At 45.3% G+C, this 68,311-nt stretch overlaps 1 protein-coding gene across 2 annotated transcripts; it reads left to right on the top strand.

The window, feature by feature from the left end:
• Window positions 1-11,676: 11,676 nt before the first annotated feature.
• On the top strand, window positions 11,677-61,961 carry GMPS (guanine monophosphate synthase). Of its 2 annotated transcripts, none has more exons than XM_081190216.1 (16): window positions 11,677-11,821; window positions 28,767-28,948; window positions 33,993-34,107; window positions 41,578-41,675; window positions 42,381-42,484; window positions 43,967-44,160; window positions 44,581-44,746; window positions 46,553-46,704; window positions 48,411-48,584; window positions 49,164-49,269; window positions 50,806-50,921; window positions 52,307-52,432; window positions 54,589-54,704; window positions 55,952-56,082; window positions 56,798-56,970; window positions 57,656-61,961. In XM_081190216.1, the coding sequence occupies exons 1-16, from the start codon at window positions 11,783-11,785 to the stop codon at window positions 57,755-57,757; spliced, it is 2,094 nt and encodes a 697-aa protein (XP_081046342.1). In that variant the 5' UTR covers window positions 11,677-11,782; the 3' UTR covers window positions 57,758-61,961. The 2 variants fall into 2 exon arrangements, with proteins under 2 accessions (XP_081046342.1, XP_081046343.1); XM_081190217.1 differs by lacking the exon at window positions 11,677-11,821 and adding an exon at window positions 13,333-13,540.
• Window positions 61,962-68,311: the final 6,350 nt, after the last annotated feature.

The following is a 68,311-nucleotide window of genomic DNA, read 5'->3' as shown; positions in this document are numbered from 1 at the left end:
TTGCAATGAGACCTAAGTGCAACTTAAGATGCAATCTGATGCATACTTGCTTGTGAGTAAGCCTCATTGGATTCTGTAAAACCTCTGAGTAGATGTGCCTAGGCTTCCTCTGAAACTTAGTCTGAATCCAACCCAATACACCAGGCATAGGCAAACTCGGGCCTCCAGATGTTTTGGGACTGCAACTCCCATCATCCCTAGCTAACAGGACCAGTGGTCAGGGATGATGGGAGTTGTAGTCCCAAAACATCTGGAGGCCCGAGTTTGCCTATGCCTGCAATACACAAACCAATATGTGCAAAAGTTTAAAGCAACCAGCAGAAAAGAAGTCTGTTTTGGCCACAGCAGAAATTTCAAGATTGGAATAGAAAACACCTATAAAACTGTGTGTTTAACAATAGTGCAGCCCAGTCCTGCTATCAAATTGTGCTAGAAGCTTATCAGATAGTTTATGTTACAAACTAGATTGAGCCCTGCATAAACCAGCTAAGAATATGATTCTACAAAGAAAGCTGTTCTAATCTAAACTGAGCAGAAAGGGTGTGATTTCTGAAGTGGAACAAAGTCATGGTAAAGAGAGTTCTGAGATAACTCTCCTGCATATATTCCATCCCCCCCCCCCCATTTCATTTTGTTAGATGGAGGATGTGTGCCTGTGTATTTTCAGTGAATCATGCAGCGTACACTAGATATCTCCAGACTATTTGCACGGCTTCTATTTGCAGAAAATATTAATGTGAAGGAATGGGATCTGCTACTGTGACAAACGTTGTATCCCTGACCAAATGTTAAGTCCCAGGTGAGTAATCCTGTACATATCTACCCAGAAGTAAGATCCACTGTGTACGGTGGGACTTACTCCCAAGTAAGCCTGTGTAGGACAGGATTGCAGCCTTAAATGGGATGCCAGAGCTGTTGCTGCTTTTTCTTGATGGACTTTTTATTCAGATTCACATCTAGAAAAAAAATCAATTGGTATACCAATTTTGTTATAAATGTGCTTTCATCTCTTTGAAAAAACAACAACCGCTAGCAACCTCTAGTGAGCAGAACATGAAACTACAAGGTGAGTTTACACAGCGCAAGATGAAAAACCTTTAATCCCCCAAACGTTTACTATTTACTATAAAGGGCCCTCTAGACATCTTTTTTTTATTGTGGATTCATGATGGTTTGTGCTCATCATGGTATGGGGTGGTTATACAGGATCCAGCTTTCAATTTTGCTTGCAAGTGGGTAAGTTTTGGGGAAGTCATATTGCTTTGTTTCCCATCAGGCTGGGAAGGATAAGAAGAGTTTGGATTTGATATCTGGCTTTATCACTACCCGAAGGAGTCTCAAAGCAGCTAACATTCTCCTTTCCCTTCCTCCCCCACAACAAACACTCTGTGAGGTGAGTGGGGCTGAGAGACTGCAGAGAAGTGTGACTGGCCCAAGGTCACCCAGCAGCTGCATGTGGAGGAGGAGGGAATCGAACCCAGTTCACCAGATTACAAGTCTACCACTCTTAACCACTGCACCACACTGGCTCTCAAACTGGGATAAACTGGGAAAGTGCCATGGCGCTCATGTCATGTGTGTTTCTCATAGATGGGTCTGATTCAACAGCCTCTTATGGTTTTGGGGTTTTTTTATGTTCATCCCCCCCCCAAGCCCAGATCCTAGGGCTTTGTTTTCTTTTGGGAGCTGGAGATGTTATAATGTTGGCAACATCATCTCCCCTTCACCTGAACCTTCACCAGCTATTATTGCCCTGACAGTATAGTACAAGAAAAGCGGCTGGATTCATGCTGGAGCTTGATGAAGAGGAAGAATGCTGCAAAATGACAATTCTAATTAAATTTACCTTTGTAAAACTACACGAAATGGATCTTAGTCAATGAATCAAGATAACTTGGATAACGACCCATCTCCTGCAGATGACAGGGGATTAATTACAGAGCACTTTGTAAAAGAAGGGAATTATTCAAATTTCTCGGGGTAAAATCACCACATTTGTCTTTCTAAATGTGTTATGACTCGGTACTAAGTCTCTCAGTTCATATAATATGCATAATAGCGTTTTGGAGGGGATGTTTTGGTGTGTGTGGGTTAATGCAAGTATAAAGCAGTTGCCAGCTTCATTCTTTTCATTTTTCTTTTGCTAACCTCTCTGCCTTTAGTCTCTCTAGTTTGTAGCATTAGAAAGGACAGACATGCCACTTATGAGAGATCATTCTGCTATACAGCTGTCCTTCCCTTAAGACACTATAGACATATCTGCATGCGTAATATGAAAAAAAAAAAAATAGCAGACATTTCAATTCAAGGAAAAGAATAAATATTTTTCTTCCTCGGACCATTTACTGGGGGTGGGGAGAAATGCAACAACCTCGTTTGACAGACGTTTGGCTTGGATATGAGTCTCAGGTTTGAACAGAACTTTGCAGGATTGCTCCTTTTTCTCCTACTGACACATTCAGTACTGTATGAATGATGGCTGTATAGCCATCTGCCCTGGATGCTTTAGTCCATGCATTGCAGGGGGTTGGACTAGATGACCCTCAGAGTCCCTTCCAACTGTACAATTCTACGATGCTGCTTTGTTTTGGGTCAGATTGGCGCTGCATTTAGGACAAGACTCCGACAGTAGGTATGCAGGGCTTCAGAAGTGCCTGTTTGCGTGAGAGAGAATGGGTATACATAAATGGAATGGGCACATGGCCTTGTCTCAGCACTTTTGGATTCACCAGCTGATACTGTGGAGAAATGCTGTATTCCGTGATGGTCAAAGTTCGAGGCCTTGTACGGTTGTGATGTCGCAAGCCTGGTTGGCAGTAGTTCTGAGAGGAGAGAAGGGTGAGAATTTATTAAGCATGTAAAATCATTCGAGATTGGTCTGGGTGACTGCCAGCTCTGATGGGCTGGACGTTCTAGTCTGTTGGGAATTAACAGAGTAAATTGAGGATAGGCAGTTGGGGATTTGGAGGGGTGAGGGAGGTGCAGTGGGTGGGGGGAGGGAGGGCAGAAACCTGAATATTAATACCCAGTATGTTGTTAATACTTGTCTGGTGAAGATCAGGGGAAGGGAGCCAGTTTCCACAAGCGAAACTATCCAGAAGTACAGTGGTACCTCGGGTTAAGTACTTAATTCGTTCCGGAGGTCCGTTCTTAACCTGAAACTGTTCTTAACCCGAAGCATCACTTTAGCTAATGGGGCCTCCTGCTGCCACCACACCGCGAGAGCCCGATTTCTGTTCTTATCCTGAAGCAAAGTTCTTAACCTAAAGCAATATTTCTGGGTTAACAGAGTCTGTAACCTGAAGTGTATGTAACCTGAAGTGTATGTAACCCAAGGTACCACTGTAATACCACATGACATTTCTGGGTTCAGAGACAGATTGACCCCAATTGCTGGGCTGGATTGTGGATGTATTTAGCTGGGGTTAATTTGGCAAGTCACTTCAGAAACTGTGTTTTGGGTCATAGAATTGTGGAGTTGGAAGGGACCCTCAGAGTCATCTAGTCCAGCCCCCTGCAATTCAGGAATCCTGGTCACAGCTGTCCCTGGCTGGGCTCGAACCACCAACCTTCTGGTTAACAGCCAGATGCCATTGTCCCATTTCATAAAATTTGTACACGGCTTGACTGTTAAAAACCCTCAAAGCAAAAAAAATTCACAACCACACTTTAAGGCACTCAAAAGTTAAAATGCTGAAACGGATTAAAATACCACAACTTTCTAAACATCTGCGTAGGCTTGCCTAAGCAAGGATGTTTTTAGCAGGTGCTGAAAAAAGTACAGTGAAGAGTACAGCTTGATCTCAACAGGCAGGGGGTTCCAAAGTGCAGGCGCTGCCACACTAAATGTTCGAGTTCTTGCAAATGTGGAATGGGTGTTATGTGGGCCAATTCTGCTGATCGAAGTGGTTGAGCAGGCACATGTGGAGCAAGGCGATCTCAGGTAATTGGTCCCAAGTTGTTACAGTCATTCCTCAGGTTACAGCCGCTTCAAGTTGCGTTTTTTCAGGTTGCAGACTGCCGAAACCCAGAAGTACCGGAACGGGTTACTTCCGGGTTTCGGGGGTCATGCATGCACAGAAGTGCTAAATCACGCTTTGTGCATGTTCAGAAGCGCCGAATCGCAACACGCGAGAGCGCGGGCGCGGGTTGCAAACGCTGCGGGTTGCAAACATGCATCCCGCACGGATCACATTCGCAACCCGAGCATCCACTGTACTAATAAAAACGCTTTGCAAATCAGCAAACGAGTACAGATCTCTGAGCATATGCGTTGTATGATGTCAAGGCCTCACTCCTGTCAGCAATCGTGCTGCAGCATTCTGCATTAATCGCAACTTCCGGATTATGCATAAGGAAAGTCCCACACAGGGCAGCCATCCAGTCTTGAAGTAACAAATGCATAAAGTACCATGGCAAGGCTTCCCCCATCCAAGAATGGCTGTAGCTGTTAAACAAGCGACAGCTGGTAAAAGGCACTACTAGCCATTGAAGCTACCTGAGTCTCCAGTGACAGAGCTGGATTCAGAAGCAGCACCCCAGACTGCAAAAATCGGGGAGTACAACCCCATCCTGACCATTTTCTCAGGCACAGGAGCAGCTTACTCACAGGTCATAGTACACAGTATTCCTTTAATATATCAACAATCTCAGTTTAAGGTTTATCCTGTTTCTAGTGTTGGTGGCCGGCTCTCACACTTAAGCCTTCTGTACCAGGTGCTAGGAGGTTTTTGAAAACATTCAGAGTGAATTGGTGGCAGTGGAAAACGAATGAAGCATGGATAAGCAAAATGGTGTTTATCCAAGAGAGGCTGAGGGAACCAATATCCCTGATATATGGCGTGGCATTGCATGCTCATCCACCTTCAAAACACATCTCCAAGCACATCTGCAGACTGTTTATTCTTCTTCAAGGAATAATGAATGAAGATGAATCACATCTAAAGAGACCATTTTCCACCATGACCCTTGCTCTGTTCTGCTAGAGGACAGGCTGTTATCTGGCTGCTTGAGCAGACCCGGGAACCAAAACACTGGCATGACACAAAAAGAGTCAAGTGTGAGTAACTCTGGGTTGTTTAGACTAGACAGCAGAGCGCCCATGCAATGTATTCAGGAGAGCAATGGAGATGAAATCAGAGCTTTTCTACAAATGAGGGTTTATTGGAAGAATATATTAAAAGAAGCAATTAACTGATGGACTGTTGAAGCCTTTCAAGGAACAGAGAGAGAAAGCAGGGTTGCGGTATGGTTGTGCAGTTCAGCTTCAGAGGAGATGGAGGGGAATGGGGGGAAATGCAATTTGAAAGGGAGAATTAAAGGGGAGAGAAATTGTACCTATCCTTCGTTTAGGTTGCATTCAAAAACCAAGGGCTTAGAAACAGATACACAGCTGGGAGCTTAGGGCAAAATCAGTAGTGGCCAGTAGGACTGGGCAGAATCATTCAGCCACCCTCTTAACACTGGTGACACTGCAGCTTACCTGGACAGGGCAGAGTAGATCAGCAACAAGGTTGGGGCTGTAGCATCACATTGCATGAAACATCAGATTGGCAGCAGTGGTGCACCAGTGTACCCCAGACCTCACCATCTCCTTGCCACACCCCAGCCCCATCCAGCTAAGCTGCAGTAGTATCACTGTTAGGAGGGATAGACGATTTTGAGAGGAAACTTTCAAACTGAATTTGCCCTGGTTAGCTAGGTTTCTGCTTGTTCACCTTCTCAGGCAAAAGCACCCATAAAGGGCCACCTTAAATGGGCAGGAGAGATCCCTTTGTGCCAAGTCATTTTAAACCATTTTTAATACAGTGGACTCTCGTGTTGCAAATGTAATCCATGCGGTATGCACGTTTGTAACCCGCAGCGTCCGCAACCCGCAGCAGTGCGTCTGCACACGCGCGGGTTGCGATTCGGCTCATCTGTGCATACGCAAAGCGCGACCGCCGAAACCCGGAAGTAACCCGTTCCAGTACTTCTGGGTTCTGGCGGTCTGCAACCTGAAAAAACACAACCTGAAGCATCTGTAACACAGGTATGACTGTATTGCATTGCAATAGGGCCGGCGCTACCATGAGGCTTTCTGAGTCAGCTGCCTCAAGCGGCACTTGTCATGGACTGGCTGACTGAAGAGGGGTGGCAGGAGGCACCAGCTGGGGAACCCCCAAGGGAGCTCCCAGGGGAAGAAGGCTCAGAGCCAGGGGTTTGGTGGTGGGACGGCAATGTGCTTGGAGGGGGAAGAAGGAGCAGACTGGGAGGAGGTGTGTTAGCTGAAGAGGCAACAGGCTTGAGTGCAGGAACAGGCAAACTTGGCCCTTCAGATGTTTTGGGACTACAGCTCCCATCATCCCTGACCACTGGTCTTGTTAGCTAGGGCTGATGGGAGTTGTAGTCCCAAAACATCTGGAGGGCCGAGTTTGCCTATGCCTGCTTTAGTGAGCAGGAAGAGGTTGTGGCAGAGAGCAGCCCAGAATCAGAGGCAGAAATGGAGGCTGGAGAGGAGGTGGGCCAAGGGGCAGAGGTGAGTCGGGCTGGTGAAGAAGCCAGGGGGTCTCCCCCTCCTGCTGCAACCAGCTCCCCTCCCCACTTGTCTCCCAGAACCTTCAGAGGTATGAAGAGGGCAGAGCAAAGACAGGCAAGAAGAAGGAGCCTCAGGTTACTTGGGAAAGACCTAGGGTGGGGGGAGACGTAGAGAGCTGCGGGAAGCTGGGACCTTCAGTCCTTGCAACTGTCTCATTGGGGCAAGACCTACTGGGAAGAGTTGCTATGCTCACTAGGCCTTAGCTGTATTTGTTTCTTTAAACAGAGAGTTAACTTCACTGTCTCCTTGTGAGTTATTGCTGACCTACTCCCAATTCCTGCCTTGACACACTCTGGGTGGGGCAGCAAATTTGCATCTGGGTACTGTGCCACCCTGCTGCCTGCTTGCTTGTTTGCAGCGGCAATGCCTCCTCCCTCTCCCTGGAGCAGTTTTGGCAGGAAAGTACCCTCCTTTTTCCTTCTCCTTTTTGTTCCCATGGCTTTCCGGCTTTCTCTCACCCTGCCACTCTCATCCCCCATCTTGTCCCTGTGGCTTTCCTATTTTCCCTCTCCTCTCCCCGCTGCATTTTCATTCTCCGTTTCACCCCCTGGCTCCCCCATTTTCCTTCCCCATTTTGCAACCCTGGCTTTCCTGCTTTCAGTCATCATCATTTTTAATCTGTATACCGTCTTTCTATCTTACAATACTCAAGGCGGTTTACAAGCTGAAGAAACAAAAAATGTACATCTTATAACAATCTAATGCAATACAAACATGTAATAATAAAACATAACTTTAAAACAGGCAACCTACATCAAAAAGTAACATTCAACAATCATTATTAAATAATAATGACATATAAAAGTTAAACCGAAATCCACTCAACAGTTACAATAAATAATTTCTAAACTATAATCAATAAAACAACGGCAAGGCACAGTACATAAAATAATACAATGCAAATTGAGAAGCAGAGACTAGAGGGTGGGCAAGGCAGGTGGAAGGAGGCCTTGCCTGATGGAGTCTCTCCCCTCACCATCAGTCAAAGGCACTCAAGGAGAGTGCAAAGCAGGACTGGAGAGAGGGTGGCCTGAGTCCTAACAGAGCAGCCTAGAGGTCTGTGTTGGTCTCTGAGCCTGATATTCTCTATCCATGCTCTAAAGCAGGCTTCCTCAACCTCGGCCCTCCAGATGTTTTTGGCCTACAACTCCCATGATCCCTAGCTAGCAGGACCAGTGGTCAGGGATGATGGGAACTGTAGTCTCAAAACATCTGGAGGGCCGAGGCTGAGGAAGCCTGGTCTAAAGCAGCACCTTTAGCAAACTACAATTCTTGCGGGCTCTGCCATTTTCTGTTTTGCCTCAGGCAGCAATATGTCTTGGGCCTGCCCCGGAGAACTCAGTGTGGTTTTCTTTTTCAATATGAAAAGGAGCACATTGTTTTAGCTCAATCATTCTTATGTTTCTGTTCAAATACTGAGTTCAATGTATTCCTAAGTACGTGTTCAGAGAGTTTCAGTCTTGCTTGAAAATAAATCTAATTGATTTCCTTATGGAAATTAGTTTTAAGAAAGTATATTTAGGATTGCAGATTGAGAGATGAAAACAGTAACACCTGAACATGGTTTGGTGTAACAATAACCACACACAGATACTTTTATTTTTTTGAATGGGGGGGAGAGAGATATAAGGGACTCTTATGGAAGCAGCCAAAAGCATTCAGAAGATTTAGGTAGACCCTTGGTCACAAGTGCTGAAAGCACTCAACAACAGCGGTATTGAAGCCTCGTGGGTCCACTTGAGATTTAAGGGACTGAAAGCCTTTTCAGGGCTGCCGCTAAAATGTCTGATTTGCTTTTGGCAAGGCCAGCTCTTTTGCAGTCTGATTGCATACAAAACCATCTAATCCACCAACCTTGAACTTCAGCTGTTGACTTGCCAATTAATCCAGCTTGAACTTTCAGTTTGCTAAACATCAAACTAACGTAACAAAGCCAAAGCCGTTTGTGTACTTAAAGTGAACCTGAGGACTCAGCTAAACCAAAATCTGAATGATTTTCATCCGTTGAAAATATCAGTGTAAAGTGTATTTCAGCCTTAACAAGGAGGAGTTAAAAACCCTTAAGAATATCACAAACATGGTTGGCCCTTTTGTTAAGCAGACTGAGGCAGCTGCCTCAGGTGGCAGATGATGGAGGATGGGGAGTGTGGGCAAAATGTTGAAGGGCAGTGTTATGTACTGAGATGAATAGGATCCAAACTGCAGCAGCCTGATTGGTCCTAGAACAATAGGATCCAAATTGCAGCAGTCTGATTGGTCCTAGAACAATAGGATTCAGAATGCAGCAGTCTGATTGGTCCAAGAACAATGCAGCAGTATGATTGGTTGGCAGGAACCACCCAATCATGCTCCAGATATAAGTGAATCCACAACCTGATTGGCTTACAGTAGAATTCCAGAATTAACCAATCATGTACAGCCCATTGTGTAAATAATGTATATAAAGCAGATACTTTGAGGGGACATTCATTCATTCCTCCTCACCACTATGAGCTGAATAAAGAGCATGAAATCACTTTGCGACTCTGAGTATATTTCAGGCAGAGTTGTGTTTGCTCTGCATGGCCTGCCACCCACTAAGCTAGCTCACTGCCTTCAGATGTCATGGAAGATGCCATTGCATCATCACCAGTGTTGAAATGAGATTTAACTGCCAATCCAGCTTCTTTCTGTATATGAAATTGTTGAGAAGTATGTTGCCCTTCACCTCAGGCAGCAAAACGCCTTGTGCCAGACCTGATTGCAAAATAAAGGAAAGAAATGATCACCTAAAAGCCCCTTGAACCGTGGCTCAAACTTTGGTGTGGACAAGAAGAAGAGGAGGAGTTTGGATTTGATATCCCGCTTTATCACTACCCGAAGGAGTCTCAAAGTGGCTAACATTCTCCTTTCCCTTCCTCCCCCACAACAAACACTCTGTGAGGTGAGTGGGGCTGAGAGACTTCAAAGAAGTGTGACTAGCCCAAGGTCACCCAGCAGCTGCATGTGGAGGAGCGGAGACTCGAACCCGGTTCACCAGATTACGAATCTACCGCTCTTAACCACTATACCACACTGGTTGGATCTATGAAGGTATGGAGTGAAGTTGTAAAGGTGTTCCAAGGGTGTTTTCCAGGCCCTATGCTGGTTCTGAGGGGCATCCTAGGCCGGGAGAAGGGCTCTTTTTAAGGCAATCTTCACCAATGAGGCATCTTCTAAATGTCTTGGACTACAGCTCCCATCAGCCCCGGCCAGAACAGTCTGACTGGCTGAGGTTGATGCGGGCTGTAGTCCAAAATATCAAGAAGGTGGCAGGTTAGTGAAGGGCAGCCGCTGGAAAAGGAAGATGGCAAAGTCTGGCTTCCTGTCTGGTTTTGAGTGGCCTTGCTTCACCACCCTCAGCAGCAGTCCTTGCAGAGCTGCCGCTCAAATAATGTGACAATGCTGAGAACCATTGCAGTGAGCAGGGTGCAACCCCTATCATAGGGAAAACAAACAGAAAAGTTAGAAACAGGTGGTTTTTGGGCTGATTCCAGAGCAGCCCAGCTTCCTTTCCTTGACCTTTCCTTGACCTAGTTTTACCATAGATGTTAGAGGACCCAATTCCATTGTCTGGTAGAAAAGAAGACTTCACATGCAGTGTTAGCTCCCCTGTGAGAAGTGAGATGAAGGCTAACTCCCAGTTTCAGATGGCCTGGTCCAGCTCCCCACCTCCCCAAGCAAATGTTTCTCACCCCAAGACCTCCACCCCTCAATTTTGGAAAGGCAAAGAATTAAAGCAGACATAGCACCGAGTTGGGAGTGGAGAATGCAAATTGCAGGTGGATCGTTTTATGAGTAGAGTTTGATGCAGATCGGTCATTTTATGTTTGGAGATAGCCCTCATTTAGCTGATAAGGGGTGTGTGAGCTTGTGTGGTGGACATGATAGTCTGGGGTGGCTGGCCACACCTACCACTGCCACACGGCCCCTAGACGGTTTTGGCCCCTGAGCCAATGAAAAAGATAGTCACCCCTGGTCTACCCGTTCAGTTAGTACAGTGGTACCTCGGGTTAAGTACTTGATTCGTTCCGGAGGTCCGTTCTTAAACTGAAACTGTTCTTAACCTGAAGCACCACTTTAGCTAATGGGGCCTCCTGCTGCCACCGTAGCATGATTTCTGTTCTCATCCTGAAGCAAAGTTCTTAACCCGAGGTACTATTTCTGGGTTAGCGTAGTCTGTAACCTGAAGCGTATGTAACCTGAAGCGTATATAGCCTGAAGCGTATGTAACCCGAGGTCCACTGCATGTGGAGACAGGGATTGTCGCCCCTGGCCTCGCCTACAAGCTCCAAACATTCAAGTGGTGATGAGAAAGGGTTCCACATGTGTACGATTGAATGCACACAAGCCCCCCTCGGGTGTTATGATTCAGAGTAAACCAAACACAAGAGGTGGGCAGCAAGGAAAAGCATGCTAACTCTGCCCTTGCCCTAAACTTGTGGAGGGTGACTGGTCTGAAGTGGAAGGATGGGGGGGGCGGGCCTTCAGCACATGTGGAGGCTCCCTGAACATTGATTTTCCAGGTTTCTAAAGTGCATAAGGAGCCTCATGTATAGGCAATCACAGCAAATTGAGGGTAACCCAAATGACCAGGAAAGGGCAGATCTAGGCCTCTCAACGCTGCTGCCTGCCCCTTCATAACACATGAAGAGGGTTATTGCACCAGGTACATAAAGTGCCTATTTGTGCACAATAGCGCCTGTTGTCGCCTTCATCTGAACATGTGGAGACCAGGGAGGCAGGCCAGCCAGCAGGGTCCTGCTCCTACTCTCAGAATACATAACAAAGGTGAAAACAGAGCTATTGTGAGGTGGAAGAATTCTGATGCGGTGGCAGAGCCGAGTGTGCCATTTCATATTGCAGGCGGGGATGGCCCTTTAAAATGTTTCCTTAAAAAAAAAACCACACACACTTGCAAAAGTCTAGCACATCAGAGGAGGTCTAGCTCAGAGTGTTCCCAGCTGTACTCATTTGGGACTTGAAGGGGAGGAATTATTATTCTTTGATGCAAGGCAGCAATCCTGAAAGGCACCCACCACCATCTGCAGTCTGAAGTGGTACTGTCCATTATGCCACCTCAGATCTCTTGTTACTTCTGCCTCTGCAGACCCAAAGCCTAAACTGCTGCTCTTGGGGAACAACGTGGGAGTGGGGCAGTTTACCTTTGTCTTGGTGCCAGCAAAAATGTTTTCCTTTTTCTTTTTCAAGTGGATAGCATCCAAGGTACTGTATTTCATTCCACTCCCTGGAGCAGAGGTTTCAGAGCAGAGGTACAACACACATTGACCCCTCCCCATGGTAAAAGTAAAGGGACCCCTGACCGTTAGGTCCAGTCGCGGACGACTCTGGGGTTGCGGCGCTCATATCGCTTTATTGGCGAAGGGAGCCGGTGTACAGCTTCTGGGTCATGTGACCAGCCAGGACTAAGCCGCTTCTGGCGAACCAGAGCAGCGCACGGAAACACCGTTTACCTTCCCACCGGAGGGGTACCTATTTATCTACTTGCACTTTGTGCTTTCGAACTGCTAGGTTGGCAGGAGCAGGGACAGAGCAATGGGAGCTCACCCCGTTGTGGGGATTCGAACCACAACCTTCCAATCGGCAAGCCTAGGCTCAGTGGTTTAGACCACAGCGCCAAATTTAGGGGATAGTATGGCAGTTTTCATTTCATAGTGGTTAGAGCGTCCGATTATTAGCTGGGAGACCAGGATTCAAATCCGCACTCGGCCGTGACGCTCACCTTGCACCAGTCACTGACTCTCAGCCTAACCTACCTCACACGTTTGTTGTGGGGATTAAATCAGGGGTACAGCATGTATGCCACCTTGAGAAAAACCCAAGTTTTGGAAAACCCTGATAGGATGGTGGAAGGAGGCAGGAAATCTGACCATTTGGTTAGTTGCCTTAAGCAGCACATCAAAGGCTGAAGACCCTCTGGGACTACAATTCCCATCATCTGTGACCACCGGGTCTGATGGGAGTCGAAGTCCAGCAACAACTCGGATGATCTCAGCTTCCTCACCCCTGCTATGCAGGGAGCATCTTATTTATTCACTGCATAACATTTATACACCGCTTGACTGCTAAAAAGTGCCTGGTGCAACCCAGCCAGATGGGCGGGTTACAAATACTGTCATCATCATCATCAAAACCCAACCCATCAAAGCGGGTTACAAAAAGATCGAGACACCCCAAAGAGAATTTTTTGGTGGCATGGCTTTCGCGGACTCTCAAATGCCGTGACACATTTTTTTAACCCTTTACGTCCCTCGATACTTTTGGTAGGAATCCCCCCCTTCCCGTTTTTCCTCCGGCCGGGCGCAACTGCAACTGGCTGCATTTACCCTCGGGTAAAAAAAGCGTGCCGAGGATCGCAGCCCTCTAAGCGGGGCAAAAAACAACAACAAAACATCTCCAAAACCTGCATTTCCCTCCTTTCATGCCAGCCTTTATTTCTCGAGCCGCGCGGACACCCCACGGGCGAGTCTCCCTCTTTCTATAAATGGATAGCATTGCGTTCCCTTCCCCCGGCGGCCTCCCCGCGCCTTCTCCGTCCGCCAGTGGGCGGGCTCGGCGCGCCGCTCTCGCTCCTGCCCTTCTTCTCCCGCCCGGCGCCGAAGAAGGCGGTCCGCGGGGCGCCGGGCTCCTCCTCGCGGGCGGCGCGTCCTGGCGGGGCGGGCGGGCAGGATTAGCTCATCTCGGCCGCGGAGAGGCAGCACAGCGGCGGCGGCAGCAGCAGCAGCAGCCAGAGCGGCGGCCCCTCGGTTAGCCTCGTCCTCCTTCCCGCCCGCCTCGTTGCGCGCTGCTTCCCGGCGCCCTCTCCCTCGGGCGGTGGCGGCTGTGCGCACACGGACCCGGGCGCGCAGCAGCTCGTCCCCCTCCAAGCCTCCGGCGTTTCCAACCCCGGCCGGCTCTATGGCTGTGTGCAATGGAGACGCCAAGGTCAGTGCCGCGGCGCCGGCGGCGGGAGGGACGGGGAGGCGAAGGGGGAAGAGCGAGCGAGGCAGGCGGGGAAGGGAGAGCGGCGCCGCCGCGGCCCCTCCGCCTTCCGCCGGCCCTGCCGGGCGAGCTTCCTCCGGGGGGCTTTGTGTGTGGCGGCGGCGGCGGCGCGTCGTGTCGGAGGCGGGAGCCATCTGGGGCGAAGGGCGAGCCCGGCTCCCCGCGCGGCTTCCACCTCCTTCTAGGGTGGCCCCCCACCCAAGCAAAACACCCCCACGGAGCTTCGCCTCTTCAGGAAACGACACCCCTCTCCCTCTCCATTTGCGCGGCGTCCCCCTTTTGCTTCACGCCGGGCACATGGGGAGAAAAGGCGCGGGGGGGGGGAGGGGAGGAAGAGGAAGGGAGGGTGGCTGGCACCCGCCTCCCCCAGCGCGGGCACCCGGGAAGGAAGGAGCTCGCCGAGCGCCCGGCCCCCGAAGTCCGCGGTAGTCCCTCCCCTTCCCCTCCAGGCACGTTCCCGCTGCCACTTGCCCCACATGGGCTGTTTTTGCTGCTGCGGCTGCTGCCTCCTTGCCTGGCAGAACGAGCCCCCCCCACTTTCTCTTTCTTTTCTTGCCCCCCCCACCCACACACCCCTATTACTGGTCAAAGGAAGGCAATCAGCTCCTATGCCACTGGCAGAGCGGGCTCGATTATTTTTTTTGGGGGGGGGGAGGAGAGATAAAGAACTTTTGCCCAAGTCTGATTCTTTTCGAAAGACCTCTTCCTCCTATAAGCCTAAGCAATGTCAGCTGTTCGTTATGGGGCAGTTACCCGCCCCCCTACCCCCCTTTCAGTAGATGGGGATTTGTGTGGGGGGATTTGTTACCTGACCGAAACAGTGTTTAAGAAGTGTGGTGGGCTCAGCCAGGGTAAAATAATAATACTTTTTTTTTACTGCATCCTCATACTTTTGCAGTTGCCTGTAAGTTCTCGTAACACCCTTAAAACTCTGCTTATGGGGATGGTCAAAGGCTTTGCACAACACACACACTCTCTCACACACACTCTTACTTTTGAGTGCATGCTTGTCTGTAAAGTGTGTCTAACCCGTCTGAGAAACTTTGAGAACAGGGACGTTTTGAAAGCATACTCATTTTGAAGTTTTAATTCTGGTACGGTAAGAAGTCTTGGAGGAATTGCTCTTTCCTTCCTTGTTGAGCATGGGTCAGGGGTGGGGTGGAGACAACTCTCCGGGTTCACCTTTGGAAAGTTTCACTCGTATGCCCAAATTGCTTCTATGTTGTCTGATGGTTGTTCCCCAGGGCACCCCAGACTTAACTTGAAAGCAACACTTCCCCCCTTTTTGATACAGCAAATATGTTACAAGTCTGTGTCTCTCACACAACCCTGATTCCCAAAAAAGAGTTTCCAGAACTTTGAAGCTCTGTATAGATGGGCAAAGCTAGATTTGATTCAAAAGCAATAAAGTTTATATTCTACCAAGCAGACCGAGGAATGATGCGCTGCAATATTAGGCTATTTCAGAGGATGCTAATGATGTGTACATTTAATAAATAATAAGCAGGAATTGTAGTTTATAAACATAAGTGGATTGGAATGGCTTATGTCTGTTGAGTCAGACCTCGTGGCCTTTTTTCCTGTTAGAGAAAACTTCATACATTTGATTTAGTAGCAGAGACGTTACTAGATTGGTAATATGCTACTGGATGGTGGGGGGAAATAGCCAAAATCCTATTTGTCTAGACTGAATCAAATGGGCACAATCTCTTTCCCTTGGAATTCCCTTTTCTGGCTCTTCAAATAATCTGGAGAAGGGGAGTGTAGCAAGTTTCCTTACACTGAATTAAACCATTGGTCCTGCTAGTTCAGTATTGCACACACCAGGTCTGCAGGATTTCAGACATGGGTCTCTCCTAGGCCTACCTGGGACTTTCTGCATGCAAAGCAGATGCTCTACCACTGAGCAAATGTTTCAGATTAAAGGCATTAATGGTATGGAAGAGACATCGTTTATTTCATAATTTATAAAGTGCCCAGAGAATGCCCAAGCAGTGTGCAGAAGTAGAAATATAAAACCCATTGCTAAATGACCTGGTTCCAGCTCTACGGTCCTATGATTTTATGAAGACCAAGAAACATTAAAAGTAACAGAAATAAAATAAACTGGTTTGAGAAAGCACAGGAGAAAAGAAAACAGATTAAAAAACCAGCACAGTGTTGGAAGTTTGTTAACTTTTGAGGCAGTGTTGGAAACTCAAGATGAATAAGACGTAGCTCAGTTGGTTAGTGCGTGGTGCTGACAAGCTCCAAGGTTGCCGGTTTAATCCCATAAGGGAGAGCAGCATATTCCTGTAGTGCAGGGGGTTGGACTAGATGATCCTTAGGTTCCCTTCCAACTCCATGATTCTATGATATACCCTGTTCTATGAGATAAGCTAGGTGCCAAATGGCTCCTTAAACCGGGGTTACAGTTGGCAAAACGTCTAGTTGCTATTTTGAGGCAAGACAGTTCTAAAGTCTTAGATGGACAGACCGTGATTGATTCTCAGTTAAACATCTGTCTAGTTCAGATGGTAACCTTGAGCTAGGTTAAGAGCTTTGAGAACTTAAAGAAGAAAAGCAACTTGATCCAGGGACAGTCCACATAAATATTGGCCTATTCCGACCTCTCTTTTCCTGCTGCACAGAAAAAGCATTTTGGTTCCAGAAATTCATTTTCTGACTGTGCAGATAAAATATAACAGATAGAATTCTACAGGATGGGATGTTAATGTGTGAAAACAGTCCAGATCCAAGGATCCCCAGGCATGCATCTTCAGATGGTGGAGATATCAGGCACCATCCTGGTGCCCAGGCATCTTCACTTGGTCGCAAGTGGTTGAAAGCCAGGTGCAAAATGCACCTGGCTAATTTCGAACACTGTTTTGAGACAAGAGAATTCCAGAGAACTGGTGCAAAAACTTAAAGGACTTACCTGAGTCCCAACAAGCTTCACCACAGGGACATGTGGCACTATTAGCAGGTCTTTGTACACACACACCTGAGTGATCAAGGTAGGATTTGGGGGGGGGGGGAATGCAGCTCCTCAGATCCTGCCCAGATCACAGGAGGAAAACCTCGACTCGATAACTCTCTTAACAAAGGTGTTGCATGTTCTTGATAGATTACCCCAGTGAGCATTTGTTCCAGAGGCTGGCATTGCCTTCTTGTAAATGCCTTGCTTACCTTTATAGACTTGCAGTATTCTCATCTGGTGGGTCATTTTGTATGGTAGAGAACAGTGGCTGCGTAGCTGATGTAACTCACCTAATTTTGCAAGGTGGGGGTGAATGAGTGAAATAAGGATGTGCGAATAAGAGTGAGAGTGATGAGAAAACACAGCGCACAACCAGCTAACACTAACTGTGTCAACCGTAACATTTTTATTGGACATGTTCTTAGTAATTCTGCTCTGTTTTCTCATTTCTCTGCAGAAGATTTGGCTACTTTTTCTTTGCACATCCAATTCTTAAGGGTATACAGGTCGCAACACAAAAAACTTTTGCAGCCTGAGCTGTGAAAGTGTTCAGTTTTCAGAAAGTTTTCCCAGACTATGAACCTGTTATATTAGTAGATTTCTCTCCAGTCTCTTCATAAGGAAGCTTTGAACTCCTTGTTGCACAAATCTTCTGACGATTTTTGCCTTTGTTTCAGCCTGATTCTGTGCAGGGTTTTGTGAGCCCATTGAAGTCAATGGGGGTTGTGTAACTCACTTTGTACAGGAATGCAGCCTGCCCTCCCTTTTAAAAACATGCATGTGTATAACATTTTAGAAAGCTTGTTTGCTGTTAGCTGCCTATGCCTGGTAATACTGGAGTTTTCTAAATGCTTTCTGGCAGGAGGAACGATGAGCAAGGTGTTCTCTATGGCATCTTTTATAAGGCTGCTGTGTTCACTGACACTGACTAGGGTTATCCAGTCAGAATACTAGGGGACTGTCCCCCTTCTTTCAAAACTTTTCTAGGGGGTATGTCTTTCTAGATGGTTTCGGGTAGCAGTTTAGCTTTCTCCATGATGCCTCCACAGTTTCTTCTTTGTGGCTATGGAAAGTGGGTACCCATGTGGTATATAATATAGCCCGTTCCCTAGCCTGTTACCTAACAGATGCTGTCAGACTACAACTTCCAACATCTGGGACCATTAGTGATGCTGGCTGTGACTGTGGAGCTGGAATCACAACAGTACCTGTGAGGGTCACAGTTCCTCATCCCTGTCATAACATCCAAATCACAAACTCAGTGGCAGTTCTGGTGCCAGTTTGACATGGCTACAAGCCCTAGCATCCTTGAGCACTGACCATGCTGCCTAAGGCTGACAGGAGCTGCAGTCCAAGAGATCTGGAGGGTACCAGATTGGGGAAGCCTTGTATAATGTGTGCAGATGAAGACAGACTGTCTTCTCCCCCTCCCTTGTGTTAGGGAAACTGAATTATCCTTGATCAGCTGTAGTTTCCTGGGAGTCTGTGTTCATAGGTGGGTGAGTGGGTACTGCTGCTCTTTTTGGGGAACTTGAACATTATGATTTTGTCAGACTGAGGCCCCCCCCCTTCCAAATTCATCTTTGAATCAATTTCCCAATTACTTCCTCTTGCCAGTTCCACGTTGGGGACGTTTGTTATGACCAAGCCTTGTCAGGTACGAGGTTTGACAACTAACAGTCATCGTGATAAGTTAAACACATAGCTGTCACTAGGGAAAGTATAAGAAATATTCTCCACACGATGTAACCAGTGGATTTGCCTTGTAAAAAGTGAATGTGGCAGATGGGCTGTGGGAAGATGCATTAGATACAGAGAACTGCTCCTGTATGGATGACCTTCCATGTCCACTGCTAAGTTTCTCAACTTAGAAACAAAAGGGCAGGGGGAGAATTCTGTATGAACATTGGCATCTGTGAACTCAGAACAGCTCTCTGAATTGAGATGAGTGAGCGTATGTGTCAAGCATGTCGAACGGACTTCATTTAATGCTGGGAATCTGTTTGCCTTAAATTGTTAATTATCCCTAAGTATGCTGATTCTGAGAATGTTGTGGTCAGAAGGTCCAAATCAATCTTTAGCTGATCTTCAGAGCCCTGTGGTTGATATTATGTAGAAATTGCACTTTTTACTTGGGCTTTCGTGTCTGCCTCTGCCACAGCAAAAGCTTTTTTAACATCACCTGGTCAAATGGCATTTAAATTTACTTGTGATACTCATTTTTCAGTGCAAAATAATCTTGGATGGTGGTGAATATGATAATTCCCATCCATCCTTCTCTGTAAGTACCTAGGGTGGATTACAGAGATGTAAAAATGCAACATTGAAACCAGTTAAAACAATCTAGAATCAGAAGACGAAGCTGGGTCCTAATATATATATATATATCTTAAGTGTCAAAAAGCCAGAGTAAAGGAAGCCTATGATGAAAACTGTACAATGAAGGCACCAGATGTGCCTTTCTGGGGAGGAAATTCCATAGTATAGGGGCAAGGTAAGGCGTATAGATTTGATTTATATTTATTTGATGCCTTTATTTCCCTTCTTCCTTTCCCAGCTACTTACATAGCTAGTTAGCATGCGCATGCCACACATTCCACCCACCCACCAGTAATGTCAATGACTTTTGCTACACCAGTCCTGGTGTTTTGAGTGTTTTGACATTAGAGCAAAGAAGGGGTTCCTTTTGCAGGGTAGGCTAGTATAGGATTGGGCTCTCGTCTTTGTTTCAATTTGGGGTGTTCATGATCTCTAGAACTTGCACAGGAAACTGCCAGTAAAGCAAATCATGAGATGACTTAAAAAAAATATTTCATCATGTAATTGGTTTGTTTGGTTGATCAGTCACAGATAACTGCAGACTTCTCATGAATGAGATGATTTATTTCAGCGCGGACGCTTGTGATTTGAATTAATCTACACAATCTGATATCTTGAAAAGGGAAGAAAAGGGCCTATTGTAATTTTATTCTGACCTCCCTTGTCTCCCGTCACAGCCTTCTTTCCTGAATGAAGTTTTTCAATTCAAATGTTCTTAGCTTGTTAATGATTTCCCTTTTATCTAATTTCAGTTGTATTCGAAACTATGTGCCATGTAGAATCCTACTATTGCAGCTACTGACCACAGTACTCTGCATTCACTTAGAGTGAATCCACATGATGGTATTATGACAGGGGTCAGCAAACTTTTTCCGCAGGGGGCCGGTCCACTGTCCCTCAGACCTTGTGGAGGGCCGGACTATCTTATCTATCTACCTACCTATCTATTCCTATGCACACTGCAAGGGGGACAAGTAGTCCTCCTCCTCACCCACCCCAGCCCCAGCCACCTTCTTGGTTTGCTGCCTGCCTCATTCGCCGAAGGGCTGGCGGTGTTGGCGTGAAATGGGCATCCCCCCGCCTAGAGAAAGAAGGCGCTGTGCTTACTTTCCCAGGGGCTGCCGCCACCATCCCCACCACTGCTGCTGCTTCTCGTGAAGCGGGTAGGCAGAGTGAGCTTGTCCACTTCGATCTCTGGCCCACAGGAGCACCAGGGTGGTGGTGGCAGTGGAAGAGGCTGAGTGGCGGAGGCTCTGCCAATCAAACCAGTTGCGGCGTTTGATTGGCAGAGATGTCCCTGCACTGCACTGCGGTAAACCAGGTGCGGCGTTTGATTGGAAGAGCCGCTGCTGCTTGGCCTCTTCCTCCCGTTGCCATTGCCAGGAGTCTCAGCTTCGTGGCAGGTTCTGGCTTCGCGGCACGGGCCAGATTTAGGTGGGCCTGATCCTGCCCAGGGGCTGTAGTTTGCCGACCCCTGTATTATGACATGACTTAACCATTCGCCATTCAACCAGCCTGAGCAATAGGCAGCTTTCCTTACTCCAGTGCATGGCAATTACAACCCATGGTATTGACATCCTGAAAGCAGTTTGCCTTTATGAGACTTAAAAGTTTTGTTCCTTTGTTCTCCCTCCATGGACAATGGGCCTTTTCTGCGGTGGCTCCCTGTTTGTGGAATGCTCTCCCCAGGAAAGCTCGCCTGGTGCCTTCATTACATATCCTTGGGCAAACACATTCCTCTTCAGCCAGACCTTCTATGGCCTTTTCAACTGTGTGTGGTCGGGGTGTGTGTATTATTTTGATTGTTGTTACATTATTAATTTTTGTGTTTTTATACTGTAAACCACCTTGCGATTCTTAGATGAAATTTAATAAATAAATAAATAAATAAATAAATAAATAATAACCCTTAATTGCAGGGGAGAACCTCTGGCTCACATACCTAATTAGGCCTGCCAGGCCTCAGAGATTGGCCCACCAGGCAGTTTTTGGTAAACTGTAGCCACCATCCTGGGCCTGACATCATACAGTACAGTATATGACCTCAAGCACAGGAGTGTTCAAGCTGTGACTTTAACCTTCAAGCCAGGGGTACAGAGGAAGGTGGAGAATTGGGAGAGCACTCAAGTGTGCTTCCATATTATTATTTTTTAAAAAATAATTCCATAATTCGCATCTCCTTAATGGCTAGGTGAAAAGTGGCACTTAATGGCAGGACAGCAGGGATTTCCTTTCTCTAATAATTCAGTGGCAAAAAAATCTAGTTAAAGTTTGGTCATGTGCCCCCAGTTGATATAACACTGGTGTTCTGTCATGGCTCACTTTACATTTTGTCAGTCTCATAATCGTGGCAAAGAGATCATGTATACTCCTTGGTCTCTCCTCCTCCTCCTCCTCTTGTGTGTGTGTTTACAGCAATTCTGTAAAGGTAAAGGGACCCCTGTCCATTAGGTCCAGTTGTGGACGACTCTGGGGTTGCGGTGATCATTTTGCTTTACTGGCCGAGGGAGCTGGCATACAGCTTCCGGGTCATGTGGCCAGCATGACTAAGCCGCTTCTGGCGAACCAGAGCAGCACACGGAAACACTGTTTACTTCCCGCCGGAGCAGTACCTATTTATCTACTTGCACTTGACGTGCTTTCAAAGTGCTAGGTTGGCAGGAGCAGGGACCGAGCAATGGGAGCTCACCCCGTTGCGGGGATTCGAACTGCTGACCTTCTGATTGCCAAGTCCTAGGCTCTGTGGTTTAACCCACAGTGCCACCCGCGTCTCAGCATTTCTGTACAACCCATTAAAAAGTTCTCTGGGCAGTTCACAAATAAAAGTTGAAACAACAAAGTATAAAAATAGAGCCCTTGCTAAAATTGAACCCTAGCCATAGTTTGTTTTATCCAGAATCTGAATTCAGTGGCTTCAGACTTCAAAGTTTAGAACTACCTATGTTAGAGTTCAGTTTGGTTAAGTTCTGAAGTTAACCATAGTTAGCATGCAAGAAGACGGTAAAAGGTAAAGGGCCCCTGGATGGTTAAGTGCAATCAAAGGTGACTATGGGGTGTGGCGCTCATCTCGCTTTCAGGCCGAGGATGCTGGCGTTTGTCCACAGACAGCTTTCCAGGTCATGTGGCCAGCATGACTAAACTACTTCTGGCACAACGGAACACTGTGACGGAAGCCAGAGCTCATGGAAATGCCGTTTACCTTCCTGCCACAGTGGTACCTATTTATCTACTTGCACTGGAATGTTTTCGAACTGCTAGGTGGGCAGGAGCAGGGACCGAGGAACGAGAGCTCACCACCGTCGTGTGGATTTGAACTGCCGACCTTCTGATCGGCAAGCGGTTTAGACCATAGTGCCACCCATGTCCCGTGCAAGAGAGAGACCACAAGTGGCGAAGGAGAAAAATAGAAGGGAGAATGGAGAGGAAATAAAAGTTTCTGGAATATTGTTAGCCACCGTTAGTGCTACTTTACTAGGGGAAAGGAATGTAAACGGAAGTAGAAAAACAAGCTTTGCCCAATGCACCCCCCTGAAATGTTCCATTTGTGCTTGTATGGCAGAAGAGCCTTTTGTATTTAGTTTTGAAAACAGATGTAGTACATACACAGTGTAAACCTCTAAACCCCGAGGATATTGCTATATTTAATCCTCTGTTACTTTTGCATTTGGCAGTTATAGTCACACAAACACACACACGTTACAAGATTGCCTTAACACCCAGTCGAAATCTGTAATCTTGTAGCCAGTTGTACTCTTATAAAATCAAATTGATTAGAGTGAGATGCATGCAACACATGACTGACTGCAGTATTTTAATGTGGTACCCATTCTGTACCGCTTCCTTAAGAGCATGCATGGAATGATGCATAGCAGCCTCAATTTCTTAAATCAAGAATGATTGCTTACAGGACCGCCTCTCCTGGTATGCCCTGCGGAGGACCTTAAGGTCCACAAATACAGTGGTGCCCCGCAAGACGAAATTAATTCGTTCCGCAATTTTTGTCGTCTAGCGAATTTTTCGTCTTGCGAAGCACGGTTTCCCATAGGAATGCATTGAAAATCAATTAATGCGTTCCTAGGGAAACCGCTTGCCAGGCTGGCGGTGCGGAGAAGGGCTTTTCTCCGCACCGCAAGCCTTCAGGACAGGTACGGGAACAGAGGGGAAGGCGCGCAGCGCTTTCCCTCTGTTCCCGGGGCTTGCGTGGGAGGAGGGTTTTTCCTCCCCACCGCCAACATTCAGAACAGCATTCTGAATGTTGGCGGTGGGAAGGAAAACCCTTCTCCCACCCCAAGTCTTCAGGACAGCCATCCGAAGGCTGGCGCGGGGAGAAGGTCTCTCCGCGCCCCCCCACGCCAGGCTTCGGTGCATCCTTCAGAGGCTGCTGCCATAGTCACGCGTCACTTCTCCAGCTGGGAGAGGGTCGCGGGGGGCTGGTTTAGCCCCGCGCGCGCTCTCCCGGCTGGAGAGGTGACGGGCGCCTATGGAGGCTCCTGCCATAGGCGCGCGTCACTTCTCCAGCTGGGAGAGGGTCGCGGGGGGCTGGTTTAGCCCCGCGCGCGCTCTCCTGGCTGGAGAGGTGACGGGCGCCTATGGAGGTTCCTATGGAGCTGTTCCTGGAACAGCTTTCCGAAGTGGGGCGGCTGGGGCAGGTGACCCCGCCCCCCGCCCCACTTCGGAACAGCTGCAAAAGACGTCAGGGGGAAGCGGGGAAGCGAAGCGCTTCGCTTCCCGCTTCCCCCGGACCTCTTCTGAAGCAAGGGGATGGGGGGAGATAGCGATCTCCCCCCAGCCCCTTGCTTCAGAAGAGGTCCGGGGGAAGCGGGGAAGCGAAGCGCTTCGCTTCCCCGCTTCCCCCAACGTCTTTTGCAGCAAGGGGCTGCAGGGAGATCGCTATCTCCCCCCAGCCCCTTGCTTCAGAAGAGGTCGGGGGGAAGCGGGGAAGCGAAGCGCTTCGCTTCCCCGCTTCATCCGACGTCTTTTGCAGCAAGGGGCTGCAGGGAGATCGCTATCTCCCCCCAGCCCCTTGCTTCAGAAGAGGTCGGGGGGAAGCGGGGAAGCGAAGCGCTTCGCTTCCCCGCTTCATCCGACGTCTTTTGCAGCAAGGGGCTGGGGGGAGATAGCGATCTCCCTGCAGCCCCTTGCTTCAGAAGAGGTCGGGGGGAAGCGGGGAAGCGAAGCGCTTCGCTTCCCCGCTTCATCCGACGTCTTTTGCAGCAAGGGGCTGCAGGGAGATCGCTATCTCCCCCCAGCCCCTTGCTTCAGAAGAGGTCGGGGGGAAGCGGGGAAGCGAAGCGCTTCGCTTCCCCGCTTCCCCCGGACCTCTTCTGAAGCAAGGGGCTGCAGGGAGATCGCTATCTCCCCGCAGCCCCTTGCTTCAAAAGAGAAGACCCGCTGTCCCCGGGGCAAGCTTCGTTTTGCGAAGCAAGCCCATAGGGGAATTCGTCTTGCGAGGCAAATCGCGGACGAAAAAACCTTTCGTCTAGCGAGTTTTTTGTCTTGCGAGGCGTTCGTCTTGCGGGGCACTACTGTAACACTTTGGAGGTCCCGAGCCTCGTAGAGGTTAGATTGATTTCAACTAGGGCCAGGGCCTTTTCAGCACTGGCACCAATGTGGTAGAATGCTCTGTCACAAGAGACTAGGGCCCTGCGGGACTTGACATCTTTCCACAGGGCCTGCAAGATGGAGCTGTTCCACCTGACCTTTGGTTTGGACTCGGTCTGACCCTTATGTTCCCTCCCCTTATGGTCTTGATTTATCGGCTGCTTTAAAATGAGGCTGCATTTGAAATTGCATTTTAACCTGTATTATAAATTGGGTTCCCCCCTCTTTTTCCTCTATTATGTTTTTACTGTGATTTTTTTATTGGTGTTAGCCGCCCTGAGCCTGGCTCTGGGCGAGGTATAAATAACATTTATTATTATTATTATTATTATTATTATTATTATTATTATTCACAAATGGCATACAAGGCTCCCTGATGCCATGGACATTAGGATTTGAACCATGGTTGCTGGAACCAGGCTGGGACCTAAGTCTGGTGAGTTTAAGTAAACAGATAAGGATGTGCTACCTGGGCCCCGGCAGTCTTTAAGTAACATGAAACCTCTGAGTTGTAGAGGCCTAGTATAAAAATACTTGTGTCTGTGCCTGACCAACAGAACAGTACCTTCTCCAGCTCCAGCTCCCGATTTTGGGGATCTTTTCTTGCCCAAGTTCATGCACACCTGAGCCGTAAACAGTGTTCAAAATTAGCCAGGCGCCAGGCTTGTTTTGCGATTGTTGCAGGTCCAGTTGCAACCACCTGGAGATTTCCGCATGACAGGTTGGCGACTGGGGAAAGCAAAATGTCATTTAGAGAAGGATCTGAAATATTTTCCTTGAAGTAGTTTTATTCTGGATTGTTTTATCTGATGTTTTGATGTGCTGTAAAATGCTTTGAGATTTGGTCTTTAAAATATAAAGCAGTATAGAAATGGAATGAATCTTCTTCATCAACATCATCCCCCCATTGGGGGTGGGAACGGTGCCTAGGCATTCCATTGTGGCAGCCTATGCGCCAAGGAGAAAATGCTTAATTTTGCACAGTATAAAGGAAGTGTTCTGTCTGTGAGTTTTTCTCGGATTGTGGTCAGTCTCTTAACTTAAAAAAATTACTAAAGTGTGTGTCAGGGCTGCACAAAATCTGGTTTTCAACATTGTGATATATCACCAGCTAAATATTGTGTTACACTGATATATCACAATGTCTGAAATACAGATGGAGCTGTGTAGAGTCATTGGCTGGCTTCACAGTTTTCCCCCCATCCTGATTTTTGCCAGTGACTGCTTTTGTGATTTGCTGGCCACTGCATGGAGCAGGGGACAGCTGAGCCAGAAGAGTTAACAGGGGCTTCAGGAATTGAGAGAAGCATTGACTGGCTTCACAGTTTTTCCCTCATTGTGGTTTTTGTATAGCACACACACACATGTCATGATTCGTGATATATCCCCAGGTCAGAAATGATGAAACTGATATCACAATATGGACTTCAAACCAGTTTTGAAGCCCTAATGCATAGGTCATTCCAGTTCATACTGTGAAGGAGAGTAATATGGTATGGGCAGACCTATTTGTATGCAAGTAGCCCCATTTATTCCCTTCGTGAGTGCAATTCATTTATTTATATCCATCTATCAGTCGCTTCCCTTGAAATACCTCAAAACAGTTTCACAATAAAAACAGTCGCACAGTTTCACATACACACATGCCGTATTTTTTGTTCTATAAGACTCACTTTTCCCCTCCTAAAAAGTAAGGGGAAATGTGTGTGCGTCTTATGGAGAGAATGCAGGCTGCGCAGCTATCCCAGAAGCCAGAACAGCAAGAGGGATTGCTGCTTTCACTGCGCAGCGATCTCTCTTCCTGTTCTGGCTTCTGAGATTCAGAATATTTTTTTCTTGTTTTCCTCCTCCAAAAACTATAGGTGTGTCTTGTGGTCTGGTGCATCTTATAGAGCGAAAAATACGGTATATATACAATTATAAACAATTTCACATCCTATACCACCTGAATCTCTAAGCTACGCTTCCAGATACATCCGCAAAGTTTGCTAGAATACGCATTTTATTAGCCCATCTGTCTCTGCAGCTAGTAATTTATTGTGACACATCCTTAGCCTGATTAGGGATGCAGTCTCATCTCATTTCTAAAATCTTCCCATCCTGTTCACCTGAAAGTAGTACGTTTTTGCCCAAGCTGAGTGGCTGTTACAAGCCTCCTCTTGGGTGACCCTCTCCCATAAAAGTGTTGCCAAGTACAGTGGTGCCTCGCAAGACGAAATTAATTCGTTCCGCAAGTTTTTTCTTCTTGCGAGTTTTTCGTCTTGCGATGCACGGTTTCCCATAGGAATGCATTGAAAATCAATTAATGCGTTCCTAGGGAAACCGCCTTCAGACCAGGTCCGGGGACAGTCTGTCCCCCGACCTCTTCTGAAGGCTGGGGGGGGGGAACAAGGGCTTTTCTTCCCACCCCCAGCCTTCAGAAGGCTGTTCTGAAGGCTGGGGTGGGAAGAAAAGCCCTTCTTCCCACCTCCCGCCCCACAAGCTCCGGGGACAGGAGGGCTTTGCTGCCGACCGCCAGCATTTTAAAAGCCCCTGCTGTCCCGGGGCGATTTTAAAATGCTGGCGGGCGGGAGCGAAGTCTCTGCTGTCCCGGGGAGATTTTAAAATGCTGGGGGTCGGGAGCGAACTCCCCCAGCATTTTAAAATCTCCCCGGGACAGCAGAGAAGCAGCCCCCTGCGACCCTCTCCCGGCTGGAGAGGTGACGTGCGCCTATGGCAGGAGCCTCCATAGGCGCGCGTCACCTCTCCAGCTGGGAGAGCGCGCGCGGGGCTAAAGCAGCCCCCTGCGACCCTCTCCCGGCTGGAGAGGTGACGCGCGCCTATGGCAGGAGCCTCCATAGGCGCACGCCACCTCTCCAGCTGGGAGAGCGCGCGCGGGGCTAAAGCAGCCCCCTGCGACCCTCCCCCGGCTGGAGAGGTGACGCGCACCTATGGCAGGAGCCTCCATAGGCGCGCGTCACCTCTCCAGCTGGGAGAGCGCGCGGGGGGCTAAAGCAGCCCCCTGCGACCCTCCCCCGGCTGGAGAGGTGACGTGCGCCTATGGCAGGAGCCTCCATAGGCGCGCGTCACCTCTCCAGCTGGGAGAGCGCGCGGGGGGCTAAAGCAGCCCCCTGCGACCCTCCCCCGGCTGGAGAGGTGACGCGCGCCTATGGCAGGAGCCTGCATAGGCGCACGTCACCTCTCCAGCTGGGAGAGCGCGCGCGGGGCTAAAGCAGCCCCCTGCGACCCTCACCGGGACAGGGGGAGATTTTGAAATGCTGGGGGTCGGCAGCGAACGCTTCGCTCCCGACCCCCAGCATTTTAAAATCTCACCGGGACAGGGGGAGATTTTAAAATGCTGGGGGTCGGAAGCGAACGCTTCGCTCCCGACCTCCAGCATTTTAAGATCGCCCGGGGCAGCAGAGACTTCTCGCCCAAAGCAAGGGGAGCTCTCCGAAGGGCTCCCCGTGCTTCGGGTGACAGGCTGCCGCCCTAAGCCTCGCGCACCCGGCGGGACCTCCTGCCGGGCGCGCGAGGCTTGCAGACACTCGCCCAAAGATTTTAAAATGCTGGGGGTCGGGAGCGAAGCGTTCGCTGCCGACCCCCAGCATTTTAAGATCGCCCGGGGCAGCGGAGAAGTCTCCGCTGTCCCGGGAAGGCAGGCGGGTGGGGAGCAAAGACTTTTGCCCCCCGCCGGCCTTCAGAAGAGGTCCAGGACCTCTTCTGAAGGCCGGCTGTGGGCGAAAGTCTTTGCTCCCGACTGCCAGCAATTTAAAACAGGTCCCCGGAGATTTCCCTATGGGCTTTCGTCTTGCGAAGCAAGCCCATAGGGAAATTCGTCTTGCGAAGCGCCTCCAAAACAGAAAACCCTTTTGTCTTGCGGGTTTTCCGTCTTGCGAGGCATTCGTCTTGCGGGGTACCACTGTACTAGATGCTGCTTCTAGCAGAAGCAATGGCAAAAAGGAAGGGTGGGTTAGAGCCCTAGGAAGGGGTGCAAAATGACCAACATTGCATCTATATTCATTAATAAATAGTATCTGTTAAACTAACACAACGTGTTTCTCCTAAATTTTCTATTTATTGCATATAATACTACAGTCTGGGGTTGTTGTTGCTTTTTTTTAAAAAAAAAAACAACAACACCATGCATTCTTAATTATTCCAAGAGACTTCCCAAAGCAAGAGCTTGCAAGTATCTTAAATAATTAACTTAGCTACTTACTTCTCATTTAAAAAGTAGTTTAATTTTCTGTTCTTGCTCTGCGCTGATAATCCGAGTGATAAAAGTGTTTATGTAAATAATGTTCACAGTTGGAGAATGCTGGAGAAGATCTCAAGGATGGTCTCTGCCGCTACGATGGAGCTGTAGTGATACTTGATGCTGGGGCGCAGTATGGGAAAGTCATAGATCGCCGAGTCAGAGAACTGTTTGTCCAGTCGGAGATATTTCCTTTGGAAACACCTGCCTTTGCCATCAAAGAACAGGGATTCCGGTAAGATTCGTTCTGTTTTGTGTTTTACCTTTTAAGTTCTAAACTTCATCTGGAAAGCCAGAAGGAGGACTTGCATGCTGCTTTTATTTAAAACGAGTAACTTGACTGTCAAATCAATTTTCTGATATCAGCTTTGGAACATCACTTTGGAACACCTAGTGAGGGATGTACCGAGGAAAATGTACATGGTTTCTTCTCCTGGGATTATTGTACCATTAGAGCAGTGATGGCCAAACTTGGCCCTCCAGCTGTTTTGGGACTACAGTTCCCATCATCCCTGACACTGTTCCTGTTAGCTAGGGATGATGGGAGTTGTAGTCCCAAAACAGCTGAAGGGCCAAATTTGGCCATCACTGCATTAAAGGGTGGAGATGGAGGATTGAATGTTTGAATGCTCCCCTTGCCAGGCAGAAGACCAGTACAGGATAGAAGTCTACTCTAGAACCTTCACTATAACCTATGTTTCTCCTATGTTTAGGAAGTGTTCCATAGAGGGGGCATTTAGTCATTTAGTTGCCAGGAATATTGTGGGATGATACAGACCATACAACATACTGCCCTGCTTTTTTTAATTTTTATTTTTAAAAAGCAAATGCAGATTGGATCTGACACTCGACATATCAGATGTTAAAACACATGCAAAATCCTTCTGAAAGCGTTCTAGACTTGAGAGGGAGGGGATTTGGATAGCCAACCCATCAAGGACCATCCTGGAATGTCAGCATCCTGGAAGCGCCAGCATGGTGTAGTGGTTAGGAGCGATGGACTCGTAATCTGGTGAACCAGGTTCGCTTTCCCGCTCCTCCACATGCAGCTGCTGTGTGACCTTGGGCTAGTCACACTTCTCTGAAGTCTCTCAGCCCCACTCACCTCACAGAGTGTTTGTTGTGGGGCAGGAAGGGAAAGGAGATTGTTAGCCGCTTTGAGACTCCTTAAGGGGAGTGAAAGGCGGGATATCAAGTCCAAACACCTCTTCTTCTTCTTCTTCTTCTTCTTCTTCTTCTTCTTCTTCTTCTTCTTCTTCTTCTTCTTCACATATGGCAAACACTGGGTCAGATTCAAGTTCAGTGGTGGGATTCCTGGCTTGACCCATTTCAGATCAGAAAACCTGTGAGCTTTCCCTCTACTGAGACACTGTGATTGTGGGAAGTAAGGGCTGAATGGAACAGAAAGATCAAGTTGGGCATTATCAGCGTGCTGAGGACAAGCTCACTCGAAACCTTTCTGCTGTTTCTCCCCCAGTAGTATTAAGGTGTAATCCATCAGGATTCCTTAATAGAGAGATGAGGGGAAAAGACAACAAGCGATTTCCTTATTGCACCCTCTGGACCTTTCAGTTGAGGAGCAAGTAATTGCTTTTCAAGCAGCTATTTGAACTGTCACACACTTAGACCAGGGGCAGCTCACCTGTGGCCCTACAGACGCTCCCATCAGCCCCAGCCAGTGGCCAAGGATGGTGGAAGCAACCTTGACGTAGAACTTCCAGTGCCACAATTGTGGCCTAACAAGATTCATAGGAGAAATGGCACCCAGTCAATGTCAAAGCAAGCATTACTGGTAAAAAAACAGATGAGTGGTACAGCAGCCGTAGGAAAATATTATTTTAGTGCCTAAGTTAAAACTATTGGTGGCTAACATTTGGTCCCCCGGGTGTTGCTGGTCTACAACTCCCATAATCTCTGACTATTGAATATGCTGGCTAGAGCTGATGAGGTTTGGGAGTCCAACAACAAATAAAGGCCTGCAATTTAGCCAACTCTAGGATTTGCCAATGAAGAATGAATTCAAACATGCTTGTAGGACTGAATGCAGAAGGTAACAGCTTAAACCTCCTAGATTTCAAGTCCATTTACCTCCCCATAAAAAGCTTTTCTTATCAGAATGTTAAAATCGCAGTAGCAGCAGAGACAACAGGTATACACTTGTTTTCCTAAACCTACCAGTTTGTGGCACAGTCTTTAAATGCTATTATTGCAGCTGGTTGCTTGTTTTTTTTGTTTAAAACCAGAGCTCTGTCTTCTGTTAAATGGAAGGAGGGAGCCTCTGTCAACAGAGTGAGTGGCAGGAGTTGAACGGGTAGATGATGTGCGGCCATTTCATAGTTCAACAAGGCTGTCAACAGGAAAGTAATCCTCATACATGTTTCTCAGAGAGGTCTGGAAATCCAGCCAGTTCCACGAGTTCCTGAAGTGATCATGAAGTGGGTTAGGATGTTATAAACCAGGGGTAGTGGGATGAGGCAGGATAACAACCACATACTCCTTCCTCCCACTTCCTTTCCATGCTTGTTTGAAACACCCAGCCCCTCTCTAGATAGTCTGTCTTCACAACAGGAGTAAAGGTTCGCAAGGAATCTGTTCCTGCGTAAGATAACGGGCTTCCCATGACAACACTGTCTTCTCTAAATTTCCTGTTCAGATCATTCTTTGCCTGATGCATAGATTGCCTGTGTCTTGCTCCAAAACATGCCTGTTTTCCTTTGGAAAGATTGTGACAACAGAAACATTCACAACTTAAGCTCAATACACAGAAGAAAATGCCCCCTCGGTATGCCGATTCTCCTCAGGGAATATCACTTTTCCATTTTTGTTACAAAGTCAAATAAACAGCTTGTGATTTCCTTGAGCTGAAGCTGTAAAAAACACACACTCCGTTTCCGCATTCCAGCGAAAAAATTTGGAGATTATTCTCTCCCCCCCCCCCCCGCTTCACTTCTGCTTATTTTTGTAGATGACAGTAGACATAATAATGGTCTGTCTGAACATTCATAGTTTGTATGAAGGGCACAGCTAATTTGGTTCAGAAATCCAGCAAATGGCGCTCGCAGATTTATTACAAATTCCCACATTAAAAACAAACTGATTAGTTGCTTGTCTGCTCAGCTTATTTGTAGCCCATGCTTATCCCAAGAAACCTATTTTAAGTGTAAAACTTTGAGCTGAGCAGGAATCGTAGTGATGAGTCTCACGTGAATTACCCCTCTCCCCATCTTCTGTCCCAGAGGAAATGTACCACAATTCTCCCGCCCCTTAAAACCTATATGTTTCTTTAATAGAGACTCTCAGGAGGTAGGAATAGGCTTAGAGCCTTCAGGAAGTGCCTTAAGTAATTAGGGCACCTCCTTAAGGCCCTAAGGGCCAGTTTGTGCAATCAAAGGATCAAGTGGGTTAAAGTACATCAGGCTGCATGCTTTGAAGTTGGCCTGTGAGGATGCTAAGTTAACTCTTTCCCCTGACAGGATTTTTTAAAATAAAAAATCTGCATAGCAGAGGGAGATTTCCTTTCTCTGCTGCAACACAAGGGGGAGAATATTTGAATATGTAACACCCCCCACCCTTCTGTGTTCACACATCCTGTAGTGGTGCTGTCCACAAAAAACTTTGCTGCTTGTTTATATTGTCAACCCCTAAGAAAAAGAAAAGAGCATTAAAAAAGAGCCTCAAGCTGAAAAGTTTGCCCAAGCCTACAAATAAAGTGCCTATTGCAACACTGAAGTTCGATATCAGAATGATAGTTCCTCTCCTCACTTATTTCCAGATGTTTAAAGTCTGGTTAACAAAAAATCTAAAAAAATAATAATCATTAATACAGTGGAAAGCGTTCCATAAATTGGCTTCATATGTAAATCTTTTACAAAGAGCTGTTTTCTAAGTTTTTACTACATTAGTGAACTCTTTTTGGTAGCTTTTAGATATATAGTATCCTTCCCTGTCTTTTAAGTATTTCTAGATAATATTTAGGATTCGGTTCTGGAGATTTTCTAGAGACAGGACGATTTGTTGTTCTAAAATAGCTACTGAGAATGCCCCTTTGTGCCATCAGTGTCCAAAATTAATGCTGAGCTAGTGTCATGTAACAGTGTTACACATGAGAGACCAGAGTTCGAATCCCCACTCAGCCATGTAACTGACTAGGTGACATTGGGCCTAACCTACCTCACAGGGACACACACACGTTTATGGCATGTTCTCCCCAGGGTCAACCCTGTCACCATTTTGTTTTTTGGCAAATACATTTTTGTTTCCCTGGGCTTTTAGGCAACACCTGTGTTCTTGTACAGCTACCATATTTTTCTGGGTATAAGACTAGGTTTCCCCCCTAAAAAATAATGTCCGAAATTTGGGGGGGTCTTCTACATGGATAGATTCCCCCCATTTTCTTAAATTGGAGTCCCCCAAAATAGGGGGCGTCTTGTAGATGGAAAAATACAGTAAATCTGTTTCTAACTATGTTTGTGATTTTTATTGTATATTTTTAAAACTTTGGTTTTAAATTACTTTGAGATATATATATTTAAGTGGGATATACCGTATTTTTCAATGTATAACATACCCCTCTTTTTTGGGACTAAAAATGAGAAAATGGGGGGGGGGGAGAGATTGCCCAGAGTTGTTGAGCTTTTTTACGGAGGGGATTGCCAAGACTTGGGTGTGGTTTTTTTGGGGGGGGGGGTGCCATAAATTGCTCACCCGCAGCCAAACGTACACACATCGACGAAGCTACCAATCATCTGCACAAATAAAGGACTATACTGCTGTATAATACTTTGAAAATGATAATAAACTATAGGGTGTTTTTTTAAAAAAGTTTTCACAACACCTATAAGAATTATTCTTTGTAAGAATTAACAAAGAAGCCTCAGATTCTTGGATCAAAAATACCCCTCAACCTTTAAACTAGGAGATGTGAGTCATTGGCATATAGCATAATTTTTGTTTTTGCTGGATTCTGAAATGTAGAAAGGCAGAATCATATCTAACTACAGGGTGGTTCTTATTTGCTTCTAATTTTTTTAAAGCTGCACTAATGAACATCTTTTTTTAAAAAAGTCTTTTTAATGTCAGTCTTGAGAATTCACTGTTCCAGCAAAGCACGGCTTGCTCATTTTATAGATCAGGATGCCACAACTTTATTTATAAAGGTTTTTTGTTTTTGTTTTTGAAAGTAGGTATTAAAATGGAAATTTTATTAAAGTGGTTTAGTTCCAAAAATCAATCTTTACTTTTTTATTTTTATTTTTTAAAAATACCTGTTTCTTTTGCAGGGCTATTATCATATCCGGAGGACCAAATTCAGTTTATGCAGAAGATGCTCCCTGGTTCGACCCAGCAATATTTACGATAGGCAAACCAGTTCTCGGAATCTGCTATGGCATGCAGGTGCAAATATCATTTTATGGCTGTATGTTTTTGTAGCTCCGTTAAGAGCAAATTGCTGGCTTTTGTGTGTGTTGTATAAGCTGCACAATGCATGAAAATTATGTTTGAAGTTGATTTAAGCAGATGCAGATAAGGACCCTTTTGAGAAATTGGTTGAGAAATTGAGAAATGGTTGTGTATTAATTCCTTGCATATCACGCTCAGTGTAGTCCCAGGTGCAATCTATGCATGGATACAAGGATTTTGCAAGCACATCTGTTGTTCAAAGTGTACAGAAGCCTGCTGTGTGGTGATTCATGAGCCTTTTGAGGCCATCACTATTGAGGGGAAAACATGCATAATTTTAAAAACAAGGATGGCTGTGGCCTGTCAGTTATATTAAATGGGCTTGCATTGGTATTTAAGTTTGCTTTGATATTTAGCATTTACGCAAATTAATCTGGGGGGATCTCATTAAGGCACTGTGAGAACTTTACATGCACAGACCTTACGTTTACTTATAAAAAATAAGTGCTTTAGATATATGAATATTAGGAGCCTTCTCTGTAGGCTCACAATCCAGATAATAATATGAGAGGTGGTTTGGAGGGAAATGTTGCAAAAACAAAACAACAGCAAAAAGTTAAGAGGGCAGAAAATAAGCCCCGATGATAGGAAGACAAATGCATCAAAGCGGGACGTTATCAAGAATGAAATGCCAAAGAGAGAGAGAAAAAGTGTGTTTTAATAATTTATTAAATGAGAACAAAGAGCAAGGCTGCCAAATATTTCACGAGAGAGATTTCCGTGCCCGAAGGGGTCGTGAGAGAGAATACACAAGACAAGGAATAGCACAAGGGAGAGTGGAAGCTTAGTAAGAAGCTTAGTATCTGATGAATGGTGAGACCAAGGAAGGAGAATAGAGAGAAAACAACTAAGATGATAACAGGCCAAGACCGTGAAGAGGCTTGGAAGTCAGCAGCAGTCTCGGTTCAATAGAGGAAACCAGTGGAGAGAACCCTTAAGAGAGGTGCAACGCGATTAAAGCATGAAGAGAAGAAAATGAAGCACTTGGGGAAGTGTTGAGAATAGAGATAATAGGTTTAAGTGGAGGGGTAGGAAGAAACAGTAAGCAAATGATTGCAATAATCAACGTAAAATAGAACAGGGAGTTTGTTAGAATCGGTAGCTAGAAAAGGATGGCGTTTGGAAAGGCTAGACCTGACATACCTTAGCTGGAGCGAAAATTGGAGTGGCGTGAAGGAGTGACAAGGCCTAAGTTGTGACCAGCAGAATGAGTTGCCACGGAGGAAGAAGGTTTGAATACAAGAATCAAGAAGAGAGAGAGAGATCTTCTGGAATATAGGTCCTGAAATGGCCAGGAACAAGAGCACAGAAGAAGAGCAGCTGAGGAAAGAGGTAAATCCAAACTTAGAAAGGCCAGAGGGATGACCAAGAGCCAGGAGAATTGCAAACATTAAAATGAGCATGAACTTCTAAAGCAAATGTATCAGGTGATGGTGTGGTTGCTCGAGAGCAAACAGGCAAGACTCCAACCTGTCTTTTCCAGGCTTTATTATTAATACAAACTATTTACAGTGCAGAGCGTCGCATGTCCATGTCTGCTCAATCGCTAGCAGAATCTGGGCGTGGCCGGTCCTTGTACCTCTCCCAGCATAAGTCATGTGACCCCCATCCTTCTCCTCCCCTCTCTGCACCCAAACCTCCTGCGCAGAGTGGGCACTGGCAAAGGGGGACTTCGCTTTGCTCAGGCTCGGTGTTGCGGCTCTTCCTAGCATCTCCTGGTCCCTGAGCCCCCTCCCCACTGGAGGCGGGGCTTTCCTCCTCGCCAGAGGAGGAACTGCTTCACAAGATCTTCAGAGGCTCCCTGTAACACAACTGCCCTTCCACCTCTCGCCTCTGAGCTGATGGCAGTTCCCTGACAAAATGGGAGGAGGGGAAAGAGCAACTGGAACTGGCAAGACCATGAGAACCGTGGTGGTTTACCCAACCACGTGCCCTGCAGGATGGGTCTAGTGGGAAAAGTTTAATGAATCGTGAAATAGAGAGCAGGGACTGAGCCTAGGGGTGTCAGTGAGGGAAGTCCAGCTTTCTGTGAGAGCAGCACGAATGAGGCTGAGAGGTCCAATGTGGCTGTGTTTCTCTTTTTGAAAAGAAAGTATTTTATACAGTTCATTTTTCTACATCGGAAGTAAGTAATATGCAACCTGTTTGGGTTAGGGCTATACAGTGGTACCTCGGTTTACGAACTTAATCCGTTCCTGAAGTCCGTTCCTAAACCAAATCCGTTCTTAAACTGAGACGCACTTTCCCTAAAGAGGCGCTACTTCCGGTTTTGCGGAGTTCGTAAACCGAATGGTTCGCAAACAGGACTGTTCGTAAACCGAGGTACCAGTGTATTGCACTCCATAGCCATCTGCTTTGCCACTGTGAGAACAGAGTATTGCTGGATTTGAAAAGCCTTTGGTATGAACGAGATGGGCAGGTCCTGCGTTCTATTTAAGGGTGAAGTCTAAAGCCCAGAAATCATTGGAAAGCCCTGACTAAATTTGGGGAAGCAAAAACTGGTTTCTGTCTACAAATTCCAAAGTGTGTGTTGTGCCGGGAAGTGGGACTATCTCGGTGTTGTACTGCAGCGCATTAGTGTGCAAATCCAGGAACAACAACACCAGCCCCATGACTGAGCCTGAGTGAGCTTGCAAGAGACTGTGTACGGGGTCTGCTCGTCTCTGTGAAATCAAATACCGCTGCTTAAAAGTTTGCTGCAACAATGTGGAAACAGTCAAGCGCGATGAATGCCGTGTCAAAACAGAACTCCCTCAAATAGCAAGGCTTTGTGCGAGATCAAATACAGTATAGTGAGAAATAATAATAAAGCAAGTTTTCAGATTGCTCGCTGCAATAGTCATGCTTATACGCACAAGCAGTAGTCTGTTGTTGGCGAAGGCTGTAATCCAAGATAGAAACATTGGCCCCACTGGTTGAGTGGAACGGATAATCTTCTGCTATGATGCGATGCTGAAGGAATAATGAATGGCTTTCCCCCATCTGTATGATCACTGTAATAAAAAAGCAGATACTCTAGTGCTTTATTAATACATATCACTAAAGGAGCTGGAAACCAGGAATAGCAGTGCCTTGCATGTTTCCATATGTCCAATGCAGACATAGAATCATAGAATTGTAGAGTTGGAAGCGATCCTGAGGAACATGTAGTTCAAACCCCTACAATGCAGGAATATGCAGCTGTCCCATCGGGATCAAACTGGCAAGCTTGGCATCATCAGCATCATGATCTAACCAACTGAGCTATCCTGAAGGGCAATGCACCTAGATCACTTTTATGATGGTTTGGACACACACCCCTGCCTGAACGCACCCTTTAATGGCGCCTAGTTATCGCAAACAGTAGATTAGGTGGTGAAGGTCCTGTGTGAGTGCCTGGAGGCGGTTGGAGGAAGGATGGTGGCTAACAAATTGAGGTTGAATCCTGACAAGACATAAGTACTGTTTTTGGGGGACAGGAGGCAGGCAGGTGTGGAGGACTCCCTGGTCCTGAATGGGGTAACTGTGCCCCTGAAGGACCAGGTGCGCAGCCTGGGAGTCATTCTGGACTCACAGCTGTCCATGGAGGCGAAGGTCAATTCTGTGTCCAGGGCAGCTGTTTATCAGCTCCATCTGGTACACAGGCTGAGACCCTACCTGCCCGCAGACTGTCTCACTATCTCTTGCTTGGACTACTGCAATGCGCTCTATGTGGGGCTACCTTTGAAGGTGACTCAGAAACTACAACTAATCCAGAATATGGCACCTAGATTGGTGACTGGGAGCGGCCGCCGAGACCATATAACACCAGCGAGACCATATAAGTCCCAGTACGTTTCCGAGCACAATTCAAAGTGTTGATGCTGACCTTTAAAGCCCTAAACGGCCTCGGTCCAATATACCTGAAGGAGCGTCCCCACCTCCATCGTTCTGCCCGGACACTGAGGTCCAGTGCCGAGGGCCTTCTGGCGGTTCCCTCGCTGCGAGAAGCCAAGTTACAGGGAACCAGGCAGAGGGCCTTCTCGGTAGTGGCACCTGCCCTGTGGAACACCCTCCCACCAGATGTCAAAGAGAAAAATAACTACCAAACTTTTAGAAGACATCTGAAGGCAGCCCTGTTTAGGGAAGCTTTTAATGTTTAATAGGTTATTGTATTTTAGTGTTTTGTTGGAAGCTGCCCAGAGTGGCTGGGGAAACCCAACCAGATGGGCGGGGTATAAATAATAAATTATTATTATATTATTATTATTAGGTGACAAATCTGTCTTAAGGTTATAGCGCTCTGACTCCAGATAGGGACTTACATGATTACCTTTCCATCCAGGAAAATCCAGACCAGGCTTCCTCAACCTCAGCCCTCCAGAAGTTTTGAGACTACAGTTCCCATCATCCCTGACCACTGGTCCTGCTAGCTAGGTATCATGGGAGTTGTAGGCCAAAAACATCTGGAGGGCCGAGGCTGAGGAAGCCTGATCCAGACCGTTAGCACAGAACAGTAGATATTATTCCATGTATAGGGTATCGGAAGAATAGAGGAGCAATGCGTTCTGAGCTTTAGCCTTGAGCAGTATAATCCAAGGACAGGTGAGCCAATTCAGCTGTCAGTGAGATTAAGTCCTAAGAATTTACAAGCAATTGAAACTGGGTTCAGTGGCTATCCAGTGACACAAGATGAGGCTATCCAGTAGATGTTTTCTTGTGATTGTAGCATGAAGCAATTTTCACACCTCCAACCTTCAAACTGCTTATTAGACTCTGCAGAGGATTCTTTTAGGTGTGTGAATAATCATATTTTTTTATTAGAAATGGTTTTGCAAACAATAAAACAACTAGCAAATATTGAATATGTTCTCACTCCTGCCAACCTAGCAGTTCAAAAGCACGCCAAAAAGTGCAAGTAGATAAATAGGTACCGCTCCAGCGGGAAGGTAAACGCCGTTTTTGTGCGCTGCTCTGGTTCGCCAGAAGCGCCTTAGTCATGCTGGCCACATGACCTGGAAGCTGTATGCTGGCTCCCTCGGCCAATAAAGCGAGATGAGTGCCGCAACCCCAGAGTCGTCCGCGACTGGACCTAACGGTCAGGGGTACCTTTACCTTTACAATCAATTACCACAAACCCTTTTCAGAATGTTTCAGAGCCAGTACCTCTGTTAATACATTGTATTATTGGATTCCGCCCCCTACCCCCAATGTATGCTGAGAAACAGGCAAATGCACCTCTCCTTTGTGGAGGTTAACATAAATAAAGAAAAAAGGGGGGAGGGGTAGCCACACTTCCCAAAATTTACCTTGCTGATTTTTACCTGAAGCAAACCTACACTTTGGTGTTATTTCTTCAAAAGCAGTTTAGGTGGTTGTTAGGTGTTCCTCGAGGGGAAATGCCTAGGAAACCTCTGAAACATTCTTCAGCGGTAGAATAGGGCCCTGTGTTCAAATCTGGCCTCTGCTGGGAACACCTTTATTTCAACCTTTGTCCTGAAATTAGGAATGGAACAGATTAGGAAACAACCCGAATCTGCGCAGCAGGGTTGTGTTTTCAAGGAGTGTATAAGCTTTGTGCTTCAGACCAGTTCAGAATGTGCATTGCTGTGTGGAATTGACCCAACCGTGATATTAGTGTTATGCAATATTCAAATGCATCCCCTCAGTGTTTTGGCTGCTGTGGGCTCTAGGGGTGGGGCCAAGGACAAAAGAACTAAATAGGGCATAGGAGAAAATTAGGCAGGCATTTATTTGTATTGCCAAGCGAGCAAAGATGATGCTAAACAGTGCTCCATAGCCTGCTGAAGAATAATGTAAATTATCTCCCTTTGCCTTGGGAGGCTAATTAAAGAGGAGACATATAACTCTATCTTATCCTTTAGCGGAAATACTCTCAAGATTATAAAGATGCTGTGAACAGGCCTTCTGGGATATTTTGCAGCCCTATTGATTGAGTGCCTGACAGAAAATTGCACTGGGCTGTGTGAGGTTTTCTCCCAAATAAGTGTTCTTATTCTCTTCTCTAGTCACTGCAGTTGGAGGCGAAATATGATAACTGGTTCAATTAGCCAATCTCTCCTAGTCAAGGAAATTTGTCTAAACTTTATTTGCGTTTGCTGGTCTCCTAGTAACCCATTCTTCTAGGAATGTACAATTTTGCCATGATACAAAACATAATACAGTAAAATAATAAATGTGATAAAATGCAACAATGGTACAGGGGAGAAATGCAAATATATAGAAAGGGGTATGGTGATCCCAATGGAAGAGGGAAATAATATGATTGAATGCTCTCAGGGCAGACCAAAGCCGAATAATTTTTAAAATAAAATTTAATGTTAAAAGTGGTAAACAATGTTAAAGTACATGGATGAGCAAAAATAAAAAATAAAAAGTCTTCACCTGGTGCTGAAAATATGTCACTATGGGTACCAGGTGAGCCTCTCTAGGGAGGGCATTCTGCAGTGCGGGGCAGCTGCTGAAAAGGCCCTGTCTCACTCACACTCTCTTGTTGCCTCTTTGTATTTAGGGTACAGAGGGCACTTTGAGAAGGGCTGAGGTTCTTCGGGGCTCTTTAAGACAGGGTTTCCCACACTTCTGAGTTCCTTGACTCCTTGTCAAGCCTATAAAGCTTTCATTGACCCCAACCCCAAAGTCTTTGGAATGTAAATAAAGGCAAGTGATATCAGTGTATAAGCAACTTTTACTAATCATCAATCACCATGCTAGGGAGAGGCACTCTATACATGCCTATACCTTTCCTTTCTGCGGCTCGTACTTCTTACTTCCAGTTTCAAAATTAGTACCCTATGCCATGCAAAAACCCCTTTTTCACCCAGACCCCTTTCCACCTCTAGGTCTTCATTCATCCCCTACACACAGCCCATTGACCCCAGGGGATCACTATTGACCATTTTGGGAAACCCTGCAAAGCAACAATATCTTATTAAACCTGGCTTATTTTTCTCCCAGAATTGAGCACGTATGTTGTTGGTAACTCTTTAAATTTGTGCTTTTCATGCAAGCTAGATACCCGAAGAAAGGCAGAAGCAGCTAATAAACCTTCTCTTTCCCCTCCGTAGCATTCCCCATCATTCAGTAGCTAGTAGGAATCCTTTGGAATTAAAAATAAAACAAAATGAGAACCAGTCTATTGCTGTATAGTGGTGTAGAGGGGAGCAGCGCAGGCAAACATAAGAGAGGCTGGATTACGAATCCTATGGAAATTACATGCAGTGTTGAATTTTAATATACAAATTAGCTGCGGCTTTGTCGCTGGCTATGGGTTTCCATCATGCTGAATGAGTTGCCTGATCCCTGGCTAATTTTGTGTGTGGTGGTACTGGTGCAAAGATGGAGGGGAGCCCGTGTTGTTGATGGTTCAGTGTTGCTGATGGTAGGACTGGATTGTGGGAGCTCATTGACTTTTTCTGATTTTGTCAGATGATGAACAAGGTGTTTGGAGGCACGGTACACAAAAAAGATGTCAGAGAAGATGGAGTCTTCAGCATCACACTGGATAACACATGTTCACTGTTCAGGTATGCAGGTACTGGAAGGGGAAGCTAATTTGTGGGACAGCCTTGAGGTTTATATGGCAGTTTTTAATGGAAACGTGTAGGTTGAATTCAGCGTTTCACCAGCGGGACAAAGACTTACCCCTCCTCTCCTCCTCCTCCTCCAGCCCCCTGTGCTCCTCCCCAATTATCGTTCTTTTCCGTGTATAAGACTAGGTTTTTTCTTTTAAAATTACGCTAAAAAGTGGGGATCGTCTTATACAGGGATAGTGCATAGGGTGGACATTTGATTGGTTGTTGCTGCAGCTGTCAGCGGCTGTTGGGCGTGTTATTGGTTGCTGCGTCAAGGGCTGGGGTTGATTGGCTGACGCTGCGGCAATTGGGCAAGCAATTGGCAGCTTCTGCCGGCGAGGGGACAGACAAGGGGTGGAATTTTCGCCGTGTGTGGGTGAGCCATTTCCCCCCATATTCTTCAGTTTGAGTCCCCCAAAACAGGGGGCGTCTTATACTTGGGGGGGGGGCATCTTATACACAGAAAAATATGGTACTCTGCTCTGGACATAATCTGTTCCTTCTGAACCATTTTGAAGAAATAAGGAAAAATGTTAATTGGTGGAATAAATAAATAGAACTATTGTATACTTAAGTTTGCATTAAGGGCTAATAATAATAATAATAATAGTAATAAGCATTGTTTTGGTGATCATGGTTTTTCCTGTTTTTACTTAGGGGACTTCAGAAGGACGAGATTGTGCTCCTCACTCATGGAGATAGTGTAGATAAAGTAGCAGATGGATTCAAGGTTGTTGCACAGTCCGGAAATGTTATAGCAGGTTTGTATTTTCCTCATTGTTAACCATTGATTGGTTCATAAAGAACCTGTCAAGCAAAATGTGGAACAAAAACAATGCAAAGCTAATGGGCGATATCCAACATTAGCCATACTGAGAATGAACCCATTGAAATCAACAGACTTAAGTCCACTGAGTTCAGTGAGTCCACTGCAGTAGGAATCTCCCATATCTGTACATTTAAATGGCAAGCATTTTGCATCTTGGATTCCTAGCAAAGGTTAAGAATTTAAAAATGTGTATTGACAAGGTCCAATTGAAACAGAAAAGTGTGGCCGTCATCTTAGTATTCAGTGATAAATTGCATGGAGTTAGTTTTTTTAATAGTATTTTAAATTAGAGAAGTTTGGATACCACAGTGTTGTGATCATCTTGCAAAGGAATTCATGTGGGAAACAGCTTTGACCCAGATCACGTCATGGGCAATCACAGTTGATGGTTTGGCACATTCAGGATAATTTGGGTGGTTCTGAGCCTGCCTGCTATCATGCGTGAGGAGCAAGCCACGATTCCTGGTTCAGTGTTATGTCCAGACAAGGGTTTATTTCACTTGAATCGTGATCAGTAAGCGAAGAGCAATCCTTACTACAAAAAGAAAGTCTTATTCTGGTATTTTGTTCAGCATACACTGTTTGTTTTCTTGCCTCAGATTAACCACATTTAAGCCACATTTAAGGAATGTGGTGGAGTCTCCTTCTTTGGAGGTCTTTAAGCAGAGGTTAGACAACCATATGTCAGGAGTGCTCTGATGGTGTTTCCTGCTTGGCAGGGGGTTGGACTCGATGGCCCTTGGGGTCTCTTCCAACTCTTATGATTCTATGATTCTAAGCCTCGCATAGCTGAATTCTCTGCTATGTGTTTTAGATTTTTCTCTTGTTTTTATACTGGTTTTAATATATGTGTTCTTTATTGTTGTAAGTTGCTTTGTGTTAACTTTGTCAAAAAAGTGACTAATAGGTTAATAATAATAATAATAATAATAATAATAATAATAATAATGTGCATCTACACACAGATTAACAATAGTATATGCTTAGATTTCCCCAGGAAGGATGGTGGTAGATACAAAATTTAGCCATACTTTAACAAATACCGTATTTTTCGCTCTATAAGATGCACCAGACCACAAGACGCACCTAGTAGAGGAGGAAAACAAGAAAAAAAATATTCTGAATCTCAGAAGCCAGAACAGCAAGAGGGATCGCTGCACAGTGAAAGCAGCAATCCCTCTTGCTGTTCTGGCTTCTGGGATAGCTGCACAGCCTGCATTCACTCCATAAGACGCACACACATTTCCCCTTACTTTTTAGGAGGGAAAAAGTGAGTCTTATAGAGCAAAAAATACAGTACTTCCCTCTGGTTAGTTTTATTGTTTATTTGCAATTCACCACCCAAATATAAATGGTCTCTTGTCCATATTGATGTGATTCTTAAGTGTTCTGACTTTTCTTTTCACACCCCAAGCTATAGCAAATGAATCTAAAAAACTGTACGGAGCCCAGTTTCATCCTGAAGTTAGCCTAACAGTGAACGGAAAAGCAATGCTGAAAAACTTCCTTTATGATATTGCTGGCTGCAGCGGCACCTTCACCGTTCAAAACAGAGAACTGGAGTGCATTCGAGACATAAAAGAAAAAGTAGGCTCGTCAAAAGTCCTGGTAAGATTTTGAAAGTTTGATTTCAAGGCTCATTCCTCTTCATAAGAATAGCAGTTGCTTATGATGCAACTTACTGCTTCCTGTTTACACAGTTCAGCCCAGCCATCTCCAACCTGGTGCCTTTTAGATGTTTTGGACTACAACTCCGATCAGCCCCCTGTGCTGGCTGAAGCTGATGGGAGTTGTAGTCAAAAACACCTGGAGGGCATCAGGTCAGCAAAGGCTGCTTTAGTCTATGTCATTTTTTACAAAAAGAGTGGGATGCTATCCTATCATGTTTGGTGTACTGTGGCTTTGATACTTCAGTAAACTATGGAAAGGTAGTAAAGCAAATGAAATTCAGTGTGTAGATGAAGGCATTTTTCTGTTTATTGAAATTCATTTTAATGACTCTCGCCCTGCCCCCATCAACCCTTGCAGGTTTTACTCAGTGGAGGCGTGGACTCAACAGTGTGTACAGCTTTACTGAACCGGGCTTTAAATCAAGACCAGGTGATAGCAGTGCACATAGATAATGGATTCATGCGCAAGAGGGAAAGCCAGTCTGTGGAAGAAGCACTCAAAAAGTTGGGAATTCAAGTCAAAGGTACAACAGCACTCCCTTCTTCACAAATACAAAAAATGGAAAAAAAATCCCAAAGTTCCGGTTTCTTTCCATAATGCTAGTTTCTGCATTTGTCACTTAGTTAGTTAGTTAGTTTTAACATTAATTTGTTTCAGACCATTAACTTCTTTTCAGTGTGTGTAGCCCACAAAATGCAGATTCTTCTACGGCTATAGCTAGCCACCATGGTGCCTTCCAGTGTTGTTGGATTCCATCCCATTCTGCATGGCCAATGACTCTGGGAGTGCACACCAATTTAGGATTTTATTTTTCTTGGAAAACATCTGCTGGAACTTCAAACAAACAGGACAGTCTGCTGATTAGAAATAAAAGTTCTCTTGGCACAATGTTAGAAGCTACCCCCTCTGTCGAATATCCATCTCCTGTTTTCAGGCTCACCAACGCTCCCTTTCTGCCCCATAAACTTCCCCCAGTATGCCTGTCTGGCTCCAACTTTCCCTTACTCCCCTCCCACCCCTTTTCACAGCCGCTGAGACCATGTAACACCAGTCCTGCAAGGCCTACATTGGCTCCCAGTACGTTTCCGAGCACAACTCAAAGTGTTGGTGCTGACCTTTAAGGCCCTAAATGGCCTCAGCCCAGGATACCTGAAGGAGAGTCTCCACCCCCATCGTTCTGCCCAGACATTGAGGTCCAGCTCTGAGGGCCTTCTGGCAGTTCCCTCACTGTGAGAAGCCAAGTTACAGGGAACCAGGCAGAGGGCCTTCTCGGCAGTGGTTCCCGCCCTGTGGAACACGCTCCCATCAGATGTCAAGGAAATAAACAACTATCTGACATTTAGAAGACATCTGAAGTTTTTAATGTTTTATGTTTTATTGTGTTTTTAATATTCTGTTGAGAGCGGCACAGAGTGGCTGGGCAAACCGAACCAGATAGGTGGGGTATAAATAATAAGTTATTATTATTATTTGCCATATTTTCCCATGAAATGTTTGGTTTAATACATTCTCCAGTGGCTCCGAGTTAGGATAGTCATTTGTTCTGGGAAAATGCCTCCTCTTGGTTAATGGCCGAGTCCGGAAGCAAGAATGACACAGACTTTGTGAGGTAGTCCCTCTGCTCCCAGACCAGATGTTGTCAGTATTCCTTGCCTGTAATCTTCGCTTCTCCTATGTCTCTATTGTAAGGTTTGCAGAGCAGGGATCTGTCTCCTGGTTCTGTTGCTTTTTAAAGTGTCGTGCCAATAGTAGCGATAATATAACAAGCCTCCTCTTGTTGTCATCTTTTGGGATTACTTACACACTGTCATGGAAGAAAGGTTACTCTCATTTCTCTGTCTTGTGGGTAATGACTGGCTGCAGTTTACAATTTTGCCTTTTATTATGCCAATAAACAAGAGTCTGTAAAAGCCAGCGTTCAGTATGTTTTTAGATTCTACAGTTTAGTTGCCAAATTGTTTTTTTCTTTAGTACCCTGTGTTTAAACTGGTCTGTCCCCCCCCCCACCAATTGATAAAGCTATAGTACAGGTATAGGCAAACTCAGCCCTCCAGATGTTTTGAGACTGCAACTCCCATCATCCCTATCTAACAGGACCAGTGGCAAGGGATGATGAGAATTGTAGTCGCAAAACATCTGGAGGGCTGAGTTTTCCTAGGCCTGTTATAGTATAACTTGGCGGGGGGGGGGGGGAGGAAGCAAAGGAAATGTTTTGTTAGGGGGGGGGAAAGATGTTTTAGTTGGACATGGGTAAGGGAATATCTGAGAATTCGAGTTCTCATATAATTTCGGAGTTTTTCTTAACAGCAAACCTTGTCTGTTTCTTCAGTGGTAAACGCAGCTCATTCGTTCTACAATGGCACAACAACTCTGCCCATCTCTGAGGAAGACAGAACTCCACGAAAAAGGATTAGCAAAACACTGAATATGACAACAAGTCCCGAGGAAAAACGCAAAATTATTGGTGACACCTTTGTGAAGGTATCTGTTCTAGAATTTAGGGAGAAACTTCAAATGTACCCTTCCCCCCTGCCTTGGTTTTCAAGAGGAGGATGTTGAATTTTCACAGTTTTAAAGTTTTACATTTGCTAGCTGTGTGTGTGTGCGCGCGCGCGCTCATTAGCTGATTTGGGCATTTTGCTTCCAAATTACAATCTCTAGACATGGAGCTGAAAAAGCCTCTTTTCTGTTAATTCAGCAGTTCCCAACATTTTTGGGAACGCATTCTTGTTCAGAGATGTGCTAGTAGCATGACCAAGGTATCGTCACAGTGATATTACACCCCAAAGGGTCAACCCCCATCTCATTATGAAGACCTTAGGTTACCTCCTTTAGGCTATATTTCAAGTGTAATGGCTAGTTAGAATATACTGTTCTTATTTTAATACGTCCTTATTTCACTTTTTCCTTGGACTTAGAGGCCTCTGGTTAAATGAATTGGTGGTAGCTCCAGATGTTTCACCCAGATGTTTCTAGTCAGTTTGGGTCTGTGGTATAGATTTGTAAGGAGATCTGAATAGGAATAACAAGATTGAGCCATACTGGCTTGAGAAGTGTTGTTTTCCTTTTTTTCAAGGAAGTTCCACAGCTCTGGAATAGCCAGGAAGATCACTGAAATGGTGGAAGTAGTTGAATATTCGAGGGCTGCAGCTCCCTCCTCAACAGAGTACCTATAACTGGAGTCCAGCTTTTAGTATAGATGAAATGTAATAGGTTTTAAAGTAGAACCCATCCTTTTGTCCAGTAGAGGTTACCCACTGTCCTTTGCATTTTGTGTATGCTCAGAATGCCCATGTTGTAATTCTGCACTGGCAAAGCAGGCCCTTAAAGCACTTGTTCTCTACCCCTGACACTTAATTCACAAATAGCTATAAAGGAAATGCTTGCATCATTAGAAAGAGGTTGCTGCAGCAGCTGGAACAGACTCTTAAGAGTTTATTTATTGCTAGCTTGGCTAAAAAACGAATGCATTTTTGCTAACAGCTTGCATGGTTAAAAAAAAAAACTGTGGTAGAAACACAGTGTGTAAAATGCCAAACATTAATCTCATACACAAACACACACACAAACGCTTATTGTTGTGCCAACAGAAACAATATATTTAGTACGTTGTAATAGTGCAATATCTACAGTTGAAAAAATGTGAAGAAGGCTACATTGTTATACAGTTCATTGTTTCTTCCCAGTGTTACAGAGTTCATAGCTTTGGTAAAATCGGTTGTTACATTAACAATAAAAGGGGATGGATAAACGTTGGTAAATTAAATTTATGCTTCCTACTAAGTGGAAGGCACGGAGCATGAATACAGTGGTGCCTCGCAAGATGAAAATAATTCGTTCCGCAAGTCTTTTCGTCTTGCGATGTTTTTCGTCTTGCGAAGCACGGTCCGCCGCAACTGCGCCTCTTCAAGCGGCTTTAAGAAAAAAGCGCAAGACGTTTTCGTCTTGTGAAGCAAGCCCATAGGGAAATTTGTCTAGCGAAGCAATGCAAAACCAAAAAACGCTTTTGTCTAGCGAGTTTTTCGTCTTGCGAGGCATTCGTCTTGCGGGGCACCACTGTATCTCCTTATCACGCAGAGAGGGCTGCAGTTCTCGAGGAAAAATGAAGCTTACAGTTTGTAATAAAATTTGAGGACTTGATTACAGGGAAGCATCTTCTCCTCTTCTCCCACCCCCAAACCCCGTAGATTGCTAATGAAGTTATTGGAGAAATGAACCTGAAACCGGAAGAAGTCTTCCTCGCTCAGGGAACGTTGAGGCCCGACCTTATTGAAAGTGCTTCTGTGGTTGCCAGTGGCAAAGCAGAAGTCATCAAGACTCATCACAACGACACAGAGCTCATCAGAAAGCTGAGGGAAGAGGTAAATAGAAAGTTACGTCTAATTGTTCAGATGGGCCGGTTGACTGTGGTAAGAAACACATGACTTGTTGCATTTCCTTCATGGCTTTGTATGTAGCGTTGAGCATTTTAGGCAGTATTTTCAAGTAACGCTTTTAGAAATTGGTGGTGGTCCTTTCATGTATAAAGGCCTTCTCCCACCCCCAATACTAACCCAACATCTCATGGGTATTTGTATACAGGACAACTTACAAAGAGATTTTTATACTGGATAAGCAGAACAACCATTTCAGATCCAGTCTATGATATACATCAGAATTTGTTCTGGTTTAGTCACCCCAAAAACAGCTAGACTGCATTAATTTTATGGAATATGTTTGTGCCTTATCGCAGCAGTTTCTAAGCCCTCCCTACTAAGTGCTTTGAATCACTTCCCTGTTGCTTTGGCTCCTGCGACATTTTCATTGGGGTGGGAGAAGCGAGGTTTAAATTACAGTCCCAGTTGTATAGCTGCATCGTTGTATTAGATTTGTTTTCTCATTAGTTCTGTATTACTCCAAAGAGAGGCCCCGAATGCGAAATGTGCTGTTTTCCATTGCAGGGGAAGGTAATAGAACCACTGAAAGATTTCCATAAGGACGAAGTGAGAGTGCTTGGGAGAGAACTGGGTCTGCCGGAAGAGCTGGTCTCAAGACACCCATTCCCAGGTACAGTCATACCTCTTGTTACGTTCGGTTCAGGTTGCGTCTTTTCAGGTTGCGCCCCGCACCGACCCAGAAGTACCAGAAAGGGTTACTTCCGGGTTTCACTGCATGCACAGATGCACGAAATGACGTCATGCGCAGAAGCGGTGAATTGCGACCCACGCGCGCGCAGATGCGGGTTGCGTTCCTTTCAGGTTGCAAACGGGGCTCCAGAACGTATCCCATTCGCAACCAGAGGTACCACTGTATAGGTGGTTTCTGTTCCAGGTTTTGAGGGAACTTTGAGCAACACATCCTTCACAGGGGCCTCCTCCCTCAGTGAGTCTATCTCCCAGGGGGCTCTTAATGGTGGACTCCCTGCTCAACCATGGTGATCCTTGATGCTGCCCAGGGCATCATTGCATTAGCAGAATTCACCAAGAAGTGGATCCACCGCTGCCCTTCTACAAAAGGAAAGATTTTCGGTTCCTGGAAGTTTGTATACATATGACTGTGGTTGGAGCCTAACTGACAGACTATAGACAGTGTTAAAACTTTGCAGTAGAAACTCTATTGTAGTCAAAAACCTGCACAGTTTTAAGTGGAATATTTTTAAAAACTATAATTTTTACTGAATTTGTATGCAATTCCAACACGGCGTATTTGTATGCTGCCTTTCCATAATACAACGGTGCTCAGCGGGTCTCACAACATCAAAAGGTTAACCCGGCTCACTAACAGTTGCAAGGCATCACAAAGTTTAAATGGTCATGAGCAATAAGCTTATGGAAACGCCTCCTGTTATTAAATGAGCAATGAAATTTAACAAGCCACTGATAGTTTATAATTAAACCATAAAAAGAAAACCTAGTTAACAGCAAAAATAATACACCTCCAAAGCTAAATCTTGACCCTTAGACCAGGCATAGGCAAACTCTGCCCTCCAGATGTTTTGGGACTACAACTCCCATCATCCCTAGCTAACAGGACCAGTGGTCAGGGATGATGGGAGTTGTAGTCCCAAAACATCTGGAGGGCCGAGTTTGCCTATGCCTGCCTTAGACAATGCCCTCCCCACACAATCTGTAGCCATCCTGAACTGCAGAAACAGTCAAGGCCCTGGCCTCCTAAGCCAGGTGAAAATAAGTCAGGCAAGCAGGGAGCAGGTCTTGCAGGATTCACTACATGATCGTCTTTCCAAACAATGCAGAGTAATCTATTCCAAGCTTGCCTTTCAGCTGAAGCATGCGAAGGGGTTTGGGTTATTTGGTGGGCAGGAGAAACGGAAGCCAGGGAGATCAAGGAAGTAGCACGTGGAGCTGGGAGCAGGAGTGAGCATACAGCCCTTTTCTTTTTTTCAAGTGAAGCCTCACAATAAGCGTAAATAGTGCTTCAGACCTCACTGCTGCTTTTGCATATGCAAGCCAAGCGTGTTGCAGATAAATGGCAGCATGGCCAAAACAAGTGCAGTCATGTACGTAGCATTACTGAAATACAAATTGCCACTTATATGTTGGTAACTGATTGCACGGTGCTGTTCCAATACTGGTTTTTTTCTAGGTCCTGGCCTTGCAATTAGGGTAATATGTGCCGAAGAACCGTATGTTTGCAAAGACTTCCCTGAAACGAACAACATTTTGAAAATCATAGCAGACTTTTCTGCGAGTGTTAAAAAGGTAATTATTGTGACTAGAATTGAAGGGTATAAATTCCTATGTGGATTATGATAAGCCACTGCGATAGATAAGCTTGGCTTAATTGTCCCTTTATTTCAATTTCTTTAAGCTAGTTGCTGAAGAACCCTCAAGACATTATTCTCTCTAGTGCACTTTCTTCCTATCCTTCCTGCTCCATATCCTCAACTTCCCTTCCTGTGTTTCCCATCAGATTATGCTGGCTTTCCCTGTCAGTTCTGCTTAAGCCATTGTTTGCAGAGTAGGCCCTGCAGTGTCTTTTCTTCCTTCAATAAAGTTCTCAAGATGAATCCCCTCCCCATTTTATGTGTTCTGTCTTTGTTTCTACCCTTATGGTGCCCTCCCAGTGTTGCTGGGACTACAACTCCCAGCATTCCTTGCCATTGGCTATGCTGGCTGGATTGGTTGGAGTCGAATCCAACAGCATTTGAAGAGCACCATGTTACAGTGGTGCCCCGCAAGACGAATGCCTCGCGAGACGAAAAACCCGCTAGACGAAAGGGTTTTCCGTTTTTCAATGCGCTTCGCAAGACGAATTTCCCTATGGGCTTGCTTCGCAAGACGAAAATGTCTTGCGAGTCTTGCGATTTTTTTCGCTCCCCCCTCTTTTTCTAATCCACTAAGCCGCTAATAGCCTTTTAGCCGCTAAGCCGCTAAGCCTTTAATAGCCGCTAAACCGCTAATAGCGCTAATCCGCTAAGCCGCTAATAGGGTTGCTTCGCAAGACAAAAAAACCGCTAGACGAAGAGACTTGCGGAACGGATTAATTTCGTCTTGCGAGGCACCACTGTATCTTGCATTTAGCAGAGGAGTAGCCAAGTGCTTTCAACTGGGAATGCCTCTGATTCAGTGGTCAGCAAACTTTTTAAGCAGGGGGCCGGAATATATCTTGAAAATAAAAATGAACGAATTCCTATGCCCCACAAATAACCCAAAATTGCATTTCAAATAAAAGCACACATTCTACTCATGTAAAAACACCAGGCAGGCCCCACAAATAACCCAGAAATGTATTTTAAATAAAAGGACACATTTTACTCATGTAAAAAGACGCTGATTCTAGGACCATCCGCGGGCCGGATTTAGAAGGCGATTGGACCAGATCCGGCCCCCGGGCCTTAGTCTGCCAACCCATGGATTATATATTTGTACCGTGTGTAGTAGATGATGGGTGGTTTAGAAATAACAAATTGGACCTTAAACTAACATGATATGGCAGCACTGGTCTAGCCACACACCTTGCCTCTTTGTTGAAGAACCCCTTATTTTCCAACCTCTGCCTCTATGAAAAACACTAGCTTCCAGTAAGACGTAGCCGAGTAATAATCTCAGATGTTTTGATTGGACTTTTTCCCTTTGCTGTCCAGCCTCACACTCTGTTGCAGAGGGTCAAAGCATGTACAACTGAGGAAGACCAGGAGAAACTGATGCAAATCACAAGTCTACATTCGTTGAATGCCTTTCTGCTGCCAATCAAAACTGTAGGAGTACAGGTGAGTGCGTTGTCGCTGTGCCAATCATACCTAAAACTTGTGTGGCTAGATTGCAGGTAACAAATTTAGCGATTTTGGAGCCAAAATAGAATACCTCCAAAATGGATTGGGATTAAAGCCATGGAAGAGCTATTTTTAAAAATATATGTGACAGCCTCTAAATGTCTGAATGGTCACTTTGGTTAGGCTAGGAAATACTGAAGCATTCTTAAGATTAAATAGCATTACTCACACTGTATTCCATCAGGTTCAGGCTTCCATTGGAGAAGCAGCAGCTGGAGGCTCATACGTATATTCCTACCAATTTGCTCGCTGCAGACAAAATTCTGCTTTTACCTGTTCTGCTTTTATAAGACTCGTTTTACTGTCCTCCTTATACTGTCCTATTATTATTATTATTATTGTGCTGTTTTTCTAGGCCACTTAGAGATACTTGAAATACGTTGGGGTTGAGAAATGCTTTTCAATAAATAAATAAGTAAACAAACAAACAAACCATTTCTGCTTTCCTGGTTCAGTTCAGGCACCTGTCAGGCACAAAGCCAATTAAAGGCTCAGAACTGCATGCATTGTAGCTTTATTGGCTCTGGGAGATAGGCCAGTTGTCTGTTCTGGACAGAGTCACGATCCCTCTGAAAGAAGGGGCTTGCGGTTCGGGGCTGCACTTGGATTCATCTTAGTTGCTTAGAAGCTCAGGTGGCTAGGAGTGCCTTTTGCCAGGTACATCCTTGAAAGGGTCTTGCCTCCTCACCCTGGTGATTCCTAGATTGGCAATTTGATCATTGCAATGCACCATGTGTGGAACACTTGGGCTTGGCCTGGATGCTCTGGCTGACTTAAGATGCCCCAAGCTAGAGTTGATGAGGATGGGCTTTCACAAGCCCATAACTCTGGTGCTTAAAAGCTTGTACAGTCGTACCTCAGAAGTAAAATGCCTTGTGAGTGTTCCGGTTTGCGAACGTTCTTTGGAACCCGAACGTCCGTCGGGTTCCTGCAGCCAGTCGCAAGCCGCGTCTTGGTTCCCAATTGTTTTGGAAGTTGAACAGACATCTGGAACGGATTCCGTTCGACTTCTGAGGTACGACTCTACTGGCTACCCATGTGCTACCAGTAGGCAGGGTGATATATCAATACATTGTCCAAAATTGTTTTGAAGTCCGTATCATGATAACAGTTTCATAATGTATGACTTGGCAGTTTATCGAGAATCACAGTGTATGTGTGTGCACGCATGCACGTGCACCATGTAAAAAATTCCAATATGGGGGAAACCGCGAATCTGGCTATCACTTCTCTCGTGGCTCCTGCCTCCTGTTGCTTATTACTATAAAATAACAGCTGTTAAAGGTAAGTAAAAATGCATCAGTTTTAGACCCCTAAGTAGTAGCAGTTGCCAGTACTCCGTTTGCCTCTACATAGTTGCATCCTTCTTTCAGACATCGTGATACAGGGGTACCTCGGTTTACGAACTTAATCCGTTCTGGAAGTCCGTTCTTAAACCGAAACCGTTCTTAAACTGAGGCACACTTTCCCTAATGAGGCCTCCTGCCGCCGGTGCGACTGTTCAGATTCCGTTCTTAGACCGAGGTAAAGTTGCAAACCAGGACACTACTTCCGGTTTTGCGGAGTTCATAAACGGAATCGTTCGTAAACAGGACTGTTCTTAAACCGAGGTACCACTGTATAGGTATATCACAATGTTTAAAACGGGATATCGCTCAGCCCTACCTTACCAGTCCTTGTTGCAAGGCCCTTAATTTGGGTCCAGGGTACAGACCACTTGATGCTTTATATTCCTGTCTGATCTCAGAGGTTTTCAGGGGAGTCATGATTAGTGGTCCCCCATGACCGAGATGCAAGGCTCATATCTGCCAGAATCTGTGCATATTCAGCATTCTGTGCCTGGTTCTGTGAAGCTGCCCCTTGGCTGACATCAGGTAGGGACCCCCCCATTGAATTTAAGGCATTTTGGGAAGGCATAATTTCAACAGGCATTTCAAGTAAGCTTTTTCTGGTTTAATTTTTGCTAATTTAATCACCATACATGGCAGTGTGCAAACTGGAGTGTTGAACGGTATATAACTTGTTGCAAGGAAAGAACTAGATGAGGTTTCAGCAAATGTTTCAGCTGCTGATTTTGTTTTGCTGCTTTGCAGGGTGATTGCCGCTCCTACAGCTATGTATGTGGGATCTCCAGCAAAGATGCGCCACACTGGGAGTCCCTTATGTTCCTATCCAGACTCATCCCCCGCATGTGTCACAACATAAACCGGTATATATCTGCAGTATTTAAAAAAATACAGCTGCTGCTGATTTTGTTGTTTGCTTGCATTATTGCTTTGGTAAATTTTTGACTTACACACGAGAAGTAAAAGCGAAACTACTGTATAGAAGAATATGCTACTGCCTTTCTTGAGTGCTTATTATAAATTGGAGATGTAAAACATTTGGAAATTTTGAAGCCAGCGGGGCGGGGATCTTGTTTTAGGGTTGCTGGGAATCGAAGTACATATGCAGTACCTTCTTATCAAACCTAAACTTATTTTATCGCTTTAACCACATTAAATGCACCAGTTGCAACACATTTATCAAATAAAATTGTACTTCGGCATAGTCATAACATTTATGACAGAATTGCCTTGACTCAGAAGTAAGCCCCACTCTGTTTAGCGGTGCTTACTTCTGTGTATGCACACGTAGGCTTGCATGAATGTCGTCAGCTGCTACCCTGAGTGTGTCCCTTTGAATACATGCATAGGATTGCACTGTTAGTGTCACAGTGAATTGATGGGAGAGATGAAAAGGTTGACCTTAAGAGAGAGAAGCCACGTCAAAAGCTTTTGGTATCGTGAAACTTGTAGGCCAGAGACCATCAAAGGGAGGCCAGCAGCAATTCACAAGCAATAAAGGCTCTGTAAGCTTATCTCACGAAGATGGCAGGCACCCTTCTAGGTGGATCTGAGTATTGTATGTGTCAGTTACAGGGCACAGGAGCTAAAATGCTCTTCATACTACAAACTCAGAGTAAAGCCTTGTTTTTTAAAGAAGCATTCCACTCCATTCAAAAAGAGAAAATAATTCATTCGAAAACCAAGGTACCACTGTATACTGGAAAGCTAAGTGTCAGGTGCTGCAGGCATGAGTGCTCTTAACAGCGGGGGCTTTTAAAGCAAGGGAAGGAAGGAAACTTTTGCTTTAGTATTGGAATAAAAAGACTGCACATATTCTGAATGTTAACGTTTTCCAAACGGGATACCTGGCTTTTTAAATAAATGATTTAACGACCACCTGTGGGAATTAAAGGCACTGTGCACCCAAGTTTTACATGGTTGGACAAAGCCAGAATTTATAATACTGTCTGCTATTCTGGTAGTTTATAGATGTATTGCTTATCTTTCCCTAACCTGGCACAAGAAGTTGGGGACTGAAACTCCTTTTAGCCCTAGCCAGCAAAGTGCTTGCATTATTCAGTTTGCAATATACCACACACTCCAACGCTTCATTTTCTTCCCTCCGTAGAGTGGTCTATGTGTTTGGCCCACCTGTCAAAGAACCTCCCACAGACGTTACTCCCACTTTCCTGACAACAGGAGTCCTCAGCACGTTGCGGCAAGCTGATTTTGAGGCTCATAATATTCTCAGGGAGTCTGGTTAGTATGTGCATTTGTTCAGTGGAAGGTCATTGCTTAGTTAATTGCTAAGAGGTCTGCTGCCCTTGAGTCGCCATTGGCAAAGACCACTTAACAGCAGTTCAGAATTCATCAAGCAACCCAGATTTTGGTGCAAGACAATAAAGTAAAAGTTTGCATAACAGATGTTTATTTTGTAGAACCCTGGCTTCAGAAAGTTGAATTTTCTTCTGGGACACTGCAATTTCTTGATTTTGTAGCAGAAAAACTACATCAAAAGTGAATCACATGAAAGTTTTAAAAGAAACTAATTTGATGCATTCAGCTCTTAACCAACAGCAGTTTCTGAATTGTACCATAGAGTACAGTCTGTCTTTATGCTGCTCTTTGTTTTCGTTTGTATCCTGCCCTTCCTTAGAGGAGCTCAGGATGGCAAAATGAGCTCCCTCCCCCTAGTTTATCCTGAGAACAACCATGTGACATAGATTAGGCCAAGATAGTGATTGGCCCAAGACCAGCCGTGAGCTTCACGACTGAATCAGGAGTAGGAATTCTGGTCTCCCAAGTCCTAGTCCAGCACTGTAATTGAGGGATGGGGGACCTGCCAACCTCTGGGTGTTGTTCCACCACAACTTCCATCATTCCTGACGATCTGCTCTAATCATTATGCTACGCCGGCTCTCTCGGTCCATATAACAGTTGGTGAATTGCAATATTCTTGCTTTCTTATGCCAAGGTTATGCCGGAAAAATCAGCCAGATGCCAGTCATCTTGACACCGTTGCATTTTGACCGAGATCCCCTTCAGAAGCAGCCTTCCTGTCAAAGATCTGTGGTCATTCGGACCTTCATCACTAGTGATTTCATGACGGGTATTGCAGCGACTCCCGGCAATGAGATACCACAAGAGGTAAAACTTTCAGAATAATCATTCGGAACGGCCTTTTCTTTCTTTGCTAATATGGAAACTGTGTTTGTTCTCTTATTCAAAATAGTTTCAAAGTTCGTTTTTGTAGCACAGAAATAAATGTGCTCTGGCCCTCAATCCGCTCCTGGGTGATGTATCAGTACATCGCCCAGGCCTACACTGTACAGTCGTACCTTGGAACCCGAATGCCTTGCAAGCCTAATGTTTTGGCTCCCACGTACCGCAAACCCGGAAGTGAGTGTTCCGGTTTGCAAACGTTCTTTGGAACCCAAACGTCCGACAGGGCTTCCATGGCTTCCGATTGGCTGCAGAAGCTTTCTGCGACCAACCAGAAGCCGCGCTTTGGTTTCTGAACGTTTTGGAAGTCGAACGGACTTCCGGAACGGATTCCGTTCTACTTCCAAGGTATGACTGTAGTAAGTGTATGAGCTTCCTCTCCAAAATGTTTGCCTGATTTTTTGTTTTTGTTTTTTTGCAAACAAAATAATACCAGGCTCTATTCTAAAACTTTGATGCATCATTCCTACTCCTTTCTAGACAGTTGGGTAAAGTAGTCTAATGAATACCCTGTGCCTTACATTACATCCCCGATTTATCCCTCATTCAGACCAGGGAGCCTGTCACTTAACTGCTCTTCTCACTTTGTTTTGTTCCTAAATAAACGCAGGTTGTGTTGAAGATGGTGGCAGAGATTAAGAAGATTCCTGGCATCTCCCGGGTGATGTATGACTTGACTTCAAAACCACCAGGAACAACTGAGTGGGAATAATTATTCCCTCCCCCTCCTTGTATGAAAGTACTGTATGCAGTTTTAAATTATATCAGAAACCATTCCCAGTGTTGACATGCAGTACTGTGAAACAGAGTCGCTGGAGCTGCTGCTACATCATATGTGATTCTCTCCCCCCCCCTTTCCTGGAGCATAATCTGCAAATTAAGAATGATGTTGGGGGCGGGGGGGGGGCGGGGAGCAAGGTAAGTGGGCTGAGGATACGTACGGGTAAATAATTAGGGCAGTGTTGCCTATGTGCAGATAGATTCATATTGCTTTGCCTTTTTTTGGGTCTTATTGACTGTTTCTACTGTTACGTCATTTCAATGTCTCTTTTTATTTTTTATTTTCATTTTCTTTTGTATACTGTGTAAAAAGAGACCGTTTATTTACATTTACCAAAACCAATGTCGGAGCCTATTAAAATAATGGGTTTGGGGGCGGGGCGGGGCGGGAAAGCGACCAACAACTGCTTTTGAAACAGATTTATTATAAATAAATATTTTGCCAAATGGAGTAGTAGGTATTGTTGAGTTGTGGAATCAATGTATAATTTGTTTTGCTGCGTACTGTATGAATTCCTGTTCCATATCGTTTGGAGTATTAAGCCCATGGCAATAAGTGTTGACTTTTAAGACAACAATAACACCTGGCACTCAAATAATGACTGTGTCTCCCCCCTTGCTCTCCTGTCCCTCCTCCATAATGCTTTTTAAAGCAAGTTTTGTTTAAAAATGTAAAAGCATACATTTCCCCCACCGTGCAGTGATATCTATATTTAATGTACATTAAATCAGTTACAAGGGAGCCAAACATGAATTATGTATACAGTTGGAAATGCATCTTGCGGTTCAGGCAAAATCAAAGGGAGGGACAATCCACCTTGCAGCCATCAAAATCTTATCTGCCCTTTCTCAGTTTTTGTCTTTGTCTTTATGCTGAACTATCATTCATACCGTTGGGCTTATATTTTATATGAGGCTGCTTTGGAAAAGCAAGGGAATAATTGCTCTCTGTGTACTCCTTTCCAAGCCAGTGTGGTGTAGTGGTTAAGAGCGGTAGACTCCTAATCTGGTGAGCCAGGTTCGCTTCTCTGCTCCTCCACATGCAGCTGCTGGGTGACCTTGGGCTAGTCGCCCTTCTCTGAAGTCTCGCAGCCCCACTCACCTCACAGAGTGTTTGTTGTGGGGGAGGAAGGGAAAGGAGAATGTGAGCTGCTTTGAGATTCCTTTGGGTAGTGATAAAGCGGGATATCAAATCCAAACTCCTCCTCCTCTTCTTCTAAAATGTGCTGATTAGTATGTGATTGGGTTTTGGAGGCAGCCGGGCCAATCTAGATATAAATTAGTTCGTGCATTTCTTGAAAAATAAACCACCAATAAGTCAGAAGGGTACCGTATTTTTCGCTCTATAAAACACACTTTTTCCCTCCTAAAAAGTAAGGGGAAATGTGTGTGCATCTTGTGTAGTGAATGCAGGCTGCGCAGCTATCCCAGAAGCCAGAACAGCAAGCGGGATCGCTGCGCAGTGATCCCTCTTGCTGTTCTGACTTCGCTTCGCTGGAGAGGCGCTGCGCAGAGAGGGAAAGCTATGCAGTGCCCCTTCAGCGAAGCAGCAGGATAAACAGCCCCTTCCGTTTCTCCTCCCGCTTTGCTGGAGAGGTGCTGCGCAGAGAATATTTTTTTCTTGTTCTCCTCTGAAACTAGGTGCATCTTATGGTCGGGTGCGTCTTATAGAGCAAAAAATACGGTAAATAGAGTTAGCCTCTCGGCTCTGGTTTGGGTAAGGATCAGAAGCTGGGTGGTTTTCAATATGTGCGGGTATTGAGCCACATAGCTTCGTCTGACATGGAGCTGCTTCTACAGCATCTTGTCAGGGTAGATGGACAGAAGAACAGCCTTAAGGTCACACTCACACCCTATATTTAAAGCACTCTTTAATCCACTGTCAATCATGGCTTCCCCCAAAGAATCCTGAAAACTCTACTTTGTTTAGGGTGCTGGGAATTGTCGTTTGACGCCTCACAGAGCTACAATTCCCAACAAACTATAGTTCCTGGATTCCTTAGGAGGAGGCCATAGCTGTTAAGATGGTAGAAGAGGGCTTAAAATGCTAGAATACAGTGGGACCTCAGGTTAAGTACTTAATTCGTTCCGGAGGTCCGTACTTAACCTGAAACTGCTCTTAACCTGAAGCACCACTTTAGCTAATGGGGCCTCCTGCTGCTGCTGCGCTGCCAGAGCACGATTTCTGTTCTCATCCTGAAGCAAAGTTCTTAACCTGAAGCACTATTTCTGGGTTTGTGGTGTCTGTTATCTGAAGCGTATGTAACCTGAGGTACCACTGTAAAGAGAATAGGACTGCAACGACTTCAACTCACCCGTTCTGAATACGGCCTTAGCGCACCACAAATCACTGTAACCCTGCACAAACTTTGATTTGCACCCGATAGTTCTCAAGTGCCCAAGTATTACTGCGTTGATTAGCAGGATACAGACGACCATTCCGCCATGCATTGATGGATCGGAAGGTCACCGCAGGACAAGTGAAAATCTGTTGGAGGGGCAGTGAACTAGTCGCTTCTGTTGACAAAAAAAGGGTCCTTCTGCTCAATATGATTTTCGCTGTCCTTATGTGAATTAACCAAAACATGGCTGGTTAAGATGCAGAGGTCAGGGCTCGCTGGATGGTCTTGCTGGATGTGTGGTAGAGCATCTGGCTGGATAAAGCAGAGGGACGGATAAAAGGGAAATAAGGGCAAAAGGTACTCGCTATAAAACCATTATTATGGCGTTTGGAGAGCTGGGATGAGCTGGTGGTTCTATTGCTACGCTAACTTGTCTCACCATGCCACATGTTGTCTCCTGAAGACAGAGGTCTTGGAACATGTACATGAGCGAGTAAACTAGGTGGCATGGTCCAGTGTGTAGGAATGCAGTAGGCGAATCATTGAATTGTACAGTTGGAAGGGACCCCGAGGGCCATCCAGTCTGACCCCTTGCAATGCAGGAATCTCAACTGTGAAGCATCCATGGCAGATGATTTGCAAATCTGTTTGCCCTATGTCATCCAAACCCAGGGTGTGCAACAGAAGTGCTTTCCTGTACAGTCCGTGTTTGGGAATGGGTGTGGTCAAGTGAGCAGAAGAGCAATCCAGACCCAAGTGTTTTCTTAGCAAACTCTACTAGGAAGTCCTCTTTATGCCTGCTGGTGAGATTATGGCACCTGAGAGTATAATGTAATGATCACTTGCAAGCTCTTGCGTGGTGGGAACTCTTATTCAGATGCCTCCTAGACAGTCAGGTTCATAGCAGGGGGGTGTTCCTTGAGCTATTGCTGTGCTTTGACATTGTTTACTTGGCCATTTTAAATGTCCTTTTTTTAAAGCTGATGTTCAACATATAATATGTAACCCTATTATAGTTATGGTCCAAGCTAGAGAAATGAGGTATATATAATGCATGGTTCCATTCGTAAGAGCCAGAGGGTTTAACTGAGTGGTGTGTCTACTGACGGTAACCTTTGCAGCTGGAGCTAAGAGTATTTTGTGTCCATGTTCACTATGTTAGATGCACAGATAGTCAAATTATAGGATTTCCATCTTAACAAATGTATACGTTTAAGTCAGCTCTGGGCTATAACTTTATAAGCTTGTTTTGTTTTTTAAAAAAAAGATTTGTGAAGAAAATGGGAGTTTGGCAAACTTTATTAAGAAGATTAACATTGCAGCCAGAAGCAAACACATGTGTAAGAGGCGTTGCATCATGAGTGATTTGTTAAATCTGAATCCAGATTCCAGTATTGTATGGAGCAGGGTATTTCTTATTTTTATTTTTTATTTTAAAAAACCACACAGTTAGTTTGTGAGAGAAGTGGAATGTAGCTTCATTGCCATCCTTCCAGTCCTTGAATGTATTTCATCGTGTTCATTCATGTAATCTCAGCCGGATGGAGAAACACAGATTGTCGTCTTCTTGTGGTCCAGAAGGGAATGTAGCTTATGAATGCGGTTGCTCTTGTTCAGTTTGTTTACCCCTCTCTAGTCCTTCAGTGAGACATGTCAACGTATTCAAAGGAATTTGTATAGGGAAATAATTCCTAGCATTCTCGTTTTTTTAAAGAAAGAAAACATTTTCTGCTTGTAAATGATAAGTACTGTGAGCCTTAATTTTTATCCACAAATAAAAGTTACCCATTTGGATACTTGTGTGATTGTTATTATTATTTTAAAGACACTCCTTCCAATCCTTAACTCCCCACTTTGGAATTTGTTCCCTAAATGATTAAGGCCTGCTGTGGACAACGGTTGGCTCTTCTGGGTGAGCAGGGGAATACCACGGAAACAAACTATGACAGGACAAGCAGTGGAGAGAAGCTATCTGGTGTCTGGAGCTTTAAAATGTGACCTGAGTATTTTGCGGCCTAGTCCAGAATCCCAGGCTCAAGCACCCTTCCTATGAGACATATCACTTAATACAGACCTGGTCTGCTGGCAAGGTCAGACTGGAAATGCAAGGGCGAATAGATTTTTTTAAAAAAAATGTTTTAGAGCAAGTGTTTCCCAAACTTGGGTCTCCAGCTGTTTTCGGACTACATTTCCCATCATCCCTGAACACTGGTCTTGCTAGGGATGATGGGAGTTGTAGTCTACTTCTGTGTTAATTCTGTGCATCCTGGAATGGATTTAAATACCCTTTTTCATATGAATGATGTAAGCATAACCTTGTTTGCCACCCATCCAAAACCCATATTTTAGATGCGTCTTTTGCTGTGCAGGAGCTGATGTTCAGTTAACTGTATGGTTAATGGTATGCATGTCTACTTCAACAACAGGTTTGTTGTTAATGAGGCTTACTCCCAGGTAAGTTGGTAATGATGGCAACCTAGGCCTTGCCATTGGGGAAAAATGGGGTTCTTGGGCCTTTTTATCTCCACAAGCAGAACCAGCAGGACATAGCGGACTCCCTATGGTAAATAGGAGGCCTAGGGGATGGGAAGGGGAAGCAACGATGTGCACATTTTCTAATGTTGTGTAACGCCTCACAAAATGGCAGCCATTTTGTGACCGGTGACCTCAGCACTCTTGCAAAATTCAAAATGTTCCCATTGGTCTAAGACGGTTAGCAACTTCAGAGTGCAAAACAAGGTTATCTGGAATATAGGACTGAATAACATGCGGCAAGTGATAGCCAATATTATTGTTATTCTCTTATCACTATATGTGTTAGCAATGCACTTCCAGATGTAAGGTAGGATCCCAGGGAGTAGGTTGTTGTTTAGTCGTGTCCGACTCTTCATGACCCCATGGACCAGAGCACGCCAGTAGGGAGTAGGTTAGTGGAAGGTTATACAGTGGTACCTCGGGTTAAGTACTTAGTTCGTTCCGGAGGTCTGTACTTAACCTGAAACTGTTCTTAACCTGAAGCACCACTTTAGCTAATGGGGCCTCCTGCTGCCGCCTCGTGGTTTCTGTTCTCACCCTGAAGCAAAGTTTTTAACCTGAAGCACTATTTCTGGGTTAGCGGAGTCTGTAACCTGAAGTGTATGTAACTGAAGCGTATGTAACCCAAGGTACCACTGTATTCCTCTTCTTGGTGCTGTTTTAGATGCTGTCCAAAAAATTAGAGGAATGTCGCAGGTTCCGCTTTTTATTTTATTCTGCTTGAGGCTTAAAGGCTCAAGGCTGCATTTCTAAACTTACTTAGTAGTAAAGACCATTAAAATCAATGGGACGTGCTTTCAAGTAGCCATGCTTGATCAGAATGTTAAAATAGTTGTGTTGCTAGATGATTGGGAGCTACAAGACTTAAATGTCTGCTACTATATAAAGGTTGCTTCAAGGATCCTTGTAGGATGCTGAACTCTTATTTAACTTTGCTTCCTCTTGAATCACATTGAGGAGAAAGTCCAATAAACACTGTCGCACAGATACCCATGCCCTTATAAGGGCTTATATTTTGCACAAAGCTTTGAAGTAAATTAATTCTAAGCCACAGCAAGAGATTTTCAGTGTTTCTTGCGATTCTTGTCATTTTCTCAGGAAGTAAGCTGGAAAACAATTAGTATTAGAAAATGGAATTGTTGCTTTAAATATAAATATTTGCATATGATATTTTGCAGTGGCTTGGTTCTTTCGAGTAAACATTTTCTTGCCTTTGGACATGTTCAGAAAATGAATGGCACCTTCAAAAAGTGCCATTCTGGGACTCCTATGAACTTGCACATTCTTAGTGGACCGTTACCTTTCTATATATTCCCAACACACTGTCACTGCCTAACATGGTAACAAAACAGGCCTGGGGAAGCGGTTCAGGTGAGCGTTGGCTGAGTGCTTGGTGCTCCTTCACTTTGTGCTGCGGGAAAAATGGTTTCACCTGAAGCAGAGGAGAGGGAATTGGGAAATGACAAGCTTTTATTGCATGTCAGCTGTAATGGGGGCCGCTGTTTTTGTAACATAAAAGTAAAGGGACCCCTGACCATTGGGTCCAGTCGTGACCGACTCGGGTTGCGGCGCTCATCTCACTTTATTGGCTGAGGGAGCCGGCGTACAGCTTCCAGGTCATGTGGCCAGCATGACTAAGCCGCTTCTGGCGAACCAGAGCAGTGCACAGAAACGCCGTTTACCTTCCCACCGGAATTTGTCTACTTACACTTTGATGTGCTTTCGAACTGCTAGGTTGGCAGGAGCAGGGACCGAGCAACGGGAGCTCACCCTGTCGCAGGGATTTGAACCGCTGACCTTCTGATCGGCAAGTCCTAGGCTCTGTGGTTTAACCCACAGTGCCACCCGTGTCCCTTTTCTAACATAGGGGCCGCTTTATTTTCATCCTGGACAAGCCTGTCGTGGAAGGAATGGTTGTGTGATTAAATGCAAAGCGCTAGAGTCACAAATCTTAAGTTTTGCCTGCCCTTCATGAAAAATTAAACCAAAAGCCCTTTCCATACCAATACCTGGCAATAAAGGTGACTTGTGTAATTTCAAGGGACGAACAAAATTAAGAATACTTTTGCAGAGCTAGACAACTGTGTGTGAGAAAACATACATCTCCCTCTATTGTCAGTGTTTTGCTGCCACCTGGTGTTTTAAAGGAAGAGTAGCATACTTGTTGTCTTGAATAGCTTTGGGTTAGTTAATATAACAACAGAAGATCAGTAAGTGCAGGAAGGCAGCATTTCTGATGATATATTCAAGTACAGTGGTACCTCAGGTTACAAACTTAACTCGTTCCAGAGGTCCATTCTTAACCCAAAACCGTTATTAACCTGAAAGGCACTTTCGCTAATGGGGCCTCCCACTGCCGCCGCACCACCAGTGCGCGATTTCTGTTCTCATCCTGGGGCAAAGTTTGTAACCTGGAACAACTACTCCCGGGTTAGCGGAGTTTGTAACCCGAAGCGTTTGTAACCCGAGGTACCACTGTATTTGGGTATTCTGCTGGTTGTGTGAAACAACTTCAGAATGCAAGGCTGGAAAAAAATGCAGCAAAGAACATTTCTAGACACACAGATTATGTCCAGTCTCAATGGTTAGCTCCAAATAAAACAAAGGTGGATGAAGAACTTTAAAACCATAATGGTTCAGGTCACCATCATCAGCGAATGTTTAATGCAGAGTGTGAACGGTAAGTAAAGGCATGTCATTCTTTGCAGGCATGGTATTTCACTGCCCACCCCCTGCCCTCTCAGGGGCCCCCACCAGGGACTTTAAACACTCGGTTGGCGCTGTACATGTTTAGTCCTCATTGGGCTTTTGGGGAAGGTTGCTCCCCCCTTAAGTATTTTTTAAAGTGGCTTTTTTGTACTTTTGCAAACGTCAAGAGTTCCTCTGAGCTCGCTACATTAATACAACACTTTTGCTTTCTGTGGTGGTGTTTCAGCTGCAATCCTGTTGGTGCTCACTGCCAGTATTTGCAGGAGATGTAATTGTATGAAATCAGGCTGGAGGTTCATGGAAGATGAAAATATGTAAAAAAAAAATAATAATAATAAAATCCATCAAAGTTCAGTTGAGGTCTACTTAACAAAGTTTGAATCTCCCATTTGCTTTTCTTTTTTTAAAATAATTTTTATTAACAGGCCAATCAAATCACATTATTTCCAAATCACATTAGTTCCAAATTATACAGCCAGATTTTTAAATTTTGTTGGGGTGCCCATACATCAAGCTCTGAACGGGGGTCCAAGCATCACTTATATTGCTGCTTTAATTAAACAGTTCTATCCAGTTCTGTCCAGATAGTCTCTTTATTACTTTCTTCATCTTCTTGTTGTTATCATATATTCCTTTCTTTGCGATCTCTGATAATCTTCACAAGCGGGTTGGAAACAAGACATCCTCTGTGTGGGTTTTACACTCTCCAAAGATCATATCACTTAGGGACAGCTATTCCACACTTCCATACAATTTTTATCTTCGGTCTGTCCTTTGATTTTCTCAGGCTTGCCAAGTATATCAGGAGGGCTCTGCCAGGTTTAGATCACATTCCAATCATCATTCACATTCCGATGATCCTGGCCCTCCCCCCCCGTCTTTCTTAGACAAGCCTGTCTTAGCGAGACGCCATTTAAAGCTGCGTCATAAAATTTTCCTCCGTTCTCCGTTGTTTACCAGTCATCTCTTTAATCTATAATCCACTCCACATGGTTCTTGAATTCCTGCTTGTGATTAATAAAATGCAACGATCTTCTTTCTGGGATGGAGAGTTATTAATATTCACATAAGGCAAAGAAAAGAAAAGTTTTTTCCTCCACTCCCCTTCTGTTTCACTCCAAACATACCAGTCTCTTAATGGTGGTTCATCACTTGATTTATTTGTCCCATCCATCGCTCCGGTCACAGAGATCCATTAATCAGCAGTCTTATCTCCCGAACTTTGCTTGATGTATGTGCTTTAGCTTCTTTCCAATTATATGTTTCCAATTATATTTTCGAGCTAAAGCGAACCAGCACGCGCTGATTGGAGACAGCGTCAGGGAGCGCCGACCTCATCGAGGGCTTGTGCCTTCTTTCGAATCCGGGGGTGTGTTATGGACACCGCTGGCAAGGCAGTCCCCCCCATCTCCTGGGGGGTGGGCGGGGGTGGGAAGGCTGCATACTTCCCATAGCAACCTCTTAATTACCTTGTATGGGTCGGAGAGATGTTATTGTCGGCCATCTTCCAATGTGCCACCTGGTGGCCCCCTGAATCTCCCATTTGCACTCAGTCTTCAGCCAATTCACCTTGTCTCAGGAACCAGCTCAGATAAAAAGGTCACAGAGCACTTAGGAGATTCTGCAGTGCTGTGCTGTGCTGTCATAGCTCTAGTAAGACATGGAAGAAGTTGATGTTCCAGCTTTTTATCTGCTGCCTTTAAAACATGTATCTCTAAACATTGCATCCTTTAATTTTTTAACAACCAGCATATTATCAGCGTGAGATACAGTACTCTTGTTGACATTGTTGTTGACATTGGGCCTAATCTGCCTTGCAAGGTGTTTGTGCTGATTAAATGTCACAGGAAAAAGCACTAAATATGTTGCCTTGAGCTCCTAGAAGGAAAGGCTGTACAGTACATGATTATGAAAATGTATAATATAGCTGACCTGCAATGCCCACTTTGCAACCCTGGTTTTTAAAAAATGTATTTTTATTAAAGATTTATTGGTTGTTCAGGCTGCTTCTGAGGTAAATTTCCACCCACCCACTCCCTGGTTACACTATGGCAGCTCTGGGGTTTTTTGCAGCCTGCTAACTGAACAAATAGGTACATATTAAAAATAATTGTTTTACAGAAGAATGATGTTTTCGGGGGGGGGGGAGGTTAATAAAAAAAATTGTAGCCACCACTTCCGCCTCTAGCCTTTTGATTTCACAACTCTGCTTTTCTCTTCTTCCAAACATCCTAATTACATAATTACAAGATTTAAATAGGTAGAGGAAGGAAAAAGGAAAGAGGAGTAGGAAGGAGATACAATGGGGGCCTGTCAAATTCACAGCTAGACTCTCACATCTCCCTGAATATTAACCTTTCCCTTAGAATCATAACTGCAGAGGAAAAAAGAAAAGAAAACAAGACTTCTGCCTTCACTGGATCTGTTCCCCTGGTGCCCATTTTGGATTTCGTAACCTTCTGGGGTTCAGGTGTTTTCTGTTGCTACCAGGTAAAGACAAGTAGTGACAAGTCGTGAGGTGTTTATATTGGCTTTTAGCAAACATGGCCCCAGAGGATCTTGGGACAGCACACAGTGTTATACTATGTTCTCCTCACAACAACCTGGTTGGGTAGGTCAGACAAGAAGGAAGCGACTTATTCATTGCCAGCCAGAAGCAATTTAAATGTAGATATCTCTGGTCATCATCCAACCCCTTCAGCCCAGTGCCTAAGTACTCTTGAGACCAAATCCCACTCCTCACAGTATTTATTTATTACATTTATATTCCATCTTCCAAGGATCTCAAGGTGGTGGATTTGGTTCTCCTCCTCATTTCATCCTCTCATTTCAACCTGTGAGGTAGGTTAGGCTAGGAGATAGTGACGGCCTCAAAGGCACCCAGGGAACTTCATGGCTGA

This window comes from Podarcis bocagei (assembly GCF_964188305.1).
Source record: "Podarcis bocagei genome assembly, chromosome: 4".
NCBI classification, from domain to species: domain Eukaryota; kingdom Metazoa; phylum Chordata; class Lepidosauria; order Squamata; family Lacertidae; genus Podarcis; species Podarcis bocagei.
The sequence above is the reverse complement of the archived record's forward strand: the minus strand, read 5'-3'. Positions and strand labels throughout refer to the sequence as shown.

Bases quoted from the DNA above. Each gene is read 5' to 3' on its own strand.
- GMPS (XM_081190216.1), top strand. From the start codon at position 11,783: ATGTTTTCCTTTTTCTTTTTCAAGTGGATAGCATCCAAG. The intron at 49,270-50,805 runs GTACAGTCATAC...GTTTTTTTCTAG, and splicing joins CTCAAGACACCCATTCCCAG to GTCCTGGCCTTGCAATTAGG. The intron at 54,705-55,951 runs GTATATATCTGC...TTCCCTCCGTAG, and splicing joins ATGTGTCACAACATAAACCG to AGTGGTCTATGTGTTTGGCC.